Here is a 72,089-nt window from a genome sequence, read left to right on the forward strand (position 1 = left end):
AAAACTGCTTCAGAAATGAAAACTCTTAGAAGCCCTTCTATAGAGGGCTTGTAGTCCCTCAAAAAAAGTGAGAGGGGGATATATACTCATATTTAATCAAGTTTTTTTTTAGCAGAAACTGAAATTGGTTTCATCATAGTTGCAAACGTCTCTCTTATGTAGTGACTATTGGGGAAGATAATGGCATTTTTTTCTCATAGAGTTACATTTATATCCAAATTTAGAAAATAGGTGGAATTATAATAATATTCCTGCCATTTAAATGAAGGTGGTGTAGATGTTGAATCACAGTTACCTTTGAGGCAGCAATTGGAAACTAACAGATTAAAATAAAAAGTTAACTGGAAGCTCTGTGGTTTCATAGATGCCTATGTCTTCTTTCTATTGTTCTAATTTTGGAACAGCAAGTATCAAATAAAACTGAATTTTTGCCTTTGTGGTGGTGGTGACTCAGCCTTGACTAGTTAACGTGAAATAGGCATTCAGCTCAGATGATTTTTTTCATTACATTGTGGACTATCTAGTGCTCTGATTCAATTTCTTTTTGTAAGGGTAAAATAAAGACGGTTGTACTCACAGTTCCCATCATTTCTAATTGCATCAGCATTCACAGTATTTGCTTGTTTCCTTATTAATATGAAATCTCTGGCCTCTATACTATCTACAAAGAAAATAATAAAATGTACACAGTTGTATTCATAAAGAGGCTGATTTACGGAAAATATGTAATGACAGCTAATTAAAATAGATAAGATTGTTCTTATCCATGTTCTTTTAGTAATTTGCAAACAATATTGTAGTCAAAAGATCTGTTAACTATGTAAACAACCTTTAGTGTAAGCATTTTATCCATTTATTACCTCACTTCCTATTATTTTATTGTGCAAATGAAACATATCTTTCTCAGAATAATATATATATAGTATTTTTTTCTTTTGAAATCTGAAAGACATTTAAGAGAAAACTTGCAAACTATAATTTCTGATGATTAGAACATGTATAACAATATATAACGAATCTAGTCTATGACATAATACTCTCCAGGTTTTAGACTTTTAACTTATTTAAACTCGTTGCATTTGTCAAAAAAAAGTTTTCCCAAATTATTAACAGATTACAATTTTGAGTCAGTAATGTTAATAATCTGAGTCACACATTTTGTTTAGTGGTTTTAAAGAAAACAAAGTTTTCTAATTTATTAATCCAGTGTTTTTACATTATAATATAATAAAATAGTGTCTGTTTAAACAGCAAACCATCCTCCCACCTAGTCTTCTTAAAGTCCTTTATTTTAGCCAGTTCATTAGTTATTCATACCTAACAATTTTGTATCAAATAATAGAATAATATTTAAATGATATTCTGGGGCATAAATATATGTATCAGCAAGTTTTCTTTACTTTGAATTAAAAGTAATCAAACTTCATTGATTAGATTATTTATTTTAAAAAAATATGTCACTAGGAAAAATGCATCTCAGTGCTTGTCAACCTTTAGTGGTCTCCGAAATAAAAAATTATTGCCAGAAATTATGTATATCTTTTGGGCCAGTATATATGCTGTATAAATCATATCTCCTATAGCTGTTGTCTTCTGTATTATTTTAGGAGGTACAATGCTTTTTTTTTTTTATAAATAAGCATCTAAAATATGGATATTTCTTCTCTGAATGTGTAATTAGTCCCTTTCTAGCCAAAGGAGATTTCCCCCATGATCAAATTCAATCATTTTTCTGTTTTGGAATTCTGCCTGAAATATGCTTATTTTTATTTATGAAAAATGTGCCAGAAGATCTGCAAGTGCAATTTTGTAACACTTATATAAGCATATATTTTTTTCTAATTTAAAATTGAGCTTACAGCTAGAAATAGCAGAACAATGGAAGAAATATCATTATGAATTTATAAATGCTGTGAATTCAGTAACATGGCTAAGAAAATGAATGAGAATACTTTGACAATATTTTATTTGAATATCATACTGAGTGGACAGAATGTGTTTTTAAATAAAACATATATATTTGTGTATATATATATATATATATATATATATATATATATATATATATATGGAATGTATCATTCTAAAGGTTTTTCACTGAGCACACAAGAGTTTATATTATAAAACGGGTCCCCAACCCCTGAGCCATGGACTGGTACCAGTTCGTGGCCTGTTAGGAACCGGGCCACACAGCAGGAGGTGAGCGGCAGGTGAGTGAGCAAAGCTTCATCTGTATTTACAGCCACTCCCCATCGCTTGCATTACCTCCTGAGCTCCGCCTCCTGTCAGATCAGCGTCTGCATTGGATTCTCACAGGAGCGCGAACTCTACCATGAACTGCGCATGCGGGGGATTTAGGTTTTGCGCTCCTTATGAGAATCTAATGCCTGATGATCAGAGGTGGAGCTGAGGCAGTGATGCTAGTGCTGGGGAGTGGCTGCAAATACAGATTATCATTAGCAGAGAGGTGTGACTGCCCAGAGACCATAATAAATCAATTGCTTGCAGACTCATATCAAACCCTGTCAGTGGGTGGCAAGTGAAAACAAGCTCAGGGTTCCCACTGTTTCTGCATTATGGTGAGCTGTATAATTATTTCATTGTATATTACAATATAATAATAATAGAAATAAAGGGAACAATAAATGTAATGTGCTTGAATCATCCTGAAACCAACCCCCCTCCTCTGGGACCGTGGAAAAATTGTCTTCCACGAAAGTGGTCCCTGGTGCCAAAAAGTTTGGGGACCGCTATTAAAAAAACATTGCAGGGCTTCCCTGGTGGCGCAGTGGTTGAGAGTCCGCCTGCCGATGCAAGGGACGCGGGTTCGTGCCCTGGTCCAGGAAGATCCCACATGCGCGGAGCAGCTAGGCCCGTGAGCCATGGCCGCTGAGCCTGCGCGTCCGGAGCCTGTGCTCCGCAACGGGAGAGGCCACAACATTGCAAACTGAGGTTGGGTAAGCTGCATACATTAATGTGATCCTATCATTTTTTATTTTTATTTTTTCAATATGGCATGCCAGTTATTGACTTATCTCTCAGCTATAAATTCACCCTTTTTGCCTGCTCTGTGAAAATGAATCTGACACCTCTAAATATTTTTGCGTTAACACCTGACACTGAAGATCTGTCAGTAGAGGGAAGTAGAGAGACATTGCAGAATAAAGATTTCATTTCCTGTTATTGTTGTGTTCATTTGGCATGTTCCTGCAAGTGTGCTGGGCTTTCTCTAGCACTATAGTGCTTACAGCTTCTCCACAACCCGGCTCTTGCATTGCATGAAAGCCAGCAGCATCTAGCAACCAACAGCTTTCCCCTGACACCCTGGTGAGACACCTGCCCATGAATAGATTTCACCAGCACCCTGAAGAGCAGATTTCTGGCAAGATCACCAAAGCAACTTCTCTCCCCTTCAATGAGCCACTACTTTGCCTTCTCCAAAAGATCTTGATCCAAAGCCCATATGTGTATTTTATGAGGGGGTGCTATTTCTTAGGTGCTCTGGCTCAGCCGTAGGAGTAATACCTGTTCTTTTATCTGTTATGCCTATAGTCAGTGTACTTACTGAAGAGTCTGGAGTAAATGTTAGCTTGTGCAGTTGCATGTGACTCTATCAGTTAACTTGGTTGGTGGACTGAAACGTGGACTCAGAAGTGGTTTACAGTTGATGAGACTGAATTGCCAGAGCAACTTGGCATAATTTGGAGAAGGAATTGCAGAGGCTTATGGGGGTAGGATAGTTGGATGGGATTTATCACTTAACATTCAAATGTGGATGTGACATCTTCACTGGAACAAATCAACAGAGCCATTGTTTTAGTTTCCTTGTTCTGCTTTAACAAATTTCCAAAATCTTAGCAACTAAAAACAACATAAATTTATCATCTTATAATTCTTGGGATCAGAAGTTCAAAATCACTCTCAGTGGGCTAAATTCAGGGTGTCTGCAGGCTATGTTCTTTCTGAAAGCTCTAGGGGAGAATCTGTTCCTTTTCTTTTCCATCTTCTAGAGGTCACCTATATTGCTTAGTTTGTGGCCCCTCTTTTCATCTTTAAAGCCACTGTATTGCATCTTTTTCCCCAATTAAACTTCTGCTTCTGGCATCACATCTTTTCTCTCTCTCTGATCCTTCTTTCCACCTCTTAAAGGATGCTTGTGATTACATTGGGCCCACATGTATAATCCAGGATAATTTTTCCATCTCAAGATCCTTAACTTAATCACACTTAACAGTGTTCCTTTTGCCATGTAAAGTAAACTATTTATAGGTTCCAGGGTTGAGACTTGGGCATTTTTGAGGGACCATTATTCAGCTTACCACAATATCTGACACCTGGCATGCACATATTGACCTGACTAATCCTTTTTTCTCTGTACCAATTTGCAAGGATTACCAGAAGCAGTTTGCTTTTACCTGGGAGGACCAGCAATGTTGTTCCAGAATGTTGTTTCAGAGCTATGCTAATTTTTCTTCTCCCTGATATAATGTATTCTATAGATCTTGATCATCTCCACAAAACATCTAAGTGATTCACTACCCTAATGACATTATGCTGATTGGATCTGATGAGCAGGAATAGCAAATTCAGTTTGCATAGGAGAGGATAGAAGGTATACTCCAAAATTTCATGAGCCTGCCTCCTCAGTGTAGTTTCTGGTACTTCCATCGTCTGGAACATATCAAGATACCCCCTTTAAAGAGAACAACAAGTTGCTACACCTCTCACCATCTACTGTGAGAAAAGAGGCACAATACTTGATAGGCCACTTTGGATTTTCGAGGTAATATATACTACACTTCAGTGTGTTACATTGACTTATCTACAGAGTTACCCATAAGGTTTCCATTTATGAATGGGTACCAGAAAAAGAGAAGACACCATAGCATATTTAGCCTTTAGTATAAGCCATTCTACACTTGGACCTTATTTTTTAGCAGATCTAATAATGCTTGCAATATACATGGCATATAGGCACGCTGTATGGGCCCCTGACAAGCAAAAATAGGAAAATACCAGAGAAGGCCTCTAGGATTTTGAACAAAATCTGTGCCATATTCAGTAGATAACTAGTCTTTTGCAAATCAGATCTGACTTGCTACTAGATGTTGATAGAGACTAACAGCCTAACCATTGAATTCCAGGTGACCAAGACACCTGTGCTTCATATCATTTCACACAGCACTGGGTATGATCAAGGAACTCATTTCAGAGCAGAAGAAGTATAGCAATGGGCTCATATTCTAGTTATTAATTGATTTTACCATATACTCCATCAACTGAAGAAGCTGGCCTAATTGAAAGGTACAGTGGCATACTGAAGGCTCATTTTGGCAAGAGTTGGGAGAGAACCACCTAAAAGGATGAGATTCTGTTTATAGGATACAGTATAAGCTTTTAATTAGAATTCCCTGTATAATGCTGTCTCCCCTGTAGCCAGAGTCCCTAGGTCTGGGAAGCAAGTTGTTGAAGTGGGAGTGGCTCCTGTCTTATTATACCTAAAAACCAACCCACTTAGAGCATATTTGTTTGCTATCTGATAACTTTGAGCTGTTTCTTTGGAGATATTAATTCTCAAGGTGGGATTATTCCAGCCAGGGCATACAACAATGGTTCTGCTAAATTGAAAGATTAAAGTCCCTCTTGGATATTTGGGGCTCCTTATGCAACTAAACTGACAGGAATAAAAGGGGATTAAACTGCTTGCTGGCATGATCGACCCTGACTGCTAAGTGAAAATGTGTTGCTTCTACACAATTAAGTCAAGATAGACTATATCTGGATCTCAGGGGATTCTCTAGAGTACTTCCTAGGACATCTATGCCCAATAGTAAATGTCAATGGAAAACTACAGCAATCAAAAAAGCAGAGCGATGAGAGCTCAGACCTTTGTAGAATGAAGGTTTATGTGTCTATACTAGATAAAGAACACTGACCAGCAGGTGTTCTGTCTGAGGACAAAGGAAATACTGAAAGAGTAGTTGAAGAAGAAAGACACAGATGTCAATTAGGACCCCGTGAACAATTATAGAAATGAAGACTATAGTAGCTTTGTATATTTTCTATTTTCTTGTATATGTATTTATTTGTATATATTAGCCATTTTTTTCTCTCTTCTTCCCATTTTTATTTTATATATAGCAGCTAAGTGTCTCCAGTAGAAAATTCCCCATGAAGAGCTTTCCCTAGTACCCTACAGGACAGGTTTCTGGCAAGTTCCAGAAGGTGGATTTACAGGGAATTCCAGCAGTGCAGTCTAACAGTGACTGCTCTGCCATTCAGTGAGCCACGGTTTTGCCATCTCCATCACATTCTGGGTCTTTGAACTGTGGGTAGGGGCTCTTCCCTATCTTGACCCTATGGGAAGTGACTGCTTCTATATATATCTGTTAGAAAATTCTTAGAGTTATGTTTTCTTCTTACCAGCCAATTTATCATTATACCAACTCCTGTTGTAGTTTGTCATTCTTTATACAGTTCTATTCAAATTACTGTGTGGTGTCTCTCTGGATTGGTCACTGATTTATACATATGATAAATTACATTGATTGATTTTGTAATGTTAAATTAACCTTGCATTCCTGGTATTAACCCCACTTGCTCATGATACATTATTCTTTTAAGTATCGTTGGATTCAATTTGCTAAATTTTTGTTGCAAATTTTTGTATCCATGTTCATATGAAATATTAGTGTGAGGTTTTAATTACTTATAATAGCTTTGGTATTGGTATCAGGGTAATATTAGCCTCATAGAATAAATTAGGTAGTATAATTTACTTCAATTTTCTGAGGAAAATTCTATTTGCATAGAATTGGTATTATTTTTCTTTAAATGTTTGACAAAATTCACCAATGAAATCATTTGGGTTTGGGGCTTTCTGTGTCATGTAATTTTTAACTATAAATCCAATGCCTTTCATAGATACAGTGCTATTCAGATCTACTTCTTCTTGAATAACTTTGGTAGTTTGTATCTGTCAAGATTTTTTTTTCCATTTCATCTAAATTGTCTTATTTATTGGCAAAAATTGTTCACTATTTCCCTATTATTCTTTATATATATATATATATATATATATATATATATATATATAAACTGTAATGATGTCACCTATCTCATTCCTGATATTGGTCAATTTGTGTTTTCTCTCTTTATTTTCTTCCAGTCTCTCTAAAGTGTTATAAACTTTGAACTTTGTTGTTTTTCACAAAGAACCAGAATTTTTTTTTCCACAAAGAACCACTGATTTTCTTTTTTTTTTTCCCCCAATCTCATTGTTTTCTGAGCTGATCTTTAGCGTTTATTTTTTATATTTACTTTTGGTTTAGCTTGCTTTTCTTTTTCTGCTTTTATTAGATGTAAGCTGAGATCACTAATTTAGAGCACACCTAAGATCTTTTTAAGATAGGGATTTAGTGCTATACATTTCTCTCTAAACACTGCTTTAGCGGCATTCCACAGAATTTGATGTGCTGTGTTTTTATTTTCATTTAAGGAAAAAGTACCTTCTGATTTCCCATTTGCTTTCTTTATTGCTCCATAGTGTTGGAGGAGGCCATCAAAAAGACATAACTTCCAGTCGACCCTCAAGCTGAGCCTGGGCAATAGGAGGCTCCCCATTCCTCCCCTATCCTTGAAATATGTGTTCACTTGTCTTCTCTGCTCCCAAAAGCTGCTCCAAGGATACAACTTTGAAATAGGAATGTGGTGTTGAGGCTTTCTGGACAGGTATGTGACTGAACCCAGTTAAGGTCTTATGTGTATATGACTGAACATAGTGTGGGCTCTATATAAACTTTTAAGATTCCGGCAGATGGATGCAGAGATCTACTGATCTTGCAGCCACACAAGACAAGCCTTGTAAGTTCTTTTGCTTATTAAAATTGCCACCTACCAATGTGGGGTGGCATGCCTCTTTCTTCGGTCTCTCGTTGCCCTCTGAGTATAGGGAATGGTTTCAGATTACACTCAGGAAGCTCCCAAAGAGGTTATGAAGCAACATATGTGTTGTTTGCTATCTAATTTCCAAACATTTGGGGATTTTCTAGAGATCTTTTTGTTGATTTCTAAGTTAACATATTGTATTATATTGTTGTATTCATGGGAAATATTTGTATGATTTGAATCTTCTAAATCAATTGAAATGTTTATTGCCCAGAATATGATAATCTTCATAAATATTACATATGCGCTTGAAGAAGGTATGTATTCTGTTTTGTTGGATGGAGTGTTGTGACTTGGTTTTAACTCAAGTTATTTGTGTCTCATATCATTAACTATTTTCTCTTTAGTTGTTCTATTAAATAGTGAGAGAGACTACAACTGTGAATTTTCCCATTTCTTTTTTGCAGTGTTATCAAATACTGTTTCATGTATTTTGAAGCTCTGTTATATTATATACATAAATGTCTGCTATGGCTAAGATTTCTTGATGATTTTTGGTTTTTTTTTTTTTTGCAGTTGTCTCCTAAATGTCATAAAAAATTGTTTTTTGGGTTTTTTTAAATTTTATTTTTTTACATCTTTATTGGAATATAATTGCTTTACAATTATGTGTTTGTTTCTGCTTAATAACAAAGTGGATCAGTTATACATATACATATGTTCCCATATCTCTTCCGTCTTGCATCTCCCTTCCTCCCACCCTCCCTATCCCACCCCTCTAGGTGGTCACAAAGGACCGAGCTGATCTCCCTGTGCTATGAGGCTGCTTCCCACTAGCTATTTATTTTACGTTTGGTAGTGTATATATGTCCATGACACTCTCTTACTTTGTCACAGCTTACCCTTCCCCCTCCCCATATCCTCAAGTCCATTCTCTAGTGGGTCTGTGTCTTTATTCCTGTCTTACCCTTAGGTTCTTCATGACATTTTTTTCCCTTAAATTCCATGTGTATGCGTTAACATATGGTATTTGTCTTTCTCTTTCTGACTTACTTCACTCTGTATGACAGACTCTAGGTCCATCCACCTCATTACAAAGAGCTCAGTTTCGTTTCTTTTTATGGCTGAATAATATTCTATTGTATATATGTGCCACATCTTGTTTATCCATTCATCCAATGATGGGCATGTAGGTTGTTTCCATCTCCGGGCTATTGTAAATAGAGCTGCAATGAACATTTTGGTACATGACTCTTTTTGAATTATGGTTTTCTCAGGGTACATGCCCAGTAGTGGGATTGCTGGGTCATATGGTAGTTCTATTTGTAGCTATTCTCCATAGTGGTTGTACCAATTCACATTCCCACCAGCAGTGCAAGAGTGTTCCCTTTTTGCCACACCCTCTCCAGCATTTATTGTTTGTAGATTTTTCGGTGATGGACATTCTGACTGGTGTGAGATGATATCTCATTGTAGTTTTGATTTGCATTTCTCTAATGATTAATGATATTGAGCATTCTTTCATGTGTTTGTTGTCAGTCTGTATATCTTCTTTGGAGAAATGTCTATTTAGGTCTTCTGCCCATTTTTGGATTGGGTTGTTTGTTTTGTTGTTATTGAGCTGCATGAGCTGCTGGTAAATTTTGGAGATTAATCCTTTGTCAGTTTGCTTCATTTGCAAATATTTTCTCCCATTCTGAGGGTTGTCTTTTGGTCTTGTTTATGGTTTCCTTTGCTGTGCAAAAGCTTTGAAGTTTCGTTAGGTCCAATTTGTTTATTTTTGTTTTTATTTCCATTTCTCTAGAAGGTGGGTCAAAAAGGATCTTGCTGTGATTTATGTCATAGAGTGTTCTGCCTATCTTTTCCTCTAAGAGTTTGATAGTTTGTGGCCTTACTTTTAGGTCTTTAATCCATTTTGAGCTTATTTTTGTGTATGGTGTTAGGGAGTGATCTAATCTCATACTTTTACATGTACCTGTCCAGTTTTCCCAGCACCACTTATTGTCCTTCTGCACTGTACATTGCTGCCTCCTTTATCAAAGATAAGGTGACCATATTTGCATGGGTTTATCTCTGGGCTTTCTATCCTGTACCATTGATCTATCGTTCTGTTTTTGTGCCAGTACCATACTGTCTTGATTACTGTAGCTTTGTAGTATAGTCTGAAGTCAGGGAGCCTGATTCCTCCAGCTCCGTTTTCCGTTCTCAAGATTGCTTTGGCTATTCGGGGTCTTTTGTGTTTCCATACAAATTGTGAAATTTTTTGTTCTAGTTCTGTGAAAATTGCCAGTGGTAGTTTGATAGGGATTGCATTGAATCTGTAGATTGCTTTGGGTAGTAGAGTCATTTTCACAATGTTGATTCTTCCAATCCAAGAACATGGTATATCTCTCCATCTATTTGTATCATCTTTAATTTCTTTCATCAGTGTCTTATAATTTTCTGCATACAGGTTTTTGTCTCCTTAGGTAGGTTTATTCTTAGATATTTTATTCTTTTTGTTGCAATGGTAAATGGGAGTGTTTTCTTGATTTCACTTTCAGATTTTTCATCATTAGTGTATAGGAATGCCAGAGATTTCTGTTCATTAATTTTGTATCCTGCTACTTTACCAAATTCATTGATTAGCTCTAGTAGTTTTCTGGTAGCATCTTTAGGATTCTCTATGCATAGTATCATGTCAGCTGCAAACAGTGACAGCTTTACTTCTTCTTTTCCAATTTGGATTCCTTTTATTTCCTTTTCTTCTCTGATTGCTGTGGCTAAAACTTCCAAAACTATGTAGAATAAGAGTGGTGAGAGTTGGCAACCTTGTCTTGTTCCTGATCTTCGTGGAAATGCTTTCAGTGTTTCACCACTGAGGATGATGTTGGCTGTGGGTTTGTCATATATGGCCTTTATTATGTTGAGGAAAGTTCCCTCTATGCCTACTTTCTGCAGGGTTTTTATCATAAATGGGTGTTGAATTTTGTCAAACGCTTTCTCTGCATCTGTTGAGATGACAGTATGGTTTTTCTCCTTCAGTTTGTTAATATGGTGTATCACGTTGATTGATTTGTGTATATTGAAGAATCCTTGCATTCCTGGAATAAACCCCACTTGATCATGGTGTATGATCCTTTTAATGTGCTGTTGGATTCTGTTTTCTAGTATTTTGTTGAGGATTTTTGCATCTATGTTCATCAGTGATATTGACCTGTAGTTTTCTTTCTTGGCATCATCTTTGTCTGGTTTTGGTATCAGGGTGATGGTGGCCTCGTAGAATGAGTTTGGGAGTGTTCCTCCCTCTGCTATATTTTGGAAGAGTTTGAGAAGGATAGGTGTTAGCTCTTCTCTAAATGTTTGATAGAATTCGCCTGTGAAGCCATCTGGTCCTGGGCTTTTGTTTGTTGGAAGATTTTTTTTTTTTTTTTTTTTTTTTGCGGTATGCGGGCCTCTCACTGTTGTGTCTTCTCCTGTTGAGGAGCACAGGCTCCGGATGAGCAGGCTCAGCGGCCATGGGTCACGGGCCCAGCCGCTGCGCGGCATGTGGGATCTTCCCAGACCGGGGCATGAACCTGTGTCCCCTGCATCAGCAGGCGGACTCTCAACCACTGCGCCACCAGGGAAGCCCTGTTGGAAGATTTTTAATCACAGTTTCAATTTCAGTGCTTATGATTGGTCTGTTCATATTTTCTATTTCTTCCTGATTCAGTCTTGGCAGGTTGTGCATTTCTAAGAATTTGTCCATTTCTTCCAGGTTGTCCATTTTATTGGCATAGAGTTGCTTGTAGTAAGCTCTCATGATCTTTTGTATTTCTGCAGTGTCAGTTGTTACTTCTCCTTTTTCATGTCTAATTCTATTGATGTGAGTCTTCTCCCTTTTTTTCTTGATGAATGTGGCTAATGGTTTATTGATTTTGTTTATCTTCTCAAAGAACCAGCTTTTAGTTTTATTTATCTTTGCTATTTTTTCCTTCATTTGTTTTTCATTTATTTCTGATCTGATCTTTATGATTTCTTTCCTTCTGCTAACTTTGTGGGGTTTTTTGTTTTTGTTTTTTAAATATTTATTTATTTATTTATTTACTTATGGCTGTGTTGGGTCTTCGTTTCTGTTGGGTCACTTTTTATCATGGTGCACAGGCCTCTCACTATTGCGGCCTCTTTTGTTGCAGAGCACTGGCTCCAGATGCGCACGCTCAGTAGTTGTGGCTCACAGGCCTAGTTGCTCCACGGCATGTGGCATCTTCCTGGACCGGGGCACGAACCCGTGTCCCCTGCATTGGCAGGTGGATTCTCAACCACTGCGCCACCAGGGAAGCCCCTGCGGGTTTTTTGTTCTTCTTTCTCTACTTGCTTTAGGTGCAAGGTTAGGTTGTTTATTCGAGATGTTTCCTGTTTCTTAAGGTAGGTTTGTATTGCTGTAAACTCCCCTCTTAGAATTGCTTTTGCTGCATCCCATAGGTTTTGGGTCGTCGTGTCTCCATTGTCACTTGTTTCTAGGTATTTTTTGATTTCCTCCTTGATTTCTTCAGTGATCACTTCATTATTAAGTAGTGCATACCTCTATCTTCATCTATCATTATGACATTAACTTCTTAATTCTTGATAATATTATTTACTCTGAAAAATACTTTGTCTGATATTAATATACCTCCTCCAGCTTTCTTTTGACTTGTGTCACGGTGGTATATCTATTCCATCCTTTTACTTTCAACTTCTGTGTACCTTTATAATGAAAGTGGGTTTTTTGAAGACAGCATATAGTTGAACTTTCTGGTTTATCTACTCTGACAGTCTCTGCCTTTTAATCAAGGTGTCTATACTATTTTAAATTTAATGTGATTATTAATGTGGTTAAGTTTAGATCTATTACCTTGCTATTTATTTTCTATTTGTCACAACTGTTTTTTTTTCCCTGTGATGGTTAAATTTTCTGTGTAAACTTGGCTAGGCTCTGGTGCCCCGTTGTTTGGTAAAACTGCAGGCTAGATGTTGTGGTGAAGGCTTTTTTTAGATGCAATTAGCATTTAAATTAATGTACTTTAAATAAAGAAGATTACCTTCCATAATGTGGGTGGGCCTCATCCAATAGGTGAAGTCCTTAAGAGAAAAGACTGTAGTCCCCAGAAGAGTAAGGAATTCTTCCTTCAAATTGCCTTCAGACTTAAGACCACAATACCAACTGCTGCCAGTTTCCAGCCTGCTGTGGTCTGCTCTACAGGCTCCACACTTGCCAGGCTCCAGAATCATATGCGCCAAATCCCTAACGTAAATCTCTGTCATTACATAATCTAAAAGAAATACATTGATTTTACCTTTTAGATTTGGTATATATGGCTTCTGTCTTCTGTTTCTCTGGAGATCCCTGACATACGTTACCTCTTTCAATTTTTTGCCTTTATGTGGACTGTTTTTCATAATTCAATATTTTTATCAGCAATTTATTTTTAATTTTAGTGTTTGCTTCAGAGTTTATGCTATACATCTCTAACTTATCATAGTCTACCTGAAAGTGATGGTATATCACTGCATGCTTGGTATAAAACCCTTATAAGAGTATAATTCCAGTTCTCACCTGTTGGCCTTTGTACTATATTTTCCTACTTTTACTTATACATTATAAACATCACACAGCATTGGTATTATTTTTGTGGAAACCTTCAATAATCTTAAATTAATTTGCTATAAAAATGTTTTACATGTACCAACATAGCTACTATTTGGGGAGCACTCCATTCTATTATGTAGATTCACATTTCTATCTGGTATCCTTTTCTTACTATTTGAAGAATTTCCTTTAACATTTGTTGTTGTACTGCAGGTCTACTCATGATGAAGTTTTTCGTCTTTTCTGTCTGGAAAATACTTTATTTCACCTTAAGATATTTGAAAGATATTTTTACTGAATACAAATTCTAGGTCGATCGGTCTTTTTTTCCTTTTAGGACTTAAGTAAAATGTAGTTCTACTGTCTTTTCATTTCTCCAACAAGAAGAAATCTGTCATCCTTATTTTGTTCCTCTGTACCTGATGTCTTTTCACTGTATCTGCTTTAGAATGTTTCTCTTTATTATTTGTTTGAACAATTCTATTTGGTGTGTCTTGGTATAGTTTTATTCATTTGAAAATGTTAGACATTATATCTTCAAATATTTGTCCACCCCTTTTTCCTCTGGGGACTCAAATTACATGTATATTAGGTCTCTTGATGTTCTAAAGTTTACTGATCACTGATCATTTTTAAATGATTGTTTTCTTTGTATTTTACTTTAGATAGTTTCTATGGCTATGTCTTAAGTTTCACAAATCATGTTTTGGCAGTGCAGTGGTCTAATCTGCCATTAATTTCATGCAATGCATACCATTTCAGATATTATAGTTCTTTTCTTTAAAAGCTTAATTTATCTATTTTGTACATTCCATGTCTCAACAAATTCCATCTGTCACCTAGCTTCCCCCCCCATTCCCCAGAGAATAAGTTGATAAAAAGTTTTAATATTCTTTTATAGTAATGAAACCATCTCTGCCAATTGTGGTTAAATTTCATTGCCTTTTCCTCTCTGATTATGGGTTATATTTTTCTGGTTCTTTGCTTGTCTTATAATATTCAGTTGGTTGCCAGACATTGTGAATTTTACCTTATTGGGTGCTAGATATTTTTGTGTTCCTAAAAATGTTCTTGAGCTTCCTTATGAGACACAGATTGCTTTGAAATGATTTGATCCTTTTAGGTCTTTCAAGATTTGACAGGAAAGACTAGAGCAGCATTTAGACTTGGGTAATTATTCCTCATTACTGAGGCAAGATTCTTCATGGCATTCTACCTAATTCCCTGTGAATGATGATATTTCCAGTCTGTCTAGCAAGAAATGCACTATTCTTAGTCCTGTATGAGCAATGGGTACTGTTCCCATGGCCTGGAAATTCTTTCAGTGCAGTAAACTGGGGCGATCATAGAACTCAACTCATTTATTTCCCATCATTCAGAAATCCATTCTTTGTTGTCTCAAGACCAGTCTCCTACATACCATTGTTTCATATGTTTTGTCTTTTTTCTTAGTTATTTAAGGCAGAAGGGTAAATCTAGTCCCTGTTACTCCATCTTGATTGGTAAAAGGACAACTCATCTCCAAAATAAAGTTTCTGTTTCCCTGAAAACAAATGTGCAAACAAAAATTACTCTAGTTCAAATGTGAAATATATTTAGCAACATTATTAATGATACTAGAATCACTGATTATTCAACTGTAAACTGAAGCAGGAAGTCATTTCCCATTTAACCATTGTGAGTTAGTTGTTCCTGTCTTTGTGATCCCCTAGACTTCTGCATTCCATTCCAGAACTTCTGCAGAGTTCTATAATAAAACTTAGTTCTCTAAAGGTTATTTACTACATTTGAGTGAGTTCAGTGATGTTAAGAGTGATAGCGTTCCATTGTAGTTTTAGCAATTAACACATAATAGATTTTATACAAATATTTATAAAATTAATTTTAAAATATTACCATAAATACCACTAAAATATAAAAACAAATGTGTGAGCAATATTTATTATATGAGTTCAACATTTTGGACTCAGAGACCTAAATCTTTTAAAGGATAACACACATAATTTCAACTTTTTGCCCTAGCTTTTCAATTTATTATATAATTATTATTGGCCTTTCTAGCCATTCAGTGACTTGAATTATTGTGAATATTTGTATGATAAGGAAAATTTAAAAAACACAAACTACTTTTCCAAGGAGATCCAAATCAGTTTTCTAAAAAGCTCAAATGAATAAATATGATCAAATTAGATTTGCATGGTCAAAACCCAGTTGTTATTGGTTTGCTGTAAATTTTTTTAAGACATGCTTTTCTCTTAAATATTTGCAGAGGAACAAACAGTATATAAATTTAGCTGAACTGAATAGTATGGAAATACATAGTTAGGTCACCTTGCTCTATCTCATTTTAAAAATCTTAGCTTTTAATCAGGAATTCTACCTGAATAATTGACTATAAATTCTCAGATTCTTTTGGTAATATTTGGCTATGCTATATATCGACAGAGACTTTAAGGAAAATGCTATAACATTTATCAAAAGAGGATAATGCTGCTTTAAGATGATCATATTCTAATCACTTTGAACCTATGATAGGTGAACATAACTTAAGCATTTAAAAGAAAATTAGCCTGAAAACTTAACATTAATTCCAACTTTCATACAAAATTTCTTACAATCATTACTATGTGCATTATTATTGCCTTTTTAAAACTGCTGATAAAACATTTGGAGACAAAACAAATAAGGGCCTGAAATAAAAATGTGTTGTAGAAAAGAAAGTGATTATTTTTTTGTACCTTTAATAAAATGAATTACATCTAATTGACTTTATAGTTAGTAATAAGCATAAAATATGCAACTGAAGAGATAAATCATTTAAATAAAATAACGCTTGTTTAACATTGTATTTATTTTATGCTGCTATATCTTTTATTGTGATACAACTTTAATTAGATATGGTTGCAATGAAGGTAATGCCATTACATGCAACAGATGATATTAGTACTAATGGCTGATTCCATAATCAGAGACATTTTTAGGTATTATTCAGATTTCTATAAGCTCTACACATATTTATAATGTTAAAACAAGAACAACTTCACAGAAGGATAGTCTTTCTTTAGCAGTGATAGCTATTTTTCACGTTTAATTTAAATTTTATTTTTCAACTCAAATTGCCTATCAGGAACTTGCTAATTTAACTTTGAATAAATAAACAATTGATATATACTCATATTTTTGTGAATAATCATTAAGAAAATTCTTTAAACCAAATGGATCTCAAATCAATATCTAAGTTTCCTTCACATCAACAATTATATAGATGTCGAAATGGTAGCAATAGCTTAGGTTGCAGCTCAAAAAATAGAATAATACTATTAACTTCATGAAAACGTTATAGTGACTACCTAGAATGAGAATTGCTAATTTGTGATATACAAATTCATTTAGAAATAAAAATCCTTAAGTATACAATGCTTTCGAAGCCAATATACAGAGGATGCCTATCTAGAACAGAAATTGGCAAAGTAAAGACCATGGGACCCAACCTTACCAGCTGCCTATTTTTGTACATAAAGTTTTATTGGAACAAGCCTCTCTTATTCATTTGCATCCAATTGTGTTGTCTATAGCTTATTTCATACTACAAACAGCAGATTATCATATGGTCCTCAAAACCTAAAATATTTTCTATCTGGCTCTTTACAGAAAATGTTTGTTGATCTCTCACCTAGAGCAATCCTTGCCCAGATAATTCACTTGGCAGCTCCCAAGTTGATTAATATTTATTTCATTTTCTTTCATTTGCTTAACCAATTCGCACTGTGCCTTTATTGTCTGGGTTTCATAATTTGTAATTGATTAACCCACTGTTGATGGCTTTGTATTTCACTACAGCTATGAAAATCAGCCGGGTTGTGGCCCTGACTAGGTCCCATTAAAGCAAAGAAATGATAGGCCTACTAAGTAGAAAGACACAAATAAAATCCTTGGTGGATGATTTGTAGTGTTCCTGAGAATGCAGTTCATGAGAACTGAAAAAAACTCAGTAACACAGTGTTGGCAATATACATAAGAAAGGCATATTGTTTTCTTTACCTTATCTATTGTCTCTTCTCATTAGTTTTACAGAGAATATAATGAACATTAAAACACTTCCCTGTTAATTTTTATTTGACCTATAAAAAATTAGGAAGTCTGAGAAATGTATTTTTTAAAAATGCATTGATAAAATAAGCTGCATTTTGCTATAGTAATAAACTACTTCTAATTCTCATCAGCTTACAAAAACTAATGTTTGTCTTTCATTTTAAATGTTCATTGGGGGTCAGGTTTTGCTCTATTCCATATCATCTTCATTCCATACCTGTGATGAGCAGAGCACCCTGTATCTGTAATACTGTAGGTCTTGTGGAAAAGATACATGGCAATCCAATCACTACTTCTTAAAGCATCAGCTCTGAAATGGCAAAAAAAAAAAAAAAAGTTATCTGGCAGGGTTCTTGGTAGGTTATATGTATGAATATTATATAATCTTATAAATATGTGGATAAAAATAGTTAATAGAGAATCAATTATTTGGGGGTAGAGAGCATTGTAAGAAACAACAAATGAGTCATCTATGTCAGAATGTAATGTCTTCTGATGAAAGCCTCTTGAAAAATATATACATATATATGTATAGAATAACTTTAAAATGTTATGAAGAACAAAAGAGAGAAGCTGGAATAAATTTCTCAGCTCAAAAGTTAACATTTCAAATGTACTTTCTTAAATGGAATATTCTGTGCAGTATAATATGTTATCACTGCCTTTCAACTCTGGTATCTCAAATTATTTGGGCTTTTGATAACACTATATCAAATAGTTAAAGTGGTCAAAGAGTTACTGTAAATTACATGGGTGAGCAAAAAAATTGTGACTTTAGTATATAGTTTTAACTCTTCTTTCTAGCTTCCTTTTTGAAGAGAGTAAATTTCAGCATATTTATGAAACCACTGTCTGAAACAATGATTGTTTTGACACTTATGTGAGAGTGGATGTGTTTGTACCCCTTGGCAACAGATAGAATACTCAAAGTATATGGTTTGGATTTCTCTCCTTGAAGTTGGGAACAGGTAAATATCATTTGATCCCTTCACAAGAAGCTCAAAGAGAACAATTTGTTGAAATTGGTCCTTAGAGGAGGAGGTAAATTCTCTTGAGTTTGAAATATATATGAAAGGGGACTCCATGAGTTAAACTCTGATGAAGCTTCCAAACTCCAGGAGTAAAGAAGATACACTACAAGATTCAAGAGGGGGAAAATAGGGTTTTAAAAATGAAAGAGATTTGTACTAAGACTGAATCTATCAATAATACTGCAATGTAAGAAACTATGAAATACCATGTATAGACTATTGACAAAAAAAGACTGTGATGCAAGAATATTACAGTCATTAGAAATAACATACATCTGTTGGGAGGAGCAAAGTCATGTCTGTGGGACATTTGACATGATGGAATGAGTTGCTCAGCAAATCTCTCAAAAAACAGTGCTAAAACTGGATAAAATGATGAAATACAAATATATATTTGAGTTCTGGTAGTTGACAAAGGCATACAAAAATTGCGAATTGTTTATGCAGGAATACTATTAAATCTCTGGTGAAAACAGTGTGAGAATGCAGTATTCTTACTAGGGACTGTTTTCATCCTTCCAACTCTGTTTCAGCCATTGAAGTAGTTCTACCAAAGCAAGACCAGCCATATAAGACAATAGCTTCACCACCAGAGGGAGCCCAATTCATTTGCAAGGGAGTGGACATTAAGATATTAGTAACATTAGTAATCTCAGGACAAATAAATATAAAAATCTGCAGATCCATGAGGCAGAGATTGTGATCCTGATTTAGGCAAGCAATGGACTAGCAGACTAACTAGAAACTTAAATGAAAGATCCAGAAAAAGAAATAGCCCTAAGGGTCATGATAAGATTACCATATATCCAGTAGTTGATTGAAAGACTGCATTTTCAGGAGAAAATGGAGGGGGTCCCACCTAACCATATATTCCTGACTAACTGTGAGAATCTCAGAGAACATATAAGATGGTCAACCAAAAGTAAAAGTAAGACACATTTGAAAAGTGCCTTGAATACTACCACCCACCCACCCACATGCATACATACATATCATATCCATCAGCAGAGGGTATAAGCCTTTCACACTATAAGTGTTTAAGCACAGCCTCTGGCCAGTGACTACTTGAATTTAAACTTAAATTAAAAAAAAAAAAACTGATTAGAGGCATCTGTGGCCAAATACCATGAGATTCCACAGAGTTAGTTCAATAAAGTTATTAAACAACAACAACAACACAAAGCACAGTAACAAAAACAGCATTAGGAGAAAAATCAGAATCCAAAGTTGCTAAAATATAATACCTAAAATTTCAATTATTCAACAAAAAATTAAGACACTTGAAAAGAAACCAGAATGTTGGACACACATTCAAGTAAGGCCAGTAAATAAAAATTGTTTTATATTGAAATTAGCAGACAATTTTTTAAGTATTATAAAGATGTTGAAAAAACTAATGGAAACCATCTTCAAAGAATTAAAGAAAAGTATGATGATAATGACTCTACATGTAAAGAATCTCTATAAAGAAAATAAATTACTAAAATAAACAAGAAAATTCTGGAGTTAAAAAAAAATAAAAAGTAAAATACAAAATAGAGGATCTCAAAATCAGATTTAAAATGGCAGAAGAAAGAACCAGTGCATTTCAAGATAGAGAAATAGAAAATGTCAAGTGTAAAGAACAGCAAGAAAAAAAGAAAGATAAAATGTTTTGGAAATCTATGAGACAAAGAGCCTAATTTTAAAATTGGGTAAAAGATATGAATTCACTGGAGGATAGACAATTTACTGGAGGAGATGTCTCAATTTTATTAAGCACATGAAAAAGTGCTCAACACCATTAGTCATTAAGAAAATACAAATTAAAACTATAATGAGCTATCATTATATACCCACAGGAATGACTATAATAAAGACAAACATAACAAGTGTTAGAATGATGTGGAGAAACTACAACCCTCATGCTTTGCTGTTGGGAATATTAGATGGTACAGCCATCTTAAAGAACAGTTTGGCATTTGTTAAAAATGTTAAACATAAATTTACCATATAACCTAGTTATTCCATTCTCGGGAATTTACATAAAAGAAATAATGTATATCTACACAGATTCTTTTTTTTTTTTTTTTTGTGGTACACGGGTCTCTCACTGTTGTGACCTCTCCCATTGAGGAGCACAGGCTCTGGACGCGCAGGCTCAGCAGCCATGGCTCACGGGCCACGGCATGTGGGATCTTCCCAGATCGGGGCACGAACCCATGTCGCCTGCATTGGCAGGCGGACTCTCAACTACTGCGCCACCAGGGAAGCCCTCTACACAGATTCTTGTACATGAATGTTCATAGTGGCATAATTTGTTTTAGCTCCAAACTATAATTTGGAATATCCTAATGTCCATCAACTGGTAAGTGGATAGACAAACTGTGTTATATGGAAATGATTAACTGTTATTCAGCAATAAAAAGGAACAGAGTATGCATTCATCATAATGTATAAAGGAATCTCAGGCATATTATGAAAGCGAAAGTAGCCAGGTGCAAAAGACTGTTTATTGTATAATTCAACGTATGAAATGTCCAGAAAAGGAAGTTCTATATAGACAGAAAACAGATTAGTGGTTGCCTTGGGTTGAGGATAGAACCAGGAGCTGACTACAGGGCAGGAGTGAACTGTTTGGGGTGATGGAAATCTTCTAGAATTAAATGGTGAAGATGGTTTCACATTTGTATAACTTTACTAAAAATCACTGATTTTTACACTTTTTAGTTAATTTTATGATATGTACATTATACCTCAAGATACGTGAAAAAAGTAAAAACACACAAACAAAAGGAAAGAACATTCAGACATGAAAGGATTCAGGATATAACCATGCATATACTCCGATAGAAAAATTTTCAAAGATGACTCTCATCAAATGAAAGTTTAGTCAGAAAAAAACCTCACGAAAGAGGAAGACAAATGATACAGGAAATGCTGAAGAATACTTCCTCTCTCTCTCTTTCTCCCTGTTTTATTGTTTCCACACCTTTATCTGTATCAATCCTTCTGTCCAACTATCCACCCATCACTCTATTAAATTCAACAGAGTAATTTCAAGAGTGCTATATTTTTCTCCTTTGGCTACCTTCAAACATACTTTGCCCACGCTTCAGTGAAATCTTCAGCAGATCCCATAGCTATTGGATTATTATCAACAACATGAATAGCCAAATCTTCAGGTACTAAAAAGTACAGAAAAATCTCAGTAAAATTTTAAATCTTAAGTCCATTTAAAACTTCTTTCAACTTAATGTTATAGGAAAATAAGAGATAAGAATATATAATTTTAAAATATTTTACTAGGCTGAAATTGTCTATACTACTTTTGTGTATCAGATGTCTTCTAGTGAGCACAGAAATGCTGATATACAAATGCAGATTTGTGAGCTAATTGAGTTTAGTAGATTAACATTTATGATAAAACTGGGAGTTTCTAGAATGGAAAGATTAATTGTTCAATGTTAGAAATTCAAGTACATAGTTCATTACATAAAATTATTATTTTTAAAATAGGAGAATAATTAATGGGGTCTGCATTCCACATATAGTATATAGTTAACAGGCTCTTTAGAAATAAACCTGTTTCTTTCAACACAGGGAGCAAATGGATCATCATGGTATGACAAGAGCTGATAGCCTCTTAGGCTAAAAAACCTAGGAGAAGCATGTTGAGAATGAGTCTCTCAGGCAATTGCTTGTTCTGTATCCAAGAACACTGGACCCTGGTAGAAACATACATCTTGCTTTCAGCTTTAGGCTGAGAATGAAATATACCAAATTACAGCAGAAGAGAGGAATGGGATCTACTGAAATTTCTTAGCCTCAGCTTCATACCTAAGTTTTTTTCACAGATTTTTCACTGAGTTTAAGAAACTAAAATTAAAAAAGCATTGTATTAATCATCTATTGTTAAATAACAAATGTATTCAAAACTTAGAGGTTTAAGAGAACACATTAATTATCTTCCAGTTTCTAGGGGTCAGAAATCCAGATATGGCTTAGCTGGGTGCTCTGTATCAGCTTCCTATGATCTCATTGGAAGGCACAACAATTTCACTATGTGGTTATTGTACCTTGGAGGTTGTTGTACTAAGGGGCATAGTTCCTCACTGGCTGGTGGCCACCCTCAGTTCCTTGCTGTATGGGTCTCTACATAGAACAACTCACAACATGAAAATTGGCTTCATCAGAGAAAGCATACCAGAAAAGGCAGAGAGAGAACGTGAGCAAGACAGAAGTAACAGTGTTTTATAGGTATATCTCAGAAGTGACACGTTTGCCACATTTTAATTTTAAAAACAGGTCACACAAGGAGAGGGGATCACACAAGGACATGAATATCAGGAAGCAAGATTCATTGGGAGTCCCTTTGAAGCTGATTACCAAAATCACCTATGATAATTAAATTTACTACCTAGTTTCTAGACATTCTTGGGACACTGGATCCATAGGAAATAATTAAAGAAATCAACTGTTCCCTGTGCTATACAGTAGATCCTTGTTGGTTATCTGTTTTAAATGCAGTAGTGTGTGCATGTCAATCACTTTGCTGTATACCTGTAACTAATACATCATTGTTAATCAACTATACTCCAATATAAAATACAAATTAAAAAAAACGAAATCAACTGTTAAACAAAAATCTATTGAAGTGATATAGGCCTACACATAAATCAAGTGACGAGTATTCTGGCATAATTTATAGAAATCAATTTTCATATTTATTAGAATATTGAGTTTCATCACATGCATATGTAAATCTAATTAATAGTTTAAATTTTTATCATTGATTTTTTTGAAATTGTGTCAAATATTATATTTCCATCATTACCTTTCCCAAGTTATTTCTTCTATTTGACTTAATTTATATAGAAGACTTGCGGTATGGTTTCTTGAGATCTATAAATTTTTTCAATGCCTTATTGCCTTTTTATGTTATAGCACTTGTGTTTACAAATGAGCATGCTTGGTCAGGAAAATAATGCTGCAGTAGCCACCCTACTCTTTTATACTATTATGTACTTTTAAAAAGAGTTTGGTATTTAAACATTCAAAATGGGTAAAGTGTTAAGTTAGTATAGACTATTTTGTTACTTTAAACTTGACTTTAGCAGTTTAAAGTAATAATTTCAAGACTCAGTATATAAATTTAAACTTTATTTCTTAAACAACAATACCAATAAACAAATATTTAACACATCATCTCCTAAAAGCATAATATGGCTGTTATTCCCGAAATATCAATCCAAAAAGAAATTCTTGGTTTCCTATCTACATGCAAGGGGTATTATAATTTTCATTTTTCATACTCTAGGAAAAAGTTATTATAAAATTTTATTAAACATCTGTAGAAACATTGTGCTCCCGGATGAATGATTTTACCAAGTAATCTTGGAAACAAGCCACTGAAGAGAATCCCAAAGGAAACACTTGTGTTTTATTCTTCAGTGAACAAAATAAGAAAAAAAAAATTTATTAGTAAAGGTAGACTAGTAATATTAATTTAACTCTTGACAAACCAGTGAACATAAAAGATCCTTTTTAATTTGCTTAAAAATTCTTTACTAACCTTCCAAGAAAAAAGCACTTATCTAGGCTACAGATATATACATGATAATCAGGACATCTCTCTATAGCCCTATGAAAAATATAATAGATCAATAGAAAATGATTTTTAAAAAGTATGCCTGTATATGTGCTTCCCTGCCTCCCCAAAATATGGAAAGAGTCAAATAGCACATTAGATGGAAGGCTTCAAGATTTTGCTAGGAGCCCTAGAGTATATAATTATCAATGTTATATGCTTACTAAAGGTTTTTAAGACAATGTTTTATACATTTAAATATATATTTTGAAATCAGAAAAAAATCACTCTAGTAATTCATTTTAGAGAGGGAATAAGCTTTTAAAGTTGTTATCCTTTACTTATATTGAAATCTTAGTAGTTTGTATTTTGACTTAATAAAATAAAGTTCTCATAAAAATTTTTAAATCTGTTTCTTCATACATTTTTTACAATTATTTAAATGAATTTTATATTACTAAAAACTTTTGCTTTCTTGAATGGAATATTTAGATGCTTCTTATCCATAACTTTACAACTATCATCAATATAGCTGTGTAATTTTACTGAATTTTAATTTTCTTGTGTCTTAATGGAAGCACCATCTGATTGAATAGCAGAAATATTCCATTATGATCTGTCTAGTTTTGCCTAAATCCATTTACAAAAATACATCTAGATTGCCTATTTCAAAAGCATTAGATGTTATGGCCTTAGAACTAGATTAAATCTGGCTTTTAAAATGTTTTAAATTATATTTTTAAAAATTAATGATTCACAGAGGAGATCTGAATGTCTTCTGTATCAAAATATCTTATAACCACTTAGGTGAGTTTAGATAGTCATAGACCTAGTGACCAATGGTGGTAGGTTAGGCATAGGGGGGTGTTCACCAATCCAAGTGGCCATTTACGTTCATTCTTGCTTTTTTGCCCATAAAGCCAATCCAACTGTTCTACCTCTGCAAGTTAAGAGCTCCTACAATCTCAGTTGTGCTGCTCCATCGCAACAGTGAAATTTGGCCCAGGAATGTTTTCTCATTTGCAAATGATGAGAAGCTAATCAGTTGAGGATCAGATCAACTGTTTTGTAATCTGTAGAAAACTAGGCTTGTAGAAACCCTGGACATGTGGAAAAATGTGATGAACAGGCAGAGGTGAGTTCTGTCAATCATTGATTACTCTACTTGGCAATGAAATGCTGTGGAGGAGCTAGATAGCTAAATGGCAACTGTTATTTCTAACATGTAATATTAATAACAGAATATATAACGGTGTCCAGATACAGGAGACATGAAGCATGAACATAAGGCACAGAAGACATGGTATTCAAGGAGTCACATCATAAGTTCATGAACAAATTAATTTTGTTTAAAATTTAGAAAAATATGAGAATGGATTAAAATTATTTGCTTAGAAATTAAAAAAGGCATGGGATATAATTTTTTGTTATTTCCTGCACTTTAAAAATTTTTATTGGAGTGTAGTTGATTTACAATGTTGTGTTAGTTTCAGGTGTACAGCGAATCAGTGAATCAGTTATATGTATACATATATGCACTCCTTTTTAGATTCTTTTCCCATACAGGCCATTAGAGAGTATTAGGTAGAGTTCCCTGTGCTATACAGTAGGTCCTTATTAGTTATCTGTTTTATATATAGTAGTGTGTATATGTCAATCCCAATCTTCCAATTTATCCCTCCCTGGCCCTTACCCCCTGGTTACCATAAGTTTGTTTTCTACATCTGTAACTCTATTTCTGTTTTGTAGATAAGTTCATTTGTACCCCTTTTTTTTATATTCCACATACAAGCAATATGATATGATATTTATCTTTCTCTGTCTGAGTTACTTCATTCAGTACGACAATCTCTAGGTCTATCCATGTTGCTGCAAATGGCATTATTTTATTCTTTTTTCATGGCCGAGTAATATTCCATTGTTTATATGTACCACATCCTTATCTATTCCTTTGTAGATGGACATTTAGGTTGCTTCCATGTCCTGGCTATTGTAAATAGTACTGCAGTGAACATTGCGGTGCATGTATCTTTTGGAATTAGGTTTTCTCCAGATGTATGCCCAAGAGTGGGATTACTGAATCATATGGTAGCTCTGTTTCCATACTGTTTTTCATAGTGGCTGTACCACCATACTGTTCTCCATAGTGGCTGTACCAATTTACATTCCCACCAGCAGTGCAAGAGGGTTCCCTTTTCTCCATACTCTCTCCAGCATTTATTGTTTGTAGATTTTTGATGATGGCCATTCTGACCAGTGTGAGGTGATACCTCATTATTGTTTTGAATTGCTTTTCTCTAATAATTGGTGATGTTGAGCATCTTTTCATATGCTTTTTAGCCATCTGTATGTCTTCTTTGGAGAAATGTCTATTTAAATCTTTTGCCCAGTTTTTAATTAGGTTTTTTTTTTTTTTTTTTGCGGTACGCGGGCCTCTCACTGTTGCGGCCTCTCCCATTGCGGAGCACAGGCTCCGGATGCGCAGGCTCAGCGGCCATGGCTCACGGGCCCAGCCGCTCCGCAGCATGTGGGATCCTCCCGCACCAGGGCACGAACCCGTGTCCCCTGCATCGGCAGGCGGACTCTCAACCACTGCGCCACCAGGGAAGCCCAGGTTGTTTGTTTTTTGATATTGAGTTGCAGGAGCTGTTTGTATATTTTGGAGATTAATCTCTTGTTGGTTGCTTTGTTTGCAAATATTTTCTCCCATTCTGAGGGTTGTCTTTTTGTTTTGTTTATCATTTCCTTTGCTGTGCAAAAGCTTTTAAGTTTAATTAGGTCCTATTTGTTTACTATTTTTATTTACATTACTGTAGGAGGTGGATCAAAAAAGATCTTGCTGCGATTTATGTCAAAGAGTGTTCTGCCTATGTTTTCCTCTAAGACTTTTATAGTATATGGTCTTACATTTAGGTCTTTAATTCATTTTGGGCTTATTTTTGTGTGTGGTGTTAGGGAGTGTTCTAGTTACATTTGTTTACATGTAGCTGTCCAGTTTTCCCAGCACCACTTATTGAAGAGACTGTCTTTTCTCCATTATATATTCTCACCTCCTTTGTCATAGATTAGGTGGCCATAGGTATATGGGTTTATCTCTAGACTTTCCATCCTGTTCCATTGATCTATATTTCTGTTTTTGTGGCAGTACCATACTGTTCTGATTACTGTAGATTTGTAGTATAGTCTGAAGTCAGGAAGCCTGATTCCTCCAGCTCTGTTTTTCTTTCTCAAGATTGCTTTGGCTATTCAAGGTCTTTTCTGTTTCCATACAAATTGTAAAAATTTTTGTTCTAATTCTGTGAAAAATGCCATTGGTCATTTGATAGGGACTGCATTGAATCTGTAGAGTGCTTTGGGTAGTATAGTCATTTTCACAATATTGATTCTTCCAATGCAAGAACATGGTATATCCCTCCATCTGTTTGTGTCATCTTTTATTAGTATCTTACAGTTTTCTGATTACAGGTCTTTTGCCTCCTTAGGTAGATTTATTCCTAGGTATTTTTTTTCTTTTTGATGTGATGGTAAATGGGATTGTTTCCTTGAATACATTTTTTAAAGGAAACGAGGTAAATATCTGATGTTAATGAAATGGGAAACAAAAAATTCTAAACTCAAAGTCTGATTGTTTGAATGACTGGATCAATAAGCTTAAAAAGAGATAGCAAAAAATATATTTTAGAAGGTAAAGAATGTCAGCTATAATAAGAAAAAGATTAAATATTATGTGAAACAAATTAGAAATCCTAAAGGAAATTGTTGATATCCTAGCAAAGAATAACCAAATTTGACCCAAGACATACTAGTACTTAAACTGGCTATTATAGTTGAAAATAGAAGGGTTCAAAATTAATCTTTTAAATAAGGATTTGGAACAGATTTTTCCAAAACTGGGTTCCAACTTTCTGGTAAAGTCCAGTTAATATAATGTTATTTCAGTGATCCATAACATAAATATATGCAATATCCAGTCAATATTAGAAAACTAATATATAAATTTAATAGCACAATTGATAATACTAAATAAGAAAAATGCTTATATTTTGCTTATGGCTATAAATGTAAGTATTTTAATCAAACATTAGCAAATAATTTATGAAACAATATCCTATTATTTTATTAGGATAAGCTTCTAGTAAGACCCCAAAATACAGTGGCTCAAAAACAATAAATGTTTATTACTCTTGTTTTAAATGGTGCAGTTGCAAATGGCTCCTCTAGTGACACAGCAGAGCAGGATAGTTATGCCCTCCATAACACATGGCTTTCGGGGTTTACCAGCTATTGCTATTTGCAGCTAGTGGAACAAAGAAAGAGAAAATCAAGGACAGGAATCTTGGTTTTTAATGAGATCAACTAAAAGTTAAACACGTCGTAGTTTATTACCCTGAATTCTGCCATAAAAACACAGTTAGCTGAGGGAGGAATGATAAACTGTAGTGTTTGGTCTCACAGCCATTTTCACAACATAAACAGTGGATTCTATTACAAAAAAAAAAAAGTAGATACTAGATACTGTGAAAATTATTTTCTGTTGCAAAAACTGAGTAGATTTTATTACAGAAAAGCAAGGGAGGTTTAAAATCTATTAAAATAATTTATCACATCCTCAAATTGTGAGTACGGAAAACACAAGCCATGTTGACTTCATGACTAAGCATCTTATATGGGCCTTTAGTGCGAAAAGCAATCTTACTATATTTTACCAAACCATTCACTCTCTACTCCCATAGGTGGCTATTTTATAGTTTGTACTCTCTTCCAAATCCTCCAACACTTTCTTTCATTGCAAATATTGATAACCTTGCTCTTTGTTTCATTGAGAAAATATATGAGAAGGAAACTCTCATTCTTTGTGAGCAATCCCTCAACTACATGCAACTAACTGTACCACATGTGCTGCACTCTTTTCCCATTACAGTGTATGAACTGACCATGTTCCTCAAGGGCAGCAATTCTGCTAGCCTTGAGTACTATGCCCTTTTAATTATTATCTTATTATTCAACATCATCACATTTTACTTCTCTGTAGGACCCATTCCAACAGCAAGAGAACATGCTATTATCATTTTCCAACTAACAAAATAAGTCCTCCTTTTAATCCAATTGCTTTTAATTACATTTCTCTCTTCTCCTTTGTAGCAAAACTCCTCTTTCTCTAGAGCTAACCCTGTCAAGTCTAGAGTCAACCTTCTGTCACTAGTACACTAGTGAGTCAACCTGTGATCTCAGCATCATTTACCCTGGTCATCAAATTTCAGTCTTTATTTTAATAAATTCTCAGCAGCATTTGATACAGTAGATCACTCCTTCCATTTTAAATACTTTCTTCATTTCCCTTTTGAATTTCCATTTTCTCCTGACTTTCCTTATAACCACTAGATATTCCAACTTAATTCTCTTTGCCAGATCCTTCCTTCACCCACTTTGAAATACTTTTCTTTGTAGTTCTATGTCCTGCTATCTTTTCTGTCTATATGGTCTCTCTGGATTATATCATCCAGCCTCATAGCTTTAAATACTATCTATATCGGATTACTCAACTCTAAATCTTATTGGATTCCAGACTTATATATGCAACTGCCTATCCAATAACTCCCCTTGGATTTCTAATAGGCATATAATCCCAAAACTAAACTTTACATTTTTTTTCAAACTTTCTTCTTCACCCATGTTCCCAAGGCCAATGAATGATATTGTTGTCTGTTTACTCAGGTTTTGACTGAACCAAAATTTTAGAATCATCCTTCATTCCTTTCTTTCACCTCATCAACTATCAGCATATCTTGTTGGTCCTGCCTTCAAAACCTGATAACTCACCAATATCTCATCTTCTGCAAACTTGGAATTTGTTGATACCATCATAACCTCTTGCTCAAATACTGCAATGGTCTTCCAACTGGTCTTCTGGCTTTTGTTCTTACTAACTCATAATAAAGCAAACTGATCAGATAAATCAGAATTTTTACTTCCTTAAAGATGGACTATTTGGGAGTAGACTAATGCACCTATGTTATCAACTAGAAAAAAACAGGAAAAATACCAAAAAAATAATTTGAAGCCATCAAAAATACCTTAAAGTAAGGAAGACTAGATAATCTAATATTCCAGAAAAGTAAAATTTTCATGTTAGTAGATTGCAGACACTTTTCTAGAGAAGCTGTTACCAATTCTTGGTATGAGAATAAAGCTCTAGCAGAGAGTCACTTTTGGGAGACAAAGAAACAAGTAGATATATTTTTCTTCTTTATTAAAGTTACTTCCCATTTACAGTTATTACAGAATTACTGACTATATTCCCTGTGTTGTACAATACATCCTTGAGCCCATCTTATACCCAATAGTTTGTACCTCCCACCCCCACCCCTGAACTGCCCCTCCCCCCCCACTGGTAACCACTAGTTTGTTCTGTACATCTGCGAGTCACATATCACATATATTTGGAATCTAAAAAATACAACAAACTAGTGAATATAAAAAGAGAAGCAGACAAGTGGATATTTTGAATGTTGTGAAAATAAAGAGATAAAATTAGAGACATAAGGTGATCAAATATAAATCGAAGGTTAATAGAAGATATCCAAACCAAATAGAGAGAAAAAATAGAAAATACAGAAGAGTATATGACAGCCAAGTATGAAACTTTCAAAAATATCTATCTCATACTCATGATTTATTCTCCTCCTACCCCATGAATGTCCTTGCTTTTCTTGAAAATTACGAGATTCCTCACCATAATTTAAAACTTTTGAATGTTTACTTTCTTCTTTAATGTCAAGAAAACTACAAGGATATTGACTATTGTTATTATTGTTTATCTCTGTTTAGGATATACTAATGAATGAAGTCAGCCAAAAAAAATAATTTATACAAATATTAGCATATCAAAGAAAATTATCTCCTTTCATGATCATATGCTTATATACCTAGAAAGCCTGCAACAGATAAAAAAATTCTGATTATTAAAAGAATTTGTCATACAAAATAAAGAACTCAATAACTTATCTTCTAAACTAGCACAATTCATACATTTTATTTATAGAGGAAATATTAAGCAATGGCCCATACTATGCTAGGTACTTTTTTAGGTACCTGCAAAACATCAGTGAACAAAATATATAAAGATCCCAGCCTCCTTGCAACTCACACTTTAGGGCTTGGAATCAATAGAAATAATGAATAAATTATAGCATACGTGAGAAAGTGAAAATTGTCAGAAAAAGGAAATTTAGAAGTGGATTGTTCCAAGCAGAATAATAATTATATCACTTCCCTACAATTCATCTTCTGTATTCAGGTATTAAGAGACCTTTCGGAAATGAAATGTGGCTACATCAGTCATTTGCTCAGAGCCCTTCCTCAGCTTTCAAGTTGTTAGCATGACCTAAATGGTGCTTCATGATTTTGCTTCAGTCTACATAATCAGAGTCATCTCTAACTACTATCTGCAATTGATGAGACACCTTGGAGATATTGAAATCCTTCTTTCTCTTTTTAAATTATTCTGTTACCTTTTAGACTAGATAGCTCATATTTGAACTACAACATCCTGCTGAGATTTATTATCCTGAAACCTTTTGTGATCTTTCCCAAATAGAATTAATCAATCTTTATTTCATCTATGATATACACATATATAATTATATGCATTTTATACAGTCATTTAACTGACTACATAGCAATTATATATTTACATAATATATAATTGTGATGACATTGCCATTTTTATGTACATATTATACTGTTTCCTTTTCTAGGTAGTGAGCAACTTGAGGACTAAGACATTGCCACTTTTACCAGTTTTTTATCCTGCAAGAATAGAAGACGTTTCGTATAATGCAATTATTTCAACATATGTTTGAGTAAATGATAGGTAAATGGAAATAACATGAAAAAATATTTTTTAATACTTATTTATTTATTTGTCTGTGTCAGGTCTTAGTTGCGGCATGCAGGATCTTCATTGTGGCATGAGGGATCTTTCATTGTGGCCTGCGGGCTTCTCTCTAGTTGTGGTGCATGGGCTCTAAAGCGTGTAGGCTTTGTTGCCCTGAAGCATGTGGGACCTTAGTTCCCTGACCAGGGATCGTACTCGCGTCCCCTGCATTGGAAGATGGATTTTTAACCACTGGACCACCAGGGAAGTCCTGAAAAAATGATTTTAACTATGGACTATGAAAGCTTCTTTTCAAAAGGTCATCTGTATTTATTCAGAGAACACCAAGTATATTATACGGATGAAAAATAGAAAATGAAAATGCTATTATTGAATCAATTACCTACAGCTTTTTTTGGTTTGACTGTGTTTTCCTTAGCATGGTATGACACATAGTGCTAAGTAAATATTTTTTAAAGGAAATAATTTAATTATGCAGATGACTATATGACAGTTTACAAGGCTTTAGAAGGTATAGCATTAGCAAGTAACAAAAATTTTAAACCAAGAGCTCATATTTTCAATAGCATGTAGTATTTATGAATGTAATATTAGAAAATTTCTTAAAATTTCATGAGGTGTTGACATTAGATGCAGGTGAATTATCCCATATACATAATATTTATAATTTTTTTTACAGAAAACAAATGGTCTGATTCGATTTAATATAAAAACTAGAAATATGATGAAAAAATGTTCACAGAATGAAGTCTCAATATCCAGTCACACTTACGTCTCATGCAAAGGTTAGGGAAAGTATCCTTATTTTCTCTAGACCATGAGCAAGTACTTTTTATTGTTGAGTATTCTTTTGTTACTATTATGTTCCAGATACAAAAAATATATAATTTAAAGTTTCTCCTTAGCCTTGGGAAATGGGACATAGTCTACTACTATTATTTTTGTTTTTAAACTTAGAGTAAGACAGACATAGCACAAAGGAACATATTTTTTATCTTTAATAATTTTACTTGGAATTTCTATTTGTCTATGAGAGTATAAATATTTAATAAGTATTATATCTTATTCTATATGGTATGACATATATTTGCAATGTGAAAATTTAAAATATGTAAACCATCTCAAGAAGAACTAAGTAGTGTTACTTGTATCTAATACACAGCAGTTTCACTGGTCATCATATTTTATAGTTATAATTTACTTTAAATTTTTCAAGAGAATGTTGATTTAAAATATTCTCTAAGGGGTATTGCCTTTAGAATCTATCTATTTTAATAACAGTCTTTGATGGATCTGATATTTGTACTAAAATTGTACCAGTTTATGATTTTATCTATCTAAATATAAGTTATAAAGAATGGAAAAGAGCAATCAATGATGAAAAGTAATTTTAGGAAAAATGAGTTCAAGTTTAAGCAAATATTTTAACATAAAGCTAAAGCTTACAAAACTGTAAACAATTCTAAAGAATTAATAAAAGAAACTGAAGTTCTCATACATGATGCTTTTTCTAAATAAAAGCTGTTGAACACTATGCAATATGAGTAATTACTTTATATTATGATTCTAGGCAAGTACATATTTTATTCTTTCCATGGTACACTGGAACAATTATCTAATATAGTTTTTGATACCTTAACTGACCTTGTCAGAGGGCATAGTAGGTGGGTGTCAATTTAATAGTATGTGGAGGAGTTCACTGGATCCTATCATTTGTCATTCCATATACATTATTATTTAAATGAGAAATGTTTTTCTTATTTAATAAAAAGTAAATATTCTGGAGATGATCTATTTAGCAGATAATAACAGCAGAATTTCTTGATAGCTAGCCATGATCAAAGCCCAAGGAAGGTAGATATGATTAGTTACATGGAAGAGAGAGGCAGTACCCAAAGGGTGTAAAGAAGGTATTAATCTGGATAATCAAGAGGCTTCTACGACAGAGTCAATGCATGTATTTATTCCCTAAACCTGTTTTCCTCCTCCAGTGTCCATTACATTTCAGAGCAATGTTTCTAATTCTAGGCACAGAAAACGGGCAGAGGTGATGCTCTTAGTATATTGAAAATTTAGGTTGAATATTGACTGACCTTTATCCCCACTTTGTCTACCAACAGGCAAAGTAATCAGATTTTGTGACTTCTTTCTTTCCCCTTTCCCTCCTTTTCTCCCTCCCTTCCCTCCTCACTTCATTCCTTCCTCTTACTTCTCCTCCTCTTTCTTCTTCTTCTTTTTCTTCATCTTCTCTCTCTCTCCCATTTTAATATTATTATTTTTAGATGATTCATCAATACTCAAAAATGTCTGGATGGGCAAATGATTGTTTCTACTTAACAGATATGTATCTGGATACCTCTGTGTAGGTTCATCTACTTGAGATGCTGAAAGTTTATGGAAGGTAGCATCATTAACTGTGATGTGTATATTTTTCTGTATATTTTCAAAATAAAATATTCAAAATTTTGTTTCCATCAATATAAGTGGCAGAAATTTTAAAATTGAGTGTTATATTGTAGATTCTCAGTATATCAAAATTTTGGTCAAAGAAATAGTTTTAAATATGTATTTGAGAATTATATGAAATATTTTACCAATAGATGGAAATTAAGTAACCTCTATTTATATAATGGTTATATTTATTAAAAGCATTATTTATATATTTATGAAAAATGACACAAGTGTTCTCAAAAATATAACTGTAATGATTAAAACTATTTGATTAGAGTGGAGACAAATTTTACTACTTATAAATTCATTCCATTTACCCCTTTTAGCAATTTCTTAATTAATCATACTGTGCAAATTTATTGAAACTTTTCTGAAACATGAAAGCTACTAACAGCATCACTCCTTTACATTTCTTTCAATTTTAGAATGAGATAATTATATCATCCTCTGAAATGATGGCTTAAGAAATCAATTTTATCTTGTCACTTTCCTAGGGAAGCTGCAGTAGGAAAAAATTACTTCATAATAGAAATATACAGAAATTCTTCCAGTAGAGTATATTATGTCATATTTATAGCCTTTTATTTTAGGCATGTGAAACCTTCCATGTGTTCTATAAAACATTTTGTACTGTTTAACTTGTGTGACTTGCAATTAATCTCAGTGTAACAGAATAGCAGGAAATATTTCTGAGGTTTAAAACTGTTTTCTTTTCCCAATTTTCCTTACAGTGTGTAATATGGAAGTGTCATAAGAAAATTAGTTTTCCTAAAATTATAATGCAATATTCTTGCTACTCCTGGCACTTTAGCAGCAAGTTGTTCTTCTGTAGGTTTCTTTCAAAGTTATAATTGTAGTGAGGTGATCATTTTACTCTAACAGTAAACTGTATTTTTATTGCTGTCATCAGATGTAGTCTACTGCCTTATGGGGTATCTCACTGCTCCTTTACTGACCACTCAAGCTCAGCATGTTTCAAAATTTCATTCTCTAATAGTCATGGGATTTAGTCAAACCATTTCTCTGAGCCTCAGTTTCTTACATGTGAAATCAATAATTATCCTAGTTGAGTTCTCATCTTTCTCCTAGCCCTTAAATTATATGAGGTTTTGTTTTATTTTCAGTCTGGACTCCCCCAAGACAAGCTCCTCCTTATGTCTTCTTGAAGTGACACCACCATTTATCCAGGTATTAACACTTAAATTCAAAGTGTACCCTTTTTTTATCCTTAATACTTCATACACACACACAAACACACACAAAATTCATATGTATCTTATTCTTTTTCATGTCTGTTCTCTTCCCTATTCTCTTCTCATTTTTGTCATTCAGTTTAGACCTTCATTAACTTGATCCTGAATTCCTGGCATGTCTTCGAAATTATACTCCTTTCTAGACTCTTCCTCTTCAAGTCATCCTTCTCATAAGTCTGTCAGAACAGCTCCAGTCATAGTCAAATGAATTGCTGACCCCTGTGCATACCAAGTTAACTGTAAATGTAATAACATCTAACATTCAAGATGTCCAACCCTAGTTTTGCTTATCACAAAACCACATAAAACTCTGGTCCAAGTGAACTGAACAATGTATTTATCTTTAAAATAACTTTTTGTGGGGTTCTGTTATTTGTTTGATGCTGCTTAGTTTTATTTCCTTTTTTTTACTTTACCTCTAGATATTCCATTCCATGGAATTCTTCCTTGTCTCATGAAAGGGGATGCTCTTTATGAAAGTACTACCCAGTTGCCATGATGATTTTGTAATCCAGAGTAGGAGCAGAGAGAAACTTAAACCAACTCAGTAATCTTTTCATACAAGAAAACTGAGTATCAAGAGAGGGGAACAAGATGACAGAGTAGGAAGATCCTGGGCTTGCCTCTTCCCATGACGCACCAAAACTATAACTGTACATAGAGCAACTCTCTCTGAGAATGACCTGAAGACTAGCAAAAAAGATTTTCCACAACTAAGGAAGTAAAGAAAAAGCCCATGAGACAGGTGGGAGGGACTGAGACACAGTCTGGCTGGCACCCACACCCCACATAGGGTGACCTACAGGTGGGAGGGAGATCACAGCCACGGAGGTCCTCCCTGAGGACTCTGGGATCTGAACCCTACTTTGGGCTCCCCAGCCTGGGGAACCTGCACCCAGGAAGACAAACCCCCATTACATTTTGCTTTGAAAACCAGCAGGGCTTATGTCTGGGAGAGCCAGAGTGCTATAGGAAACCAAGATTCTGCTTGTAAAGGGCACTCACAAAAACTCACTCACTCCAAGTCCCAGAGCAGAGGCAGCAGTTTGAAAAGTGCCTGGGTCATATGTAAAGGAGATTCATTGGCTAATTTTAGGGCATGTGTCAGAGGAACAGGGAACTGTTGGAACTTTTGCCAGGGTCAGAGGTGCTGGTGGGCACCATTTTTTTTCTTTTGCTTAACTTCTACATAGATGGTCCAGCACTCTGAGGGGTGACCACTTCTGAATCTATGCATCTACCTTACTGGCACTGCTTACCCTGCCCTGGTGTTCACCTGCAGACACACCCCAGCCAGCGGTCCTCCAAAGCAGCCTCCAACCACCCCGCCACAACCAGTAGGTAGCCTTGGCCAGCACCAGGGCCCGTCTAAATTGGCTCTCACCCTGGGGGGCTGGCCCTGCACAGTAGAGGACCTACAATGGTTGCAGCTATGCCTTACAGCCAGCCATGTCAAGACCAACCCCACACACTAGCACACCTGCAGCAGTTGCAGTCCAGCTACAACAGAAGGACACACACAACCCACATAGGGTACAATCTCAGAGCGCCTGGCTCTGACGAACAGAGTAGACTGTGCTACTGGACCCCACAGGACAACTTCTACATAAAGCCACTCCTTTAAGACCAGGAGACATGGCCAATCTACTTAATACATAAAAAGAAACCCAGAGAGTTAGGCAAATGCAGAGACAAAGGAATATGTTCGAAATGAAAGAACAAGGTAAAACGTCAGAAAAAGAACTAAACAAAATGGAGATAAGCAATGTATCAGATAAAGAGTTCAAAGAAATGGTCATAAAGAGCTTGCTGAACTCAGGAGAAGAATGGAAGAACACAGTGAGAATTTCAACGATATAGAAAGTATGAAAAAAGAACCAATCAGCTGAAGAATACAATAACTGAAATGTAGAATACAATAGAGGAAATCAACAGCAGATTAGATGATGCAGAAGAACAGATCGGTGATCTAGAAAATAGGGTAGTGGAAACCACAGCTTAGAACAGTTTTTTAAGAAGTTTGTAATGATAGAGACCTACCTCAGGAAACAAGAAAAATCGCAAAAAAAAAAAAAAAAAACTAACATTACGCCAAAAGGAATTAGAAAAGGAAGAACAAACAAAATCCAAAGTCAGCAGAAAGAAGGAAATAATAAAGATCAGAGGGGAAATAAATAAAATAGAGACAAAAAATAGAAAAGATCAATGAAACCCAGAGCTGTTTTTTTTTTTTTAAAAGATAATCAAAATTGATAAACCTTTAGCCAGAGTCATCAAAAGAAAAAAAAAGGAGGGCCAAATAAATAAAAGCAGAAATGAAAGAGAAGTTACAACCAACACCATAGACATACAAAGGATTATAAAAGTTTACTATAAGAATTATACATCAACAAATTAGACAACCTAAAAGACATGGACACTTTCTAGAAACATACAATCTTCCAAAACTGAACCAGGAAGAAATAGAAAATATGAAAGAAAAATTACTAGTAATGAAATTGAATCAGTAATCAAAATACTCCCAACAAAAGTTGAGGACCAGATGGTTTCATAGGTGAATTCTACCAAACAGTCAAGATACAGTTAATACCTATCCTTCTCAAACTATCCCAAAAAATTGAAGAGGAAGGCACACTTCCATATTCATTCTACAAGGCAAGCATTACCCTAATACCAAAGCCAAACAAGACACTACAAAAAAGAAAAGTAAAGGCCAATATCACTGATGAACATAAATGCAAAAATCCTCAACAAAATGTTAGCAAACCAAATTCAACAAAATATAAAAAGATTGTACAATATGATCAAGTGGGATTTTTTTCAGGAATGCAAGGATGATTTAATATTCCCAAATTGATCAACCTGGATACTCCACATTAACAAAACAAAGGATAAAAATCATATGGTCTTCTCAATAGATTCAGAAAAAGCTTTTGACAAAATTCTACATTCATTAATGATAAGAACTCAACAAATTGTATGTAGAAGGAACACACATCAACATAATAAAGGCCATATATGGCAAACCTAACATCATAGTCAATGGTGAATTGCTGAAAGCTTTTCCTCTAAGATCAGGAACAAGACAAACATGCCCACTCTCACCACTTTTATCAACATAGTATTGCAATCAGACAAGAAAAGTAAATAAGACACATAGCACAGGGAGATCAGCTTGGTGCTTTGTGACCACCTAGAGGGGTGGGATAGGGAAGGTGGGAGGGAGATGCAAGAGGAGATATGGGGATATATGTATATGTATAGCTGATTCACTTTGTTATAAAGCAGAAACTAACACACCATTGTAAAGCAATTATACTCCAATGAAGATGTTAAAAGAAAAAGTAAATAAGAGGTGTCCACAAGGGAAAGTAAGAAGTCACGATTTGCAGATGATATAATACTATATATAGAAAACCATAAAGATGCCACCAAAAAAACTATTAGAACCAATAAATGACTTCAGTAAAGTTGTAGGACACAAAATTAATAAATAGAAATCTGTTGCATTTCTATTCACCAATAACTATCTGTCAGAAAGAGAAATTAAGAATATAATCCCATTTACAATTGCATCAAAAAATACCTAGGAATAAATTTAACCAAGGAGGTGAAAGATTTGTACTCTGAAAACTATAAGAAATTGATGAAAGAAATGAAAGATTACACAGACAGATGGAAAGATATATTGTGATCATAATCGGAAGAATTAATATCACTAAAATGTCATACTAACCAAAGAAGTCTACAGATTCAGTGAAATCCCTGTGAAATATAAATGGCATTTTTCACAGAACTAGAAAAAATAATTTTAAAATTTATATAGAAACACAAAAGATCCCAAATAGCCAAAACAATCTTGAAAACAAAACAGAACAAAAACAAACTTGAGCTATCATGCTGCCTTGTTTCAAGTACACTACAAAGCTATGGTAATCAATTCAAATATACTACAAAGCTATGGTAATCTCGTGCTTGTGATACCAGCACAAGAACAGATGCATAGACCAATGGAACAGAATAGAGAACCCAGAAGTAAACCCACACTTATATGGTCAATTAATCTACAGTAAACAAGGCAAGACTATGCAGTGGGGAAAAGACAACCTCTTTTATAAATGGTGTTGAAAAAACTGGACAACTACATGTAAAAGAATGAAAACAGACCACTTTCTTACACCATGTAAAAAAGTACACTCAAAATGGATTAAAGACTTAAACATTAGTCCAAAACCATAAAACTCATAGAAGAAAATATAGGCACTAGACTCCTTGTAATCTGTCTTAGTAATATTTTTTGGATCTCTCTCCTCAGGCAAGGGAAACAAAAGCAAAAATAAACAAATAGGACTACATCAGGCTAAAACATATTTTAGATAGTGAAGGAAACCATCAACAAAATGAAAAGGCAACCTGCTGAATGGGAGAGGATATTTTCAAATGATATATCTGATGAGTTAATATTCAAAATATGGAAAGGACTCATACAACACAATATTAAAATAAACAAATAACCCAATCTTTTTAAAAATGTGAACAGGACCTGAACAGACATTTTTCAATGAAAACATACATATGGCCAACAGACACATGAAAAGATGCTTGATATCACTAAACATCATGGAAATGCAAATCAAAACCACAGTGAGATGTCACCTCACACCTCTCAAAATGGCTATCATCAAAAAAAAAAACAACAAGTGTCAGCAAGGATGTGGAGAAAAGGGCACCATCATACACTGTTGGTGGGAATGTAAATGGTACAGCCACTATGGAAAATAGTATGGAGGTTCCTCAAAAAGTTAAAAATAGAACTACCATATGATCCAGCAATTCCTCTTCTGGGTATTTACCCTAAGAAAACAAAAACACTTAATTAGAAATGATATATATGCTCCCCTATGTCCATTGCAGCATTATTTACAGTATATGATATCTATGTCTATATATCTATATCTATGCCTACAAATAGTCATCTTTTGAAGAATAATAGTAAAACATGGTACCCTTTTTTTCCCACAAACATGCTAAATACCATTGAAATGAATGACTAAGATTATTTCATATAGTGCGTATAATTGCAGAACTAGCTTAATTAAGTTTGAAAAGCATGACACGATTGGAGTAGTGTGATATTTAGTTGAATTATTAAATTTATTTTACCAGTTCTGCATGAATTCAGGATGTATTCATACTTAAGCTACCTGCTTAGGATCTCATTTGATATTTGAATATTGCCCAGATAGTCAACATTCTATTTATTGTTTTCAAAGAAAAGTTCTCACCTCTAAGCAAAGTTGCAATTTAACTCTGACTTTATTGAAACAAAAAGAAAACATACACACACATACACACACACACACACAATCTTCCACACACATTTTTGTAGAGACATCTAAATTCTCTATTATCTTTCTTTGTGTATGTTATAAAACACATACAGAATATCTATATGTAACTGATTGTTTTATTTTATCATTTGGCATTCTTAAATATCTTTGATTTTTTAAAATATATATTCTGGGCATGATTTAATATTAATAGATTTTTTGGAAAAGTGTATATTATGTAAGAATTCTGAGAATCACAACAGTAGAACAACAAAAAAAACTTAGCCAAGAAAAATAGCAATAGATGTAAAGAGTTTGAAGCAATAGATATAAAGAGTTTGAAAAATAGCAATAGATGTAAGCATTTTTAAACAATGAAAACTCAGGTATTCTGCATGACCAAAGCTAGGAAAAGATGATCATTTTTATTAAAAGATGTATAAAATTCTTTGTGGAGACCGATAATAAAAATACACAAAGATGTATAAAATTCTTTGTGGTCTATATTCAAATGTGTCCTGGTATTTTACTTCATGTACCCAGATTCAATGGGAAATTAGAGATTGGCTCTGGACCATGCACAACGATGTCAATGCATTCAGTAAAATGAAAAAAAAAATCACCTAATTGAGGAAAAATACCATCACTCAAATTGGTCATTTTTTATTGTGTGGGAAAGTATTGAGATAATTATATGAAATTCCCCAGTAAACAAAATACTTCATCATTGTGAAGGCATCATCAGTGTAAGTAAAATATCAACTGGAAAAATTAGTCTCTCATATGAACATTGGACTTTCCAATTCTGGCACTTATAAGTGACTTTTACTAAGTCATTTAAGTTCTCTCATACTCAGTTACCTCATTTTTAGAATGAAATACCTAAATCAAAGAGTGGTTGTAGGGCTTCCCTGGTGGCACAGTGGTTGAGAGTAAGCCTGCTGATGCAGGGGACACGGGTTCGTGCCCTGGTCCGGGAAGATCCCACATGCTGCAGAGGGGCTAGGCCCATGAGCCATGGCCGCTGAGCCTGTGCATCCGGAGCCTGTGTTCTGCAACGGGAGTACCACATAGCAGAAACTTCCTCTTCCCTCTCCAGTCCAGGGCCTCTTAGTCAAACACAAGATTTGACTAAAACACATTCCTATGGCTTTTATGTCCTTACTGTCTATGCCATTGGAGAGCATCACAGTGTTTAAAGAATTCAGAGAAGTGGACTTCCCTGGTGGTGCATTGGTTCAGAATCTGCCTGCCAATGCAGGGGACGTGGGTTCGAGCCCTGGTCCGGGAAGATCCCACATGCCACGGAGCACCTAGGCCCGTGTGCAACAACTACTGAGCCTGTGCTTTAGAGCCCATGAGCCACAACTTCTGAGCCCACACGCCACAACTACTGAAGCCTGTGCACCCTAGTGCCCGTGCTCCACAACAAGAGAAGCCACTGCGATGAGAAGCCCGCGACTAGAGAAAGACCGCACACAGGACGAATACCCAACACAGCCAAAAATAAAAATAAATAATTTTTTTTAAAAAAAGGAATTCAGAGAAGCAATACATAATAGAAAACAACCGAATTTGATGCTGGAATTCAGCGTGAATTAAATATACTTTATATGATTAATCTAATTCATATAGTGCATCAAATATCTTGTTGTGTTTAACATAAAAAAAATCCTAAAGTCCATAAGCACACACACAGTTTTTAAAGTTCTGTATTGAGAATTATGTGAATTAAATTCACCACATGGAAGATTCATTCAATAACAAGCCAAAATTAATTAGGGAGTATATATTATGTGTCAGGGACAGTACTAAGATGTAAAAGATATAATAACAAATAATTATGCTTATGCTATTACATGACAAGGAATAATAATCTAAATTTACAGGATTACTATGTGTGAGGGGGACTGTTGCACCGGGCAGGGTTGTCACTAGCCCATATGATATACCCTTGTGTAAGTGAGAAAAGGGTACCTCTTCCTCCATGCAGACTCATTCCTGAGCCAGGGAGTAAGGCTTGGTGAGCTGAGTGCCAACTGGATTTTACCTCCTAATTGTCCCCTTGGTCAAGATCTTTGTACAATACATACAAAGTACAACAGAGCTTTGTGGCCCTAGATCAGAGATTGTAACCCAGTTTTGTTTTGATGAAAGCATTAAAGATTTTGCCTCTATGCTAACCAGCAAATTAGTGGATGGAAAGTTCAAACTATGAATACAGGCAGTGAAGAAAACATTGCAAAGAGGGGTGTGAGCAGCAATGGCAGAACTGTCACTCTACACTCTTAGTTTTGGTATTGCTTCCCTCCTCTGATAGGGTAATGGGTTTCCTATCGGCCTAAGTCCAGGAAAATTTTGATGCAAGCAAATTATTCCCCTTCCCCATCATTGTGGTTTCTTCCTGAGTCCACTGATTGCCTGATGATTCACATTCTCTCCACATCTCAGTCCCTAAATTTATGGTTTTCAAATTATTTTTACCTGACTAAATCTTTCCTCAAAATATTCAGTAAGACTTTCCAAATAAAGTAAATGTGGAAAAGCTAGCCCATAATCCCACTTGTTTATTTATCTGCTCCCCTGTCCCCAGGTACCTCTGGGACATCACCAGGGCACCTTGGACAGAAACACGCTGCTCCAGAACTGTCAAGATTCTCTTTATTTGTTCCACAAAAGATCCATCTATCTCCTATTTCTCTCAGACTCTGACTTTCTCTTGGGAGATCTAAAAATATATATTTAAGCTCAATGGTTAATGGTTTCTCCCTACCTATGCATTATTTTTTTTTAAGTTTCCAATGCCTTAACCAGAAAGAGTAAATCAAGTGCCATGGGGGAAAAAAGTCATTATATATCTTTTCATTGTGTGTCTTTTCATAAAGAGCTAATTCTGATCCTATTTAGAAGTGCTTTTCTTTAATCCTGTCCTAAGGACGTTAGTAAAATTCTCAGGCCTGTGATTGATCAAGTTAGTTAATATCTTCAAGTCTGAATTTCCTTAACTACAAGTGGATTTAATATCTGTCTATCTAGTGGGACTGTCATAAAGCCAGCACACAGTACGTAGAAGAGGCCTAGTACAAGGCTCTCAGGAAAAAGTAGTAATTATTATTGTGGGATGGTAACAAGAATGGGTTCATTAAATATCCTTCCCATTGGAGTTAAAACATTTCCTCATGAACTAAAATAACATGCATTGGGTAGGAAAATCATGGACAGTAGTCGAGATACTCATTGACTCCAAGATTGCCACTTACCCAAGAACCATGAAGTCTTATGATTAGGAAGACATTTTGTTCTCTCCTAAGACAGCTCTGCTTAGAGGAGACTTGAGAAGGCAGTGATATGAGAGGTATTTTTACAAATATTTAGGCAGGCATGACCATAAAAGAAATATGTTAAGAAACAACATGTATTAGAAGGTGACTTCCAAAGTTCATGGCCCTTTCAGAAAACTGTGCTTTTTGCAAGGCCGTGTAATCTTATGGAAAATAAAACTACCTTCAGGAGCACAAGAATAAGCAATACTTTGGAAATAAGAAACATTACTCACTACTATTCCCTTTCTTGAACCACATAATATGTTTCTCTAACATATAACATCCCAAAGTTCAGATAAAATATTTTTTGAGTAATTAATCCATTCCAAAAGTGATGTGAACATTTTATGCTGTCTTTCTGGATACAATGGTAATCAGCAGCTATTCTATAACTTAACTTTGGCAGGTTTTGTTTTCTTTTCATTGCCATTATAATGGTGACACAATCAAAATTCACATCTGGGAATGACTGAACTACTTTGCAATGAAGTAAATATTACTTTCCAGGAAGTACAAGTAACAGACTTTTTTTTTCTTTTAATCTCTAAGAAGAGGAAATAAGCTATTTCAATTTCCAGTGGGATGTTAGCAAGGAAATCCTGAATATGTTAGGCAGATTCTTCTTTTTGTTCATTTTGGTTGCTTTCTCCTCTTATGCAACTAATTGAACACATAGATTAATTTCCACTTTCATGCTTTAGAAAATAAATAAAATATTTTGTTGTTAACCTGTTAACTCTTATTTATTTGGTACTCTGCAAAGTTTAATCAGTGTGATGTTCTTTTGGTTGTGGATGGGTATATATTAGTAAATTGAAGGACAAAGGCATTTGCAAAGAAATATTCCAGGAGGAGTTTATGAATAGCCAGCAATTTGAGGCAACTAGTTAATTGGGAAGCATGTGCATGTGGTAGAATTAAGAAAAACAGAGCTGGTGTTAAGAGACCTAAATTCTAGCGGTTGTACCCTTAACTAAGCTCAAATAGTCTCCTTCTGGTGTTTCTATAACACTTATGTTACACCTTTTATAGTTGTCCCACAGTTCCTAGACAGTCTACTCTGTTTTTTCAGTCTTATTTTCTGATTGCTTTCAGTTTGGGAGGTTTCTACTGAGATATCCTCAAGTTCATAGATGCTTTCCTCACCTGTGGCTGGTCTACTAATAATCCCATCAAAGACATTCTTCATTTTTGTTACAGTGTTTTTGACCTCCTCTGGCATTTCTTTTTGATTCTTTCTTAGAATTTCCATCTCTCTGCTTGCTTACTCATCTGGTCTTGTATGCAGTCTGGTTTATACGTTAGAGCATATTAATCTTAGTTATTTTAAATTCCTGGACTGATAATTCCAATATCCCTGCTATATCTGAGTCTGGTTCTGATGCTTGCTCTTCTCTTCCGACTGTATTTTTTACCTTTAATATGTCTTATGGCCGGACATGGTGTACCCGTACAAGGATCTGCTGTGAATAGACCTTTAGTAATGTGGTGGTGAGGTGCAGGGGAGGGGAAACATTCTATAGTCCGAAGAGTAGGTGTCAGTCTTTTAGTGAGCCTGTCCTCTGGACTGTGAACTTCACAGGTGCTTCTCTGTTCCACCCCCAAGGCCCTTAGGAGGGATTGGATGGCTAGATCCAGCTGAAGTTGGCTATTTCCCTTCCTCCAGGTCAGCTGGCTCTGATAAAACTCCATTAGATTAGGCTCTAGTTAAAACTGGTTTCTCCTGAGGGCAGCCCTTGTTAAGAGCAGAGTGCTACGCCACATTTCAAAATGGCTCTTTTTCTCCTCTGCCTGCCGGAAACGGGAGATTTTTCTCTGATACTCATTGTGAGGACCTCGTCGAGCTCCTGGAGGTAAAACTCACAAATATGTGGAGGGGACCCACTATAACTGGGTCCCCAGGAGTCTTTAACCCTCAGACTTGTCTGCCTGGAACCTCCTTCAATTCAGTTGCGGTTCAGGTTTCCCTGCTTCAACAGCGGTTCCTGCCAAGGGTTCAGCTCCAGAGTCTCTGCTCTGGTAAGTTGTGATTTTTCTGTATTCACTCCATCTCGGGGGGGGGGGGGGCAGGGGTTTGCCCTGTGACTTGACTTCTCTAAAGGATCTAAGAGAGTTGTTGACTTGTTTGTTTGTTTGGTTTTTACTTGTTAGAACATAGTGGTGATTTCCAAGGTTCTTGTGTGTGGTACTAAAGACTGGAAGTTCAAATATCCCCTGGTGGTCTCAATTGCCTCACCAGTTAAATAGAGAATGAACTAGTTTTTCATACCCTGATTTAGTTCAATGGAGATGGAAAGCTATTCTTAAAAAGTTACAGCATTCCTATTTTGCTTACGGTTTTTTCTTTTCTAACCCAAGAATTACTCAAACCTTACTCAACAGTTGCTGAAAAGTTCTAGTTTTGCTTTCAACACAGTATTTCTTAATTTGTTTCTACAGTAAATATTCTATATTTATAGGCAGCCAACTTTTGCTTGTCTCTTAAACCAGAGAAGTTTGTGATTCTATTATTTACATTTATTCAACTTGTTTTGTAGCTCTGGGGAGCTAGATATAACCATAACTTACATAGGTTTAGCACTTTACAAGGTACTGGGTGCTTGATAAGGGCTAGAAGTGACAGTAATAATGGACTGACCCAACGTTTTTGGTAAACAATTATTTTTTAACCATATACTTCTTTGAGTTAACCATAACTTTCAGACAATTTAAATGCAATATTTACATTAAAACATATGTCAACAACAGTCTTATAATGTGGGCTAAATATTGATTAGGAAAAGGGCAGTAGTGTAGATAATTGTTTTTTTAAATTAAAACTACAAAGGGCTTCCCTGGTGGCGAAGTGGTTGAGAGTCCGCCTGCCGACGCAGGGGACACGGGTTCGTGCCCCGGTCCGGGAAGATCCCACATGCCGCGGAGCCGCTGGGCCCGTGAGCCATGGCCGCTGAGCCTGCGCGGTCCGGAGCCTGTGCTCCGCAATGGGAGAGGCCACAACAGTGAGAGGCCCGCGTACCGCAAAAAAAAAAAAAAAAAAAAAAAAAAAAATTAAAGCTACACGGAGTTTATAATGGAGTGATCCTTTCACCTGCCAATATGCAGTAAGTAGATTGAAATACACTTTTAAGTAAAACCACTCCTTATTGAAAGAAATATGCTAAAATATATAGTCTGAAACACCTCCTATATATTTCCATAGTCCTTCATATGTTGCAAACATTATGTTACCAAATTAAATTATATGGACCCCCACTTGGGCCCTAGCTCAGCCAAGGGCCCCTGCCTTGGTGGGGAAGGTTCTTTTTCTATTTGAGTTCACATACCCAAAAATGAAACAGAAGCTGACATTGAAGCAGCACAAGCTTTATTCAGTGGCCAAAGAACAGAGCAGCAGGAACTTAGTTCACAAATCAACTTTTTGCCTTAATGGTGAGAGAGATTTGCTTTTAAGGAGTAAGGATGATGAGGAGTGGAATGGGACTAATGATGGGGAGGCACATGCTTTAGTTTTCCGGGAAAGAGACATGGCTTTCATGGAAATATGGTGTGCCACCCCTTTTCTATTCTTCTTTGGTCTGTGACTTCTGGTCATGGCCACACGAGGTGTGCCATGGAGTGCTTAATGTAGTAGAATCAGTGTAGAATGAGACGGGGAACTGTTGGAGGTCAGATTTGTTGCCATCTTGGTTTCAGCTGGTTCTATTCAGTTTCAGTTTTTCTCATAGCTTCCTTTCTTTGTGTCTAGACACTGTGACTTAGAGACATATGTTAGTTCCTGTTCAAGGGAGCAGTTGGTGGATTTTGAGCAGGAGTCTTGTGGCGACTCTAGTAACAATAATTGACTTGTTTTCTCAACACTTTTCCCTTACTGCTTATGATACATTGTGCTCCCCTGATTAGAGTATTTTAGTAAAAAAAAAGACACAAATATATTCTTCTAATGATGTCCCCACAGTTCTAAGCTAGTAACACATGTTCGTGTGCCTGCAATATTTGGGTGGATGCCATGAAAGTGAATTTATTTAACCGTTATTAACAGATTTTGTTAAACCTCACAATTTATGGTTTAATGTTGTTTCTTTCCCATAAGAGATTTCTACAGTGCAAATACAGAGGTAAAATCATTTATTTTCAGTGAGATAGACTGACTTTACTGGTTAATGTGCTTTTATTTCAACAGTAAACTATCATTTTAGTCAATTAACTTTTTGTCCTTTGTTCAAAGTCCAGAAATGGTAAGAAATTACTTTGTCACTGTATCCAATCTGAGAATTTCTCTGAAGTTGTAATTACTATAGTGAGAATTTTAGATTTATTGCACTTTACCTATTTCGAAGAGGCAACATGGTATCTAGTACAAGTGGAATTTTCTGTAATGGATTTTATCAGGTGGTCAAGACCTTTTTAAAGTAATAGAACTAAGGTCTTAGTGTTCATCTGATACAAATAACTGCACTGAAAGGAAAAGCTGTTTTGATTAATATTCTTTTACAAATGCAGCAAGATTGTACTTTTACGGTAAATGCAAAAGCTAAAGATGGAGTCTGAATGTGCAATTGTAATGAGAATTTAGCATATACCCTAATTCAGGCATTCTGCATTTCACAGCTATTTCAACTAATTCTAAACTGGTTTATTGCCACTAAAATTCATCATAAATCACATAGTAATTTCAAATAATTAGTATGCCTACTAAGCATCTGGAAGATTTTGAAAGCTTGCATCAGAGGTCCAGACTCCTGCACTTGGCATTCATGGATAAAAGTCTGTTCCTCGGACTCTCTAAACTTTTTTCCTGTGGTCTTCATAAAGTGACCTACTCTGTCATTTAGCTCGCTGGAAATGTCATACTTATTCCTCCTTAGTTACTTAAATATTACCCTTCCTTCAAAATTCAGCTTAAGTTTGTCCTATCCTCTGTAATTCCTTACTGGTGACCTCAAAGCACACTGAACTCCAGTATAATTTCTCATCTTGATCAATCTTATTTGGCTTTTATTTTATGCATCCTTAGATGCTTAGGTTGCAGCAAAGGTTGCATACACTTGTCAGTAATCCCAAGTCTATTATTGATGATACTAGTGGGGGAATAAAACCCAAGATATTAAAAATGCACTATACAATAGAATAAATGGCATTTATTTTTTGTCTCTTGCTTAACTCAAAACTGATGGTTTTTCATAATAATAACATTATTACATAATGATAACCATTAGTGAAGCTAGAGAAACTTAATTCAAACAGAAAAATTGTTAGTGTTTACTGAAGAAGAGCATATAGAGAGCTGAACAACCAAAAAAATTAATGATGAAGATTTGAGTCCCTGCTAGTTCAATAGTTAACATAAACACTTTAAAAGCAGTCCAGAGAAGGGTGTTTCTGAGCGTAATGAAAACACCAAGCTGAAATAGGTAAATACTTTAAAATAGGCATAGCAGGGCTATCAGCTATTTTAAGAACTAAAATAGAATGGTCCATTTTATGGCTATGTTGATCTTTATTTCTTAGTTGTATAACATACTCTTCACTGAATAAAGATGAAAAACTCCATGTCTTGCAAAATAATTATTGTCATATTAATAATAGTAATTAATTCAGTGCAATTTGTAAAATAGAATCTTAAATTCCAAAGTTGCTTGGAAATAGGCAAAATGACTTTAATATCAATCATATCATATTAACAAAAATAATATAAAGAAAATGTATAAATAATATACATTTAAAATTTTATAATGAAATATAACTGAAAGTACTTTCAAAATATATTTTTAAATATTCAGGAAATATTTAATAAATGTTAACTGCTGTTTTTGTGAATTATATGAAAAGCAATATTTCACATAATCCATCTCATAAACGTATAAAGATGAACATAATATTTTTATGCAATTACGTGATACCTTAGGGATTATGAGGAATGTAACTGAACTTCAAAGGAACGTGATCAAAAGCAGTTACAGGAGAATCATGAAATATGATCCATTTAGATCATCAGATGAGAGCATTCCAGTTTATAGGAATAGTTTAATCAAAATTAGGCCAAGCAAACACATAATATGTGATCATAAGGTATGAGAAATTATGGACAATAATAAGCATAATTAAGGAAAAGCCCAAATAGAAAGATGTTAGCATCCAGGGAATGGTATTTTAGCATATTGAAATAAATAGTGGAGAGTTATTGTAGGTTGTGACCACAATGAATTTAGGAAAGCATATTCTAAAAATCTTAGTTTGGCAAGCAAATGTAAATTAGACTAAAATGGAGGGGGAATCCCCAAAACAATGAGATATTAAGGAAGATAATTGAAGATGGAAATATTGAGGACTGGGATAGTAGCAATAAGATGAAGAAAGTATTCCAAAAATAAAAATATTTCAAAGAATAATGTTGGTGGTGAGTAAGTAGAACAGTGGAGAAAAAGAGTAATTATCTGATAGTCTAAAGATTTACAAAGATAACATGTAAAAATTGAATTTGTCCTTGGGAGTTTTGTGGAACAAAAAGATCATTTCAAATGCAGACATTAAGTTTGAACATTTGAAGTGACTATTGTATATCCAATGGAAATGATATAAAAGAGATGCATGTTAGTGATTGAAGTATATTTTAATACAGCTTTATAAAAATCATGAGAAAAAGCTATATGAAACTGAGTTGGAGTGATTTTCAGGTGATGTTATTTAGTGAACAAAACAAAATAAAAACCCAAAGTGGAAAATAACATACATGGTATGTTTTCTGTAAGAAAGAAGTGAAAATAAGAAAAATGGACATATATCTGGTTATCATTATAAGAAGATACATGAGAAGGACAAATCATAAAGCAATGAAATTTATACATACAAGGAATGGGGTAGGTATGGGGTAAAGGGACACAAAGGGGAGCCATCAGATATTTCTCAAAGTATACCTTTTTATGCAACTTTTACTTTTAAAAACATGTTGATATTGTGCCTATAAAATAAATCAGTAAGACTGAGGGAAGAGAAAAAAAAGTCAGACTAAAAGCAAACTGAAAGAAATGAACCTAAATATATTTCAAATTAATACACTAACCACACTGAAGGAAAAGAAGAAAGGGAGGGAAGGAGGGAAGGAAGGACAGGGAGGAAGAAAGGGAGGAAGGAAAATATGCAGAAAAGAAAACACTTAGATAACTTAGGAACACGTATATACTATTTGATTGAATATCCTGAGTCTGGGATTGCTGAGCTGTGGGGATTAAGGAACAAAATGCCAAGAAATCCTGACATTTTTTTAGTGATATGCTTATGGTAGTAGTAAGTGGAGAAGCAATTCTGAAACCAATTTCAATGAAATACAGAAATAATCAAATGAATAAATGTGCTGATGGTGGTGATAACTGGAATTCTCAGTTCTCACAGTGGAAGAAAAAAGAGTCCCATTCAGCCATCTGTAGAACAAAAGTGATCCCAAAATACAGGTTCACATTTCTGTGTTTCTCTCTTCTCCAGACCTTGACCCAATAATGTTTTATCATTAACTTTCCAATGCCTTCAAACAGATTTTTTTTTCTATTCATTCCAAATTTTCTAGTCATTCCCTATGGGAGATTTTGAATTTGCCCTGTGCTGGAAGGGAATTATCCATATTTAATTTATTTATTTTAAACACACACACACACACACACACACACACACACACATACACATACACACACATACATATCCTGTGAGTTCTGTTTTTCTGGAGAATCCTGACCAATACACATGCATATATATTTTATACAGTAGTAAAATGAAAAAAAAAATTGACAATACAGAATAAGCAAGTGTATCAGAGTTTCTATTTTATTTAGAAGCAAAAATGGAATATTCTATATTGTTGGAGTGCCTCATAGCTTAGTTCTTGTACTTTGGTCTTTACTACCTGTATTTATTCCTTTGGGAGATCATTCAGATTTATGGCTTGATATGTTTTCTGACAACTGTCAGATGTATGTCTTTAGCTCAGACCACCCTCTTGAATTCCAGACATTATCCAACTGCCTATCAACATTTCAACATATATGTGTGTGTATATATATATATGTGTGTGCACTTCAAATATAATATGTTTAATTTCTATACTTTTGAAAACATGGTGTGAAGCAGAGTTGCGCCTACATCTGGTGAAGTAGACTTGTCAAGCATCAGGAAAAACACTGAGGAAGAAAATCAGAGAGATGCTCTGGAACATTCTTGGATGGGACACTGGCAGTCAATGAAACTGTTCACTACAGCTTCATTGAAATAAATTGGGCCAAGCAGAGCTGGGCCACACACATCTGCTGCATTGTCCAAAGCCAAACTCTTTTTTTTCCCCCTAAAACCTGATATTTTAGTCATTTATTGATGCAAAAGAAATTACCCCAAAACTTAGTAGCTTAAAGCAATACACATTTATTGTCTCACATAGGAATGGCTCAGCCTACTGTTTCCAGTACAGGTTTTCTCATGAGTTTGCAGTCAAGATCTCACCTGGGGCTACATTCATCTGACTAGAGCTGAAGACTCATTTCTAAGAAGGCTTACTGACATGGCTTGCAGGTTATGTCTTACTGTACGGCTTAGTTCCTGCCAGTATACACTTCTCTATAGGGCTTCATGTGTGCCCTCATGGCATGACATTTAGTTTCCTGTGGTGTGTTTCCAGAGAGAACAAGCAGATGCCCATATGTCTTTTATGAAGTAGCCTTGGAAGTAACACAGTGTCATTTCCACAATATCCTATTAGTTACACAAGCCAGCCCTTCTGACATGGGAGAAGTTTACATACCACATGAATATCAAGAGTCAGAAATCACCGGGGAATATCTTGGACTTTGGCACCACACCTCTTTTAACTACAATTTTCCCAATCTCAATGGCTACTCCATCCATCCTGTTGTTCAAACCCACCAACGTGGATTTATATTTTACTACTTTATCTTATATTCCTAGATCAAATAAGATGATATGATATTAATAAGATGATACGAGAATTTCAGTTTGAGGAATGCATTTTCCCATGTACACCATACACTTTAAAAAAATAAATTGAAAGTTCGAAAAGATATATAATGCAGAGTTTGGAAAAGAATCTGGCATATTAAGTAAAATTAATACTAATAGTAATGATTACTGGGACTTCCTTGGTGGTCCAGTAGTTAAGACTCCATGCTCCCAATGCAGGGGGCACGGGTTTGATCCCTGGTCAGAGAACGCTGCACAGCACCAAAAAAAAAAAAAAAAAAGAATAATCATTACTAACTTTTATTTGACCGTTATATTGTGGCAAGCATAAAATCTGTGGCTCAGTACTTAAAGCATTACCTATTATGATTCTGATAAAGACCATGGAATATTTGTATTGATATTTTAAATATGAGCTAGCTCAGTACTCTAAAAGTTAACTATTTACTTATGGTTATACAACTATTAAGATTAATATAGTTGATTTCCTTCTAGTAATGGGCAAAATCTCCCACAGGCAATGACTAGAAAACTTGGATTAGATAGAAAGAAAAAAAAAAAGATTTGTTGGAAGGCATTGGAGAGCTAATAATAAGATAAAGATTTATTGGACCAAAGTCTTACAAAAGAAATAAACTTAAAATTGTGAGTCTAGATTTTGAGGCCCCTTTTACTCAACAGATTTCTGTTTTAAACTATTCTGATTGAGCAAGAGGTAATTAATAAGCTGAGCAGCTGAGTAGAACTCTTGCTGACTGATATGGCAGATAGGAAATAATACTTGGACATCAGAGTCTAAAGAACAGGGGAGGATCCCTGGTTACCATGCTTGATTGGGACCAAGGAGAAATAGTATTTTAAAAGTAATGACCACTGGAAATAAATTGGCTATCACAGGCCTTGAGACTCAGCTTCAAATTATCTTAATGGAAAATGGATAAATAGATCTGGTATTGCTAGTGCCCCCACTGAAAGAAAAAAATATCAGAATGGATTTAAATTAATCCCCCAATTTTTTACTTTGTTTGGCATTTAATGAGAAATCTTAGAGTGCACATGGAATCAAATTGATGTGATTAAAAATATCGAGAGATGCAACAGACAACAGAATCAGATGTTCAGTTACCTAATGCACCCAAAGTAACTGTTTTTGAGTCCAGAGGGACAAGTGTTTCTGTAAAAGAAACTGGCTGTGATTATTGGAACATGGTGTTACATGAGATTAAATACTTTGAAAACCCATGAAGTTTAAAACTGTGTTGAAAAACAAAACAAAAGCCAAAAAACACTCTCTGTAATAAAGGAGACCAAGACTATTCTGGATATAAAATGACTTCTGGGCCAACAACTTTGTACAGAAAAGAAGCAGGCTAAGAAAGCTTCATATCCAGAAAACCCATCACATTATCTAGTGTCCCTTTTAGGAAGGACCAAGGAAAATGATAGAAAAGAAAAGACAACCTTGATTACAGAATCTAATAGTTATTGGAGAAAACTTGACTGTGCAGCTTTTCCCAGAGAGCAGAACTGGAGTTTAATTTAGAGTACTTGGCAAATTTTCAAGTTTTCAAGTTTGTTTTCAAAATTGTTTTCGAGCACCAATTACTATGTGGCTTCCATCCTTCTCCCTTTTGAATGGGAAAGTTTATTGTAGCAATTCCGTCTCTTTCCATCGTGTCACATGTTTGTGCTTGGAGGTGGATAACTTTCTTTTAGTTCATAGGTATCTGTATCTTATATTCTTATGAAATCTAGAACTTAAAGCTTGAAGACATGGTTCAATTAGATTTTTGTTGGCCATGATAGAGCAAGTATATTTTAATGGTGGGAAGAGGCAAGAGTAATTGTGATGAAAAGGACAAACTTTATGTATTGAATTACTGACTTCAATTCTTTACCCATCCCTGTATCCGTGCCTGTTGTCACATAACTTTGTGGTTCCTCTCACTACAAAGTGTACTTTACTACCCCTCAAGGTTTGCTCTTGATCGTGTGACATGATTTGACCAAAGGACTATTAGAAACATGACACAAGGCAAAGCTCGAAATGTGCTTACCTACTAGGGCTTGCCCTCTTGAAATTCTGCCATTGCTATGTAATAAATGTCTCATATGTAGTTGCTGCTCCTTCAGCTTAGACAAGAATGAACTCACATTGGTATATATGAGTCCAACGTGCAGTGAGAAACCAAAATCAGCCAGATACATATATTTAAAAAAAGCCACATAGTCAAACCCATAGTCTATCAGCTAACCCTCAGCCAATCCATAGATGTGTATGTGAGATTAAAGGATTGCTGTTTTAAGCCATGGGCTTGGAGCAATTTGTTATGCTGTATTATTATGCCAATAGCTGGAAGTGATGGCATAAATATTTACTGCATGATTGTGTTATATAAAGTTTTAAAACAAAAGAAATTGAACTATAATGCTAGAAGTAAAAAGAGTTGAGAAAAGAGAGGTTACTATTATTGGGAGAGACATGAGAGAGCTCCTAGGGTGCAGGTAATTTTTCTATTTCTTGACCAGGATAATGGTTATATGGGTATTTTTACTTTTGATAATACATTTGGCTTCACATTATAATCTGTGCACTTTCCTGTAAGTGCCAATATATCTTTTAAAAATTCTGTGCTCTTAACTGCTATGACATATATAGCAGTTTTAAGCTATATAAAGCTTTTTATAATATTAGGATATATAGAGAGATAGTAAAGAATTAAATGTACCTTTAAAATTAAAAAATCAGATATTTAGGTATGGTTAATGTAGGTGGCAAATCTCCTTGTAAAGCCTAGAAATTTATAGGTAGAGTTTATTATATTATAAGCCACATGATGAATAAATATTCTATGATACTCCCTGTATACCTCACAATACATACAGGAAGACCTAAGTAAATTTATTTTTGTAAAAATGAATACAAGGAATTGAGGGAAAGAGTAAATGACTCTGAAGTGTTTTATGTACAATGGGAGAAATTAAGCAGACTTTTAATAAGGTGTTGAAAATTGGAAGGTTGGCAGATTCTCTTGGTAGATGCACATGAAATATCTAAGTTGATTTTTCATGAAGGCAGTTGAGAGTTTGGAAAGGGATGATCAATGAGGCAACCATTAATTTTTGTTCAGTGGATTTGCTATTGTGACAGATGATGTTGAGCTTGATAAGAACATTTTGTAGTGTGGTAAGACAAAATCTTGAATCATTCAACATTAAGAGAGAATGAGAGAAGTGAAATTGGTTGTAATTGGCTTAGAAAATAATTATAAAGAAATTTATTATAAAGAGTAGTACAGAGCTGAAGCACTAGCTGGAGAAGGATAATGGGAAAAGTAAGGTTTTTCCTGAAGAAGTGAGATATTAAATACTGCTCATACGCTGATGGAAATAATCCAGTAAAAGATCAACACTAGTGAGAAAGAAGCAAAAATCGCCCTTGGGATGCCCTTGAGTAGGAAAGGGGGGATGGAATTTGTGCAAAAGTGGAACACAGAGAGTCATCCTTTCTAAGAAAAAGAATATCAGAGTGTATGTTTAAAGATACAAAGGCATTGATGTAACTTGTGGAGAGATTTGGTGGAAACCCTCTTCTAATTATTTCTATCCTCTCATTGAAAATTAGATGCACATTTATTACTTGTGAATGAAGAAGTGGGAGTACCAAATTTTAAGCGGAGAAAATTGTTCAGTAAATATTACAGAATTGATGGATAGTACTAGGTGTCTATTTGATGTTGGTGGTTATAAAAATAAAGTAAGAGCAATTATCAAGGTTGTGCATTTTTCTCCAGCTGTGTTAGGTTATCCTAAAGAAGTTGTAAAATAGACAGAAATTCGAATTTAACCAGACTGGTGTTTTGCCAGGCCAGAATAACTGAGATAAAAAGGAATAAGGGTGTTTGCAAAGAACTGATGATATAACAATTCATGTAGGCTAGATAAGGAGAGATATGAGGATATTATGGGACTGTGGAACCCTGGAAAGCTGACAAAATCAATCGATGAAAATTGCAGGTGGTGTGGGTATGGAGAGGAATAAGAAAGGGAGTGTACCAGAGAGTTTCTAACGGTGTCCTTAGAGATTATATTTTGGAGGGACTTGCTTTTAGTTGCAAGGGAGAAGCCTAAGTTACCACCAGGGACTGGGAAGATAAAGCATAAAACTAGAGAGAGGAAGTTAAGTTTCTAAGAGGACAGATTATTGAAAAGTTATTTTATACAGTATTGAATATTCAAGGATTATAATAAAATTAATATTGAGTAAAATTTGAGACTATGATCTTCAAACATTATGGATTTTAGACAGAAGGAAAGAACAATTATCTGAAGGAAGAAAGAGGACATCACAGACTGTGAGATCCAGAGAGCACAGTGGAAAAGTTGGGGGAGCTGGAAAGAGGTGACCATTGGTAAAAGATTAGCATATGAACAGGTCTAGCAATGAGGATCTATTTAGGCAAATTGGGTTGGTATTGACGTGGATATTGCAAGAATGGACTTATCTAGTGACACATGGAGCTCTGTGACTCCCTCTTTACTTATAAATCATGAAATGAAATGTTTTGTCCTTGACTTTGTTATGTATAATCTAGTTTGGAATATAGATTATGCATATAAAAATACACGAATATTACCCATATATTAAAATAGTATAAAAAGGTGAATTTAAGCTACACATCAATAAAATGCCAATACCATGGTTACACAAGGAAGAAATTTTTCAAATCCATATATGCCTCTCCATCTCCATAACCCAGTGTTAACCTCCCATCATCTTTTTCTGAGACTACTCCACAGTTTTCTAAGTGGTCAGTGGTATCAGTTACTGCCTGTCTTTTTTTTTTTTTCATCTGCACTGCAGCTAGAGAAATCTTTCCGAAACACAGTATGATTATATAGTATTTCCTGCTTAAAAGACTTCAGTGACTTCCCATTTAATTTTAGGACAAAAATCTTTCTTTAAACATTACTCAAAAATCTTTGCAAGAGTTTACATTTACTCATTTCTCAAGTCTCATCTTTCTTTTCACTCCAGGTCCCTCCAACTATAGAAACTCTGGGCTTATGATTACTTCTGTATCTCTTACCCCCCTTCTTCTTCAAATTAATGTCTTCATATCCATACCCAACTCCAGTCAGCATTCCCAAAGAGAAAAATTTCTTGTCCTCCTTGAATACTTCAGTACCTTAATAGATGCTCACGTGGTGCCAAGTATCTCTTCCATGGCACTAGCTAGCTACCTTTGCAATGTTACATTTACTTGAATAGCTATTTGATTAATACCAGCCTTCCTTTCCAGACTCTAAAGTCTAGGATGACTCTTATAGGTTATGCTTCTCTTTTTGAATTGTTTCAGAAAGTCCCAGGCATGAATTTGGCTTATAGTTATTAAGCCAATTAATTGATTAATTGTTTTTCTTAAAGATCTCTGAAAATATAAAATTCTGTAAAACCTTAGGGGTTAGACAACCAGCAGACAGAACTAGTGTACACTTGCATGAAGACTATTTGAGATGTTAAAAAAAAAAGGCTATTTGAGAGAAGAAAAGAAACACAGGGAACTCTACAACAGAGGAAGAGAAATATTAGAGAAGGAGATTTTAGGAACAAAATTGTAGGCTTCTGCATTTGAAACATGATCAATGGAGAGAACAGATAATAAATAAGAATCAATTCTGTTGTGAATTCTACTTTTTTTCACATGAGTAAACAAACCCTAACTTTGCCTTCCTCACATCTCACATTTCCAATGTGTGCTGCATATTGAAGAAAGCAACCTGCTTAGACTGGTCTTAGAGGTCGCCTGCTTAGTGACCAGAAAATTCACTTATAGAAGAAATTTTATGTGCCAGTGATTTAGACCTGTTCTACTTTAAATGGAGCACTTGCCATACCCTGAAGAATACTACTCAAAATGCAGCCTTTGCGGGCATTAGAGCCAAGGCACAAGGTCACACTCTGCTTTCATTCACAATTCCCTTTGTTGCATGTGTTTCAGATTTCCCCTTTCGCTTTTTCTTTTTCCTAAAAGTCCCCAGTATACTCACTTTGGAGGTCTCCTAGTAATTGAAAATATACCAAGAAAATATAGCTCTTTGAGGAAATTTGAAATTATTAGAGGTAAAGATATACTCAAAAAAGACTGTGTTCTCTCTTGTAGTTCTCAGATTAAATTCATCCACTGCATAATCCCTTATTGGTTATGAAACCAAGCTTTTACAATCTTCTGACAGAGAGATCAAGAACCCATGCAACATTAATTTGTAGATATTAGTTTGCATGTCTCTGGAAAATCTTTCATGGAAATATACAAGTATTCTTGTAAAGGGTGATTTAAATTTGATTAAAATTGAGTACCTTTGTAAAGGTTTGATTTTATGACTGCTGGATAATTTCTATTCAAAAGCATGAGTTGCACAAAGATGTGACATTGCCATTATTAACTTTTGTACATCTTCTACATTGCCTTATAAAAAACACTGCTTTTTACTCTTTGATATATTTACATGTTTATTTATAGTGAACCTTTTAGTTTCTCTTTATTTCTCAATAATGCATACTTTCCTCGACTCGTAAAGGGAATTTTAGATAGACTTGGTTTGGCATATAATTTTTTTTTAATATTCAAAGATAAGAGATATATGTTTAGGGCAAAAACTATAACAGCCTTTGTAGATTGAACTGAGATTGAATTATATGTTATCAAAATTGATGGTAATTAAAATAGAGATAGCACTGTCCAAATCACCTCACACAGAGCATGAACTAAGAAACAAAAGTTCCAGCACTTATAATTTTAGGGGTTTTAAGTGGTTCCAGCTGCCTGCATCTTCGTTCATATTATATTATCCTCCATTTCACATCAAGACAGACAGTCTTTATATATGCCAGTTTCCATTTATATGTCTGCCTGACATATGGCTTGAAATGAGATCAAGCTTCCTGGTCAGAATGTAACTTAATCAGGCCAAAACATCTGGGGACTCTGGTCACAGATCAAACAACAGGTTCACTTACAGTCTTGATGTTTTATCCAAGGCCCATATACATTTATTTTAGTTTTTTCTTTCTTTATATTGAGTATTCCTCTTAATTTCTTCATATTTCCCCAAATTTCATGTGGCTGTTTAATTTATCTTGGAGCTTAGCACACACTTATACAAAATATCCAATAACTGTACTGTTCAGATAAACTCTGAGAGCATCTTGATATGTGTTGTTGGAAGGAATCAGTGGTGTGCAGGAGATGTTCACACCAGCATGAGAGAGCTGATTGTGAACAACTCTTCATAACACTGATTTAAGTGGCTTCCCATTAGTGGCTTGAAATCAGGTCTGATGAAAGTATTAATACTAGGGAAATTATAAATTATAAATCAGTATATTTATACAAGTCTACCTCTTTCTTTCCATCTTTCTTTCTATTTGTTTCTTCTGAGACACTAAAAGCAATGTGCAGGAGATTCATAGTTAACAGTTTTTATGCTTGTTTGGAATTTTTATAAATAATAATTTGGGAAAATAAGAAAACATCTTTGATTCCTATCACTGCTCACCATTTCCACTACTAATCCCATAGTACAAACCACTCTCATCTCTCACCTGGATTAGCATCCTATTGGATTTCCTCTCACCCCTCTTCAGAGAACAACCAGAGTCATCCTTTTAAACAAATATTACTCTTCTGCTCAAAAATGCCCCATAGTTTTATAACACACTGAAGTAAAATCTGAAGTCCTTAATATGGCCCAAAATATTTTACATAGTCTAGCCTCTGATAATTCACTTACCTTGTCTCTTACCAGGTTATCCTTCTTTGCTATTTTTCAACTACATTGCCCCTCTTGGGTGTTCTTCTGAAACAACCAGCAGGCTTCTTCTTAAATGCTTTTCTCCAAATATCCCATGACATACTCTATCCTTTTTTTTTTTTTTAAACTCAGAAGTTCACCTTCTTAGGGCCTTCCTTAACAATCCCATTTGATTAACAAACTGCTCACTAACTCTATCTCCATCATGTTGTTTATTTTGGTTTGTAACCCTTCACAGTTATTATCTGGTATCCTATTATATATCTGTTTGCTTATGGTCCATCTCCCACCTCTACAGTTTAACCTCCTCCATGAGCAACAACTTACTTGCTTTCTTCACAGCTGCAATACGGGAATGGTGCCTAACATACAATAATGCTTCTCAAATAATTTCTGAAAATATGAATATGCCCTTACACTGTGAGCGAAGAAATACATTGAGGATCACATGTTCAGATACGTCATATCTCTAGTTTTCTCATACAATTTATACATTGAAAGACAAGGAAAAAATAAGTTACTGACAAAACCCTGGAGGGATTATTTAAAATCTAGAACAGGGGTTGGCAAACTATGGCCCTTGTATTGTATTAGTACTGCCTGGGGGCTAAGAATGTAATGGTTAAAACAATTTAAAAGAAAAATAATGTTTGGTGAGTGAAAATTTTATGAAATCTTAATTTTAGTATCCATAAGTAAAGTTTTACTGAAAAACAGCCATGTCTGATTATACATTGTGTTTGTCGATTTTCACCCTAAATATTGGAGTTAAGGAGCTACAACCAAAACCAGATGGCTCACAAAGCCTAAAACATTTATTCTTTGGCACATTAGAGAAAAAGTTAGCTGACTCCTGGTCTAGAAGATATTCAGATTATCCATACCTAGCCTAATTAAACTCAATCTTTATATTACATCTTCATTTTGGATATTCATCTTATTTGCCATATTGTTCAAAGCATAAATTTGGACTCCAGTTCATATATTATATAGCCAGTAGGAGGTAATTATCATTTTTAGGAGCACTGCTAATTTTGCTCATTATGATCACATTCCATGATTACAGTTAAATAGGTTGAATTAAATGAGATCTCACATAGCTAATAAAACTATTCAAAGATATAAAATATTCCCCAAGCATTTGCAATTTAACTACAATTATATCACTGTATGCATTGGGGGAAAAATAAAAGCAAACTAGGATAACAAAACCAAAAGATTGTTATTTTTCTTTCCTTTACTAGGTAAATAATTGTAATCAGCTTTAATAATTCACTCCACAGAAGCAAGTATTGGAGGGTGATTCAGTGAGTAACTTTTGAGATCAAGATTTACAGAACCACTTTTGCAACAGTATAGCTTCTATCTTCTATTTTAGCATTCATTATATCCTAGGACACTGTTATATTTGCAATGAGCCATGTTTAAATTTGATATATTGCCTATGATCCATGACCTGTTACTTAGACATTATGACAAATGCATTGTTTAACAGAGCCTCCAATGTTCTATTTACTTTGGGAATATTTTAGTCCCTTCAATACAATTTTAAACATTTATTAAAAATGTTGTACATCTTTCCCTGAGACTATTAGCTTTTTCTAAGAATATATTTCACATGCATTGCTAAGACTTAAACTATAGTTTAAAAGTACTTCCAGTTTGCTTTTCTTCTATCACCCTATAAGAACCCTAACATACATACATACATATATATAATATATGTATGTGTATATATATATATATATATATATATTTTTTATTTTCAGGGCTCAGGGGGTTAACTTTTATTGAGCTTAGGTATCAGGATATAAATAATGTCTGTACAAAACCAAGCATTTGTTACTGTAATTTCTGCATTGTAATTAAAATACAAACAGGATTTAAAAAATAGTCAACTCAATCAAAACCCACTACTTCAGAATCAATAGCTTCTTTGAAGTCACAGTAACACTTAAAAATTGTTAAGACTAGAATGCAAAAATTAGGTTGGTTGGAAAGCTAATTAAACTTGCTCCAAATATAATTTGGAGTTCCAACCTGCTCAAGTAAAATTACAAAAGGGAAAAATTGTGTTTTTCACAGATTCAGTTCACTAGAATCACCAGTGCTGGGCAGCTGTTACAATATTTAGAATCCTGAGATAATAAGGAATCCAGGCATTCTTTAGACAGTCTTTTGTCCTTTTCTCTCAGTCAGAGATGTGTGGGTGTGTGGAATGATAGTAATTATGCTTTGATTAGAAAGTCTAATTCTTCATCTTTACAAATAGTAAGTTAGAATTGACTAGGATTAATACATTTTATTTTAAGTGATTTGATGTATTTCCAGCTGGTTGAAGTCCCTCTGCAGTGAAGTACTCCAGGATGGTTGTGCTGTACACAGTGGTAGTCATGCCCACACATCAGTGGTTGGTCATCCTAGGTTTTAGGCACCATGAATATGGCCAGCTGAGAACTGCAGGCTGACTCTCTGTGAGTAGGAAACCACATTTGTCTTGGCCTTCCCTGAGTTCTTCTCAGCCTTGCCACCAATCATTTCAAATTATGCTGAAGCTCCAATCAGCAAAGCAGAGAAAAAGCTAGTTAGATACCTATCGAGATCCCACTGTCTACTCTTTCATTGCACCAGGATTCAAACTGCCAGATATTTTTATCAGAATTTTTATATTCATTTTCCTAGTGAGGAAAATGCAATTGTAAAGCTTATAATTTAGAGAAAGCCATACAGTTTTAAGTGAGGAAAAAAGACTAGGGTTTAGGTGGTTTTGTTTCCTAAACCAGTGTTCTTCCAGTAAAACTCACCATGTAACTTTCCCTGAAGAACTGACTATACCACTAGGATTTCAACACAGGTTTTTGACTCCTGGTTCCAGTGCCAATATGCAAAGGGCTCGTAAGTCATCATTCATGTCCTCACCCAAGAAAAATCTGAACAAGTTGAAGATAATTTTTCTTAAAACTATGAGAAAAGTGAGGTTTCAGGGCAAACTGCATCCCTGAAATCTGGAAAGACAAGCAAATCCAGAGAGTTTAGTCAAGATCTGATTACCTGGAGCACAGGCTATTGGAGCCATAAACTGGTAAGAAAAATTAAATGGTAATTTAACAAATGGCTGGAGTCTGAGTGTGGACTAGCTTATGAGTGAAAATCTCCAAGGGCCATAGTCTTAGGAGGCTCCACATTTTGTGGCTTTTACTTCCAGAAACCCCACCAGGTTCTTATGGGGAAGAGGCAAGAAAGGTCCTCTGGTGACTTAGGCAGGAGTAGAAGAAGAGGAATCATTGTGAAATATGCTCACAGAATTATCCCTCACAATATTATCCATCACAAATTATGCCACTTGGAGGAGAGGAGCATTTCTCTCATTCCAGGTCCCCTAGCTTTCCTGTCTCATCTAAGGGAAGGAGGACTAAGAACTGTTTTTAAAAGTCACAAGGCAGAAACACAGGCTCATTAAAGGAATGAGATGATAGAATGCTATCCCTCTCCCACACCTTACCAACAGAGCTCTAGTATAGTAAAGGTGGATTACAGCTGAAGGAGCTACAAGATGCAGATTCTGAGGAGGCATTCTCATGGAAGCCTGAAGTCAGAAGTAGACATAAAAACAAGGACATCAGAGGAATTGAAAGCCTCTGGCAGCCACAGAGTATTTGTGCTATAACAAACATTAAACACAGACTAACTCTTAGCCAGATTGATATAAAACTTTATACTACAGCCTGTTATCTCAGTTCCTATTACCTCATATGTCATAGCTGGCTTTTAACAAAAAATTAAAAGCATGCTAGAAGGCAAATAAAAAACCAAAATTTAAGAATGAGACAAAGCAAGCATCAATGCCATATACTTATATGGCACAGGTTTTGAAATTTTCAGACAGAACTTTAAAATAACTATGATTAATATATTAAGAACTGTAATGCAAAAAGTAGATAATAGAACTAATGGGTAATGTAAGTAGAGAGATGGAAACTCTAAGAACAAATCACAAGAAAATGCTAGAAACAAAAACTGTAATAGAAATGAAAAATTCCTTTAATGGGCTCATCAGTAGACTGGACAAAACCAAGGAAAGAATCAGTGAGGTTGAGGATAGCTCAATAGAAAACTCCCATACTAAAATGCAAAGAATTCTATTGCTATGGAATACGGGAGAAGTGACACTGGGAGACAGCTTCCACTTTCTGCTACTTAGGTAATCAAAGGTGGTGATATGGATTGATACAAAAAGTAATAACCACAATGCCTAATTAGATTAAGGAAAAGACTGTGAAATTAAGAATTTATACACCTATGCAACTGCCTTTTTTTTAAAATTATTTATTTTTGGCTGCATTGGATCTTCATTGCTGTGCACAGGCTTTCTCTAGTTGCAGCGAGTGGGGGCTACTCTTCATTGTGGTGTATGGGCTTCTCATTGCAGTGGCTTCTCTTGTGGAGCATGGGTTCTAGGTGCGCAGGCTTCAGTAGTTGTGACACGTGGGCTCAGTAGTTGTGGCACACAGGTTTAGTTGCTCTGTGACATGTGGGATCTTCCCAGACCATGGCTCGAACCCATGTCTCCTGCAATGGCAGGTGGATTCTTAGCCACTGCTCCACTGTGGAAGGCGCGGTGGTTAAGGAAGAGAAGCCCTATGTAACCGCCTTTCAAAAATACCCTGCACTTTTCTTTAGTGGCACCAGAAACACGTGAGCATATTCTATGTGTCTTATGCTATTATTTGTTCTTTCCCTTTTGAGACACATCTTAACATTATTTTTAACCTGTTTTGTTAGATAATTCTATATTTAGCTCTTATAATAATATATGTATCACTTAAAATATTTTGTTCTAACAGTGTTTTAAAATTCAGTTATTTAATAAAAACATACAAAGCAAATTAAACACACATACACACGCACACACACACACACACACACACGACACCTTGAATGTATATGAGAAGAAAGAGGGAGAGAATATGCAGAGTTAACTATAGCCCTCATTTCTGCATTTGGTCTCAAAGCTATTAGATACCTGTGAGTCCAACTTCCACTGTGCATTTCATATTTCCCCTGTCTTCAGCCAGAACTTCAGCTGGTCAGGATTTTTCACCCAGTAGGGTGACCCAATTCTTTGTTCTTGAAGGTCTGAGTCCTCTTGCTATTTTTTGGTTGTGTACGTTTTCCATTATGTTTTACTATTGTGCATGCAAGTACTAAGAGTTTCCCCAAAGCATTGTCTGAGATCTAGACCCCATGGGCAGCAGCAACACCATCTTTCCTTGGTAACTGGAATCAATGACTCCAGGCTGCACAGGAACTTTGTCCTGCCTATTAGTTCAGTGGCATTAGGAGCTGAAATATCCAAATGACAGTCTAATTTTCAGATTCAATTAAACCATTGTTGTGCCCCTGGTTGAAATACTACCACCTTAGCAACTAAGGCTTTTAAGCCAGAAGAGCTCAATGTTGCCTGAATAGGAAACTAAAGTTCTCCAAGTGGGTTATTGGGTGTGATAGTGAGAGAAGAGATTCCCATTGCTACTCCTTGATTCTCAGACCCATGTATTCTGGCTTTAAAGTGGTAGAATCATATGATGATCTAGTCAAAACATATTCTGCATACTGTAAGACAGAACTACCTCCTTTTAGCATATTGTCTTCCACATGATGACCTGAGACTTCAGTAAGCCATTCTACCTTTCAATTAGCTCAGACACTTATGGGTGACATGCACTGTAGCAAGAAAAATTAACATCATGGACTTAAGCCTATAGGTGCATTTCCTCTTCTATGAAATTAATTTGTTGATCAGACACAATACTGTTCAGGATAACATGACTGTGGATAAGCATTCTATATACCAAAACAGAGTGGTGCTGGCATTGCAAAGATGGTGGTGCTAGGCAAGGAAAGAAAATCCATACCCAGAATGTGTCTATGCCAGTGAGGACAAATCTCTGTTCCTTAAATAATTGAAGAGGTTCCAACATAAGTAACCTGCCACAAGGTGGCTGTCTGTTCTTCCTGGATAATAACGCCACAATGGCTCAGTGTTAGTCTCTGCTTTGACAGATTCATACCTAGCAGTAGTGTTAGCCAGGACAACATTGGCAAGTGGAATTCCAACTTGTATAGCCCATACCTAGCCTCCATCTCTACTAATATGACACTCTGTTAATTTTTGAATAATTTTTGAATAATTCTTGAATAGCCTACTTTATAGTGTGTGCCCCTTGGTGGGCATTGACATAAACAGAAATATATTCACAGTCTTTATTTTTTCTGACAGTTCCATCCATAGGCCTTTCCTCAGACGTTTTTGTCCCCAAATCTTCCAATGCTCTTCCTTGCAACCCCTGATAAAATAGCAAAACCATAAGCTTCTGTGGTTGAAGCAGCATAGATCTTCTAGCCAGCTCTCAGTCTAGATGTAGTAGAAAACTGCTCAAAGGTCTGCCCACTGGGAGGATTTTCCTTACTATTGTCCCTCAAGGGCACTCGGGGTTGTGGTGCTGCCACTGTCCATGTTTGGTTAATACCAGCATATTACATGGATACATCTGTAAACCAAACTTAAGTTTTGTTTTCTTCCTCAATCAACTAGTCACAAGGAATGCTCCAGGGGGCCTAAGTCTGAGTCATAGGTTCATGCAACATATTTGTTCCTTCCAGATCTGCCTCAGCTTGGCTTCTTATATAACATTTACATTTAATAATAGATTGCAGGGGAGCTTGAGCTGCTTTATGACCTGATATCTCATGTTTATGTTTTCTACCAAAGCAAGTAGCATCGAAAAACTCAAGAGGATAATAGTTGTTTACAGGAGGAGGTATTTACTACAAAATTGTATTAAGACCTGTGTTATGATTCTCCATTTTATAGTTGACAAAGGCTCCATACAGGACTTCTATATGCCATGGATGATTTGCATATCATTATATTTGCTAGATTATTATAAATGCCAAGTAGTAAAATAGCTTTCACTGAAGCCTCAATTTCTGCAGCCTTCTCTTTTTCCTGTCCCTCCATTAAACTGGCAGCCTTTCAAGGGATTCAAATTAGCTATATGTTGCCTCAGAAATCCAAAATGGCTTACCAAGTATTGTGCCTCTTTCTTTAAGCTGTGAAATGTGTGAGAACTTGTCTTTCACTTGTAAGGCACATGTTAACATGCCCCAGATGATTGAATATCTACAGATTTCACTGAGATGGAGGACTCATGACTTCCTGTGTGGTTTAACCTTGTAGTTTGTACATGTCATATTAAGGCATATAAAGTTCTTTTCTACTTAGTGATCCAATCAACAAATGCCATCAATGTAGTGGACCAGCTTTATATTTCATTGAATGTCAAAATAATCAGGATCTCCTTATATTTTATCACAGAAAAGAGCAGTAGAATCAAGATAGTCCTGAGACAAGACATGCAAGATATACTGGTAGTGTTGCAACGTTAAAAACAAAAGCAGCTAAAAACTGCTTCTAGGTATCCTTACAAATTTGTAAGGAGAAAAAAGCATTAGCTAGGTCAATATCTACATATCAAGGTCTGGGGAAGTATTAATTTGCCCCAGTAAAGATACACCTGGGACAGCAGCTGCAATTGGAGTCACTACCCAATCAAGCTTAAAATAGTCCACAGTCATTCTCCAAGATCCAGCTGACTTCTGCCAAGCCAAACTGGTGACTTAAATGGGGATGTTGCACTACTCTGCTTCTTTCAAGTATTTGATGGTTACATTAATTTCTTCAGTTGCTCCAAGAATGCAGTATTGCTTCTGGTTTACTATCTTAGTAGGAAGTAGAGGCTCTAGGGGCTTTCACTTAGTCCTTCTTGCCATGATGGTCCTATCACCATGGGTCACCGAGCCAGTGTGAATATTCTGTTAACTAATGTATAAAGCATAACTCTTCCAAATATGCATTCAGGAAGCTATGAAGTAACCACAGGATTTTTGTGGACAAACTGGACATACTGTGGAATGGACTTAAGACTCCATCTATCACCTGATAACCAAAAGTCTCAACTTTGGTGGGCCACAGTGGCATTTTGAGTTTCTATCAGACACCTAGGGAAGACAGGTGGAAGAGGATGCTGAGGGAATTAGAACAAGAAAATTAGACTATAACACTATATTGGGCAAGTGTATTGATATGGATGCAATATTAGAGATTCAAGTGTTAACTCCTGTAGCTGGAGATGGTCTATCAGCTACCTCTGCTACTTTCTTGCAATTATTTTACCGAATAAGCTATTTTCTGCTGGATCCAAATGTGTTCCCTTATGGCATACTGAGATTTTACTCTGTTAGGGGTCTAGTGACAAAGGTGTAGTTTTGGTGGGTCTTAAGAGAAACTTTCATCTTCTTTCCAGGCACCTGACCTAGGCGAGGTTATCACAGGCTTTCAAGCAGAAAAAAGCTAGTCTCCTCAGACACTGGAGGGCAGGCTACATCCTTTCAGTGGTAAGGGAGACTTAGAGTAACTTGAAAGTTCAAGATTATCAAGTTCATAAATTTCAAATTAGATGTCTCCATTCCAAGCTTCAGGATCACATTCCTAAGCAATAATGCCTTTACTTTCATGTGAAAACTTGGAAAGACTAAGTTCAAATGTTGTTTTAAAACAGTGTCATGCAGGTTTAAATTTTTTGCTTCTTTCAGCAATATTAGACCTATGGCTACAAGAAGCAAGAGTTGGTTTGGGGGTTGTCACAAAGGCTCTCAGTTTCTCAGACTGTGAGTTGATATGATAGTTAATGGACAGGCTCTTGTCACATAATTACTCAAGTACACTTGAAAGACTCCATGCCATACTACACTGCTTTCAGTCATTAACCACCATAAAAGTCAAGTGAAAGCTTCCAAAGCATGCACTTCAATTGGTATTTCATTACAATTAATCATATGTGATAAATTGTGATGCTATTATCTGTCATGGTTACTAGCATCCTATTTTCCATTGTCATGAAGCTCAGCATTGCACTAAGTCTAAGAATTCAAACAAACTATCCCAAATTTCTATTTTTGTGAATCTATATCCTGGCATTACTCCTGGTACCAATTCTGTATCAGTTAGCGTTCAATTAGGAAAGAAATACCATAAAGTAATTTAAACAGAGAAAAGTTTAAATAATAATTGACAGGATTGGAGTGATAGTGAATTGATGAATGAGAGTTAAAGAGAACTTTTAAGAATATAGCAATAACAGATATAGAGAGTAGCCACTATCCATGTGGTTGAGATATAAAGCCCCAAGGAATAGATTCTTCATCAAGGGTAGGATCCAGATCTTATTGTAGGGTACACATCTTTGGCTCACTAGATGACACATAAGTTATTAAGAGACCTGCTGGCAATTCCATTTAGTTTACCAGAAAAAGTCTTCCACAGGGAGGACATGTGCCTTAAACTCACTATATATTAACACAACCAAAAGCTGAGCCAATCAAAATCCCAACAAATCATTTTGTGTATTTTGAAAAACTGATTCTAAAGTTTATATAGAGAAGCAAAAGACCCAAAGTAGCCAAAATAATATTGAATAGAAGAACAAAGTTGGAGGTGTGACACTACACGACTTCAACACCTATTATAAAACTATAATAGCCAATTCAGTGTGGTGTTGGTAAAAGAGAAGAAAAAATGGATGAATAGAATAGACTGTAGAGCCCAGAAATAAACCTGCATGAATACAGTCAACTTATTTTTTGATAAAGAAACTAAAGCAATACGATGGAGCAAAGATAGTCTTTTCTATAAATTGGTGCTGGAACAACTGGACATCCACATGCAAAAAAAAATGAGTCTAGACACAGACCTTACTTTTAACAAAAATTAACTCAAAATTAATTATAGACCCAAGTATAAAATGCAAAAATATAAAACTTCTAGAAGATAAAATAAGAGGAAACCTAGATGACCTTAGGTACGGTGATGATTTTTTGGATATAACACCAAGGGTACAATCTGTGAAAGAAATAATTGATGTGCTTCAATTTATTCAAATTTAAAATGTCTGCTATGCAATAAACAATGTAAAGAGACTGAAAGAAAAGCCATAGACTGGAAGAAAATATTTGCAAAATACACATCTAATAATGGACTGTTTTCTAAAATACACCAAGAACACTCAAAACTCAACAATAAGACATGGATTGGCCAAAAGGTTCATACAGTTGTTTTCTGTAAGATGGGTCTAGTAGCACTTAGTTGTCTTTAACTTCATTTGAAACAATTTGGTTAGATTGTATGTGGCAGCTGTCATATCAGCATGCATTTAAAAAAGGGCTTATCAAAATTGGTGAATTATGGGGACTTCCCACATGGCACAGTGGTTAAGAATCTGCCTGCCAATGCAGGGGACACGTGTTCAATCCCTGGTCCAGGAAGATCCCACATGCCGCAGAGCAGCTAAGCCCATGTGCCACAACTTCTGAGCCTGTGCTCTAGAACCTGAGAGCCACAAATACTGAGTCCACATGCCACAACAACTGAAGCCCATGCTCCGCATCAAGAGAAACCACTGCAATGAGAAGCCCATGCACCACAACGAAGAGTAGCCCCTGCTCTCTGCAACTAGAGAAAGCTCCCATGCAGAAATGAAGACCCAACGCAGCCAAAAAAAAAACCAAATTGTTGAATTTTTGTGTCGCCATTTTAAAATTGAAGATGGAAGAAAAAAGCAACATTTTCGGCATATTATGTTTTATTATTTCAAGAAAGTAGAAACATAACTGAAACACAAAAAAGAGATTTGTGCAGTGTATGGAGAAGGTGCTGTGACTGAACACGTCAAAAGTGATTAGCGAAGTTTCGTGCTGGAGATTTCTCTACAGACGATGCTCCACTGTCGGGTAGACCAGTTGAAGTTTATAGCGATCAAATCGAGACATGAA

The sequence above is a fragment of the Lagenorhynchus albirostris genome, chromosome 2 (assembly GCF_949774975.1).
Source record: "Lagenorhynchus albirostris chromosome 2, mLagAlb1.1, whole genome shotgun sequence".
Taxonomy (NCBI): Eukaryota; Metazoa; Chordata; class Mammalia; order Artiodactyla; family Delphinidae; genus Lagenorhynchus; species Lagenorhynchus albirostris.